General features: G+C 51.7%; 1 long non-coding RNA gene across 1 annotated transcript; it reads right to left on the minus strand.

The window, feature by feature from the left end:
- Positions 1-2,566: 2,566 nt before the first annotated feature.
- On the minus strand, positions 2,567-6,327 carry LOC125926200 (uncharacterized). Its single transcript, XR_007459021.1, has 2 exons — positions 5,903-6,327; positions 2,567-4,256 (listed from the first exon to the last, which is right to left on the minus strand). It is a non-coding gene; the product is annotated as an uncharacterized LOC125926200 (long non-coding RNA).
- Positions 6,328-71,777: the final 65,450 nt, after the last annotated feature.

Genomic DNA, 71,777 nt, shown 5'->3' on the forward strand with positions numbered 1-71,777 from the left:
ACGGACCACGAGATCGTGACCTGAGCCGAAGTTGGACGCCCAACCGACTGAGCCACCCAGGCGCCCCAAGAAATCCACTTTAAACATAACAATTCATACAGGGATGGAAATTTCTACCATGCCAACACTAATAAAAAAATAAGCTGACATAGATCTATTAATTTCAGACAAAGCAGATAATCAGAACAAGGAAGATATTAAGAGATAAGACAGGACACAAGTAATGATAAAAGGGTCAATTTTCCAAGAAGGCATAACAGTCTAAATGTGTACAAGCAAACCAGTGTCAAAATGTATGAGACAAAAACTCATAGACCTGAGAGGAATAATATACAAATCAATGATTATGGCTGGAGATACCAACATTCCTTTCATTAACTGATAGATAATGCAGGCAGGCAGAGAAATGCAGTATCTTTTGATGATTAAAACTGGATGATACAAACCATAAGAACTGTTGGCAGCCAGACTTCCTGTTACATGGAACTTAAATACGCAGGAGAAAAAATCATTACACAGAGACGGCAGAGGTGAAAGAGGAAGAGAATATCTCTATGTGCTAGGGTTCTGTTTCCACCTGCTCTAGGGACTCAGACACACTCTTGTTTTTAGATTCCATAAGACATCCTAGCAATCTTGTAACAAAGAGCTTTGTTAGACTAAACTGCCTCTAAAATACCAATAACTGCTATACATGGTCTCTTGTCAAGTGTGGGGTCTTATGCTCATCAAATGGCAACCAAGTATTCACTCGCAGCCTATTTGCATTAAGTACTGTGCTGGACACTGTAGAAGATACAGAAAGAATATCATAGCCAATTTCCTCAAAACAATATACCTTTGAAGCTAAAGTTAACATCCAAAAAAAAAAAAAAAAAAAACAAGATAAGCTACATCATGAGCTGCAGACGACTCATTTAAGAATTTAAGCAGAAAACAGAAATGAAATTGGTGCCTAGAAGGGGTACAGAGTTCAAAGGAAATTTGTATGGATTTGTGCCACAGTTAGACAATTAGTAATGGCAATACACCATAGAGAGAAGGCCGAATATCGAGAATGGGAAAGCAAGAGATTAGCTGATATTTTGGGTCTAGACTAGAAGACAGATCGGTCACCAAGAAGGTATACAGGGTCCAAACACAACAAGCTAATAATTCGTATGGAACAGGCACTGTCCTGAGTTATTTAAATGCATTACTTTATGTAATACTCAAACCCTCTGAGGTAGATCCTGTTATCCCCATTAGATAAATCAGGCAAACAAAGTGTAGAGAAAATAGGTAACATGAGCCACCTGTAAATGCCTGAGATGAGCCTCAGACCTGGTCATTTTGTCTTCAAATCCCAAGCTCTTAACCACTGTATTATATTACTTCACACTGACATCTCATATACATACTACACCAAAGGACAGACACAAACAGCCAAGGTATGCACAGACATATCTAACCCAAGGAGTTTCTACATCAAAGACTTTCCGGTAAAAATGTGTTCAGTTGGGTTGTGGAAATAGTGACTGTGCATGTGTATCATATATTCAAAAAGGGTTTTGTTGGGCAGCAACTCTGGGTCAATCAGTCTGTTGGAGCAAAGATTAATTAAACAAGGGCCCTTCCCTGAAGGAGCTTACAGTCTAGTAAGAAATGCATCTAACTCTATATAATGTACCAAGTACTATAACAGAGGTAGTGCTGGGAAATTGTAAGGGCAAACTAGGGCAATAATAAACACTAAGGAAGAATCATGTTGAAAGTGTTAATAAGCACCTGGAGGCCAGAGAATAGCTCAAAATCTAATAGCAATATCTGGTGGGAACACACTTAAGATCAAGACCAGGTGCCAGTGAAATTTCCATTAACTAAGAATGGGAAATCAATAGGAGGAATCAGACACAAAAATGATCAGAAAGTAAGACTGAAGTAAAACTGCTAAATACCAAATGAGAATAGAAATTAAAAAGTCATGCAAAATAGGCTTCCAAAGTGCAAAACAGTTCAGCACAACTAGTTTAAGTAGCAACTGCCCTAACAGTGGGTCTAAAGACCTAACAGTGTTTTGAAATTAGCTAAGTTCCCAGTCCCACTTGGGCTTTCTCTGCCCATGCTGAGGAATAGTGCTTTTCGATGCAATTTCTACCTGAATTCTGTCCCAAGAATGGACGAGGGCAGAGGGTAGGTTGATTACCACTGATAAAAAGCCACTCTGAGCTAGAGTATAGAAGTGAGAAACTAGATTCCAGGTTTCATCTTTGGACACAGTCTAACAAGAACACAAGTCAGCTATGTTTATGGTGAGTTGAAAATTTGTATGCACACTAAACTTCTTCATCTCTTTGACTAACACATAATGGTGGTGGTGAACATGAGTGATTAAGGTCACCTGGAATGGAAAGAAACATATGAAAAATATGGTGGATTCTGGAAGACTGGAAGATACAGGCAGTAACAAGACTTGCTTTGGAGTCTCAAAACACCAATGAACTTTTTCATTTCATTCAGTGGCCCAACCTTTTAGATGATCAGGTTGAAAGAACAGGTGGATACATAAACCAAATTGCCAATGTGGAATGATTCTCATGACATTGTATTATATTATGTTATTCATATTTAATCTCAGACTGATGAACCAGTGGCATTTTGGGCAGGTATATCTGGGAAATATGGCTGAATATATTGATTCCTATAATTGTTTTTAATAATGAGGAATCCCTGAAATGAAAGATGAGAACATTTGAATCAGGAACCTTTGGTGGCAGAAAGCAGCCTTTTATCATGGATTAAGGTCTGGAGGAGATTCCCAGGGAGATGGAGTATCAACCACAAAAATCCAGGATAGATGTAGGAAGGTTGCTATAATCTATTGAAATTGCTGCTTACAACAGCCTTGGTTTGGGGAACTTATATTAGAAATATTATGTTCTACTTTATCCCAGGATAAAATAATATCTATTCCTAGATATGACTTTAGGCAGAAGAGTGAGTGACATGGGTAAGAGACCTGTGATCAAAAAGTCAGAGTAGGTCATGAAAGGATGAAGTGGTCCACAAAATTATAGAGTCATTAGGATGACTCTAAAGTATGAAGCTGCTGATGTCTGATCAGCACTGAACTATTACCAAATGCTTTTCCACATTTATCACATTTAAAGGGCTTTTCTCCAGTATGAATTCTCTGATGTTGAATAAGGTGAGTGCTCTGGCTAAAAGCTTTACCACATTCATTACATTCATAGGGCTTCTCTCCAGTATGAATTCGCTGTTTAGTAAGAGAGGAGTTTTCAGGGAAGCCTTTCCTTTCCCACATTCACAGCATGTATAGGGTTTTTCTTCAGTGTGAATCCTTTGATGTTGTGTAAAAGCTGACTGGGCAGTGAATGCTTTTCTACATTCATTACATTTATAAGGCTTTTCCCCAGTATGATTTCTCTGATGCCGGATAAGGTGTGTACTTCGTCTGAACTCCTTCTCACAATCGTTACATTTATAGGGTTTCACTCCAGTGTGAATTCTCTGATGTTGTGTAAGTAATGAGATATCAGTGAAGGACTTCCCGTAAATAATACATTCATAGGGTTTCTCTCCACTATGAATTCTTTGATGTTGAATAAATGATGAGTAGTCACTGAAGACTTTCCCACATTCATCACATTTATAAGGTTTCTCCCAGTATGAATTCTCTGATGCTGAGTAAGATATGAATTTACAGTGAATGCTTTTCCACAGACTTTACATTTCTAGGATTTTTCTCCAGTATGAGTTTGCTGATGTTCAGTAAGAGATGAACTCTGGCGAAATGCTTTTCCACAGTCATCACATTTATAAGGTTTCTCACCAGTATGAATTCTCTGATGACGAAAAAAAGTTTGGTCACTAAAATGTTTTCCACATTCACTACAAGTTTTCTTTTTAGAATTTCTTTGCCTTTTAATTGGAGATAAGTTCCATTTGACACTTTACCCAAATGGATCAAATCTCAAATTCACTGAAATTATGCCTATTTTCCTGAAAGGCTATTTCTTCATGGGCAACTACTACTTGCTGAAAACCAGTGGTTTGAGCAAGACATTTTTTTGAAATTTTGCCTATAGTGTCTTCCCTTTGCTTTTCTACTTTAGCCTCACATTCACAGCCTTCTTCAAATAAACATCATGGGGACACATCCCTTCTGAGCCTTTTCATGATGACAGTGATGGAGCTGCTCACTCAAAAGCATATTCTAATGGTCTTCTCTTTGGTATCTTCTCTGGTCTTCAAATCTGAAAAGAATAAAAATTATAAAAACACCTTATCTGTGTTGGGATAAGGGAAACTGCACTCTGGAGAAAGAAAACAACTTTGTTAAAGTTCATGCACATTAGAATACACAGTTTTATAATCTGGGAAAATAATAAGAGTCAGTGCAGTAGAAATAAATAGAGGTAGGAGTGGTAGGAAAGAGCCTGGCCCAATAGGAAATTTTACAAAGACTCTTGAAGCTGGGGGGAAAAGGCTTTAAAGACAGAAGATGATTTTAAAGATGAACAAGTTTAGAACTAGAGAGATTATGTGATTACCCTAAAGATACAGAGGTTATTAATGGAATGGTGACAAACAGAACTTAGGCTTTGTCCACTATACACCATAGTAATCTAAGACTAGACAGAGCTTAAATGACAGAATGGACAAGGACCTAGTCAAAACACAAATAATGAACGTGATGTGTGGCAATATCAGAAAATGAGCAATCTAAGGGCGCCTGGGTGGCTCAGCTGGTTGAGCATCTGACTTCAGCTCAGGTCATGATCTCACAGCTCACGGGCTCAAGCCCCGGGTCAGGCTCTGTGCTGACAGCTCAGAGCCTGGAGCCTGCTTTGGATTCTGTGTCTCCTTCTCTCTCTGTCCTTCCCCATCTCTCTCTCTCCTTCAAAAATAAATAGACATTTTAAAAAAAAAATTTTTTTTAAAGAAAGAAAATGAACAAGAAGAAATGGCAGAGTGACAGGCCATAGAGAGAAGCTACCGAGGACTGTACAAACAGCATGTGGAAAAGCAACGTAGAAAGGAGTAACCGATGATAGGTCAAAAATCTGAACAGTGGAACAGAGGAACATAAGGCATTAGGGAGAGCTCCTTGGACAACACTGTCGAGATTCCACTCTTGTACCCAATCACTCCTGAACTGCACATACAGATTTATCCCTCATCGAATGAGCGCCTCTAGAGACCTCAGATCTCACAGGATCTCCAAAACTCTCTCTTGGGCAAAAATTGATTTTAGAAACTGAGAAATCTGCTCATGGTGGGGGGTGGGGCAAAATATATAACAAAGTCAGTGCTGTGGTTACTTAAATGTAATATTTTGAAATTTCTAGAACACTAGTACTAGCAACTTTGAAAACATTTAAGCGGAGTCTCCCAACAGTCCTTATGTTGGAGGACAAAGACTTACTGAATCCTCCAGTCAACAGAAAAGACAAAATAAATACCAGAGAAGACACGGAGACTCGGAGGTGTTTTCAGCGTGGCTGGGAAAGGCAGGTCTGTATTATAAAGGTGACCTCAGATCAGGGTCAACGTTTGGGTAGAAATACTAACGAGAGGGAGGCGTTCTGGTACAAGAGAAATGCTGAGGTAAGGCAATACAGAACTGTTCCTCTTTCCTTTTGAACAAATAGAAGGAATCTCTGAGAATCCCAAATGAATGCTCACTTAAATTGTGGAAGCCCATACTTTGCTTCCTTAATTAAACAACGATTTACCTACTCAAATAATTTTCAGCAAGTGTTAAGAAAACCTCGTAAAGCTGTAAGGTTAAAGGTAGGTTGAGTGTAAGGATAAAGGTAAGTACTCCACAAGTCCTCCAAAGAAACAACTATTTCAGGTTAAATCTGGGGTCTCCAAGCAAACATCTTAGCGGACTCACAATCCGGGGTCCGGGGTGCAGGCCCAAGATTGAAGTTCGGCCCGTTGCACCAAAGCTGCTGTCAAACAGTAAGAAACTCAGGCTCCGTTCAGGTTTCCCTTTAAGCAATTCTCTCCTGGAAATTCCTTTCCCCTTCCGCCTCTCCTCTTCCTCTGCGCTGGGGGCGCTCTGGGCCTCCGGAATCCGGGGGTCCGGTTCCCCGTCAGGCCACAGCTCGGAGAGCCCGCGGATCCTGGCCGGAGCGAAGATACGAGAGCAGGGCCCGGCTCCCTGCGCCGCGTCCCCCATGCCGCACTGACCCCACGAGAAACCACGTTCCAGCCAGACCTCCCGGGACAGCGGCGATCAGCCCGCAACTCCCCGGCGGCTCGGCAGCTGCATCCAAAACGGCGCGACGGCGAACTACCACTCCCAGAAGGCCTGGGACAGCGTCCGCTGGAAATCTCGGCCCCTCTGGAACCCGCCCACGGAGCTGAGCGGAGGAGGCGGGGCCCGAGGTGTCTCAGCCAATCAGAGACGCTCACGGGGAATCTCCATGGTAACCACCAACCGCCCAGAACTCCCTCCCACGCGGTCTGGGTCGCTGAATAAGCGCCGGGCCTGAGTTCTGACTGCTGGTCTAACCACACTGTGCTTAGACAGCGGCCTCATCGCGGGAGGACAGTATAGGAAAATTACAGACACTAGGGCACTCTGGTCCCTTGGTAAAAAGACAGTTTGAGACAATCAGGCACATTAGATAACATTAAGGAATTATTGTGAGTGAACATCACATGTGCTATTTCTCAGCAGACCCTGCAAAAAACCACCTAGAGGTCGGCTGTGCATGTATCTTAAATGTACAGCTTGGTGAACTATGTCAAAATGAACACACCTATATTTCAACGTGTTTTTTTTTTTTTTTTTTTTTAATTTATTTTTGGGACAGAGAGAGACATAGCATGAACGGGGGAGGGGCAGAGAGAGAGGGAGACACAGAATCGGAAACAGGCTCCAGGCTCCGAGCCATCAGCCCAGAGCCTGACGCGGGGCTCGAACTCATGGACCGTGAGATCGTGACCTGGCTGAAGTCGGACGCTTAACCGACTGCGCCACCCAGGCGCCCCTGAACACACCTATATTAACTACCACCTGGATCCAAAAAAAAAAAAAAAAAAACGAAGAATATTACCATCACTCCAAAAGACCCCTTCCTAATTACCACCTCAATCAAAAGTAAACACCGTCTGCCTTCCAACTCTATGGATTCATTTTGTCTGCTTTTGAACTTTGTAGAGATGACATCACAATATGTCTTGGGTTTTTTGTTTTGTTTTGTTTTGTTTTGTTTTGTTTTGCATTTGACTTCTTTCACTCAACACAATTGTTAGGTCTCATCTGAGTTGTCGCATATATCAGTAATTGGGCGTTTGTGTGGTAAAGTCATGTTCTATTGTAAAAATATACCACAATATTTTTAAGCATTTTATGTTGGTGGACGTTTGGATGATAGATTTTTGACTATTCCAAGTGGTAATGCTTTGAACATACTTTTGGGCAAAAATATGCAAGCATTTTCACCGGGCATATATCTGGGAGTGGAATTGCTAGCTGATAGGATGTGCCTTCTCACTAACACTCGGGCATCTCACTCTTTCCAGTATTAATCATTCTGAGAGGTGTGTAATGCTATCTCACTCGGGTCTTTATGTTCATTTCCCTGATAACAAATAAAGCTTTTTCATATATTTATTGACCATTAGGATTTCCTACTTGATTTACAGGAGTTCTTTATATGTTCTGGATATGAGTCCTTTGATTATCACTTACTTGCCTTGCAAATATTTTTTCCCATGATATGACTTGACTTCTCACTGTCTTAATGGTGTGTTTTGGTGGGTTAGGGTTCTCAATTTTAATGGAATCTAACTGATTAGTATTTTACTTTAGGGGGGTGATTTCTGTGCCCTATATAAGAAATATTTTTCTGACCCAAAGTGATGAAGATTTTACTACATATAGATACTAGAATCTTCCTTATTTTACCCTCTACATTTAGATTTTAAATCCCGCTAAAAAAAATTTTTTTTTTGCATGTGTTGTGAGGCAAAAATCAGGTTTCTTTGGGGAAATACAATTTACCCGGGACCGTGTGTTAAAATATTAATCTTTCCACCGTGACTGTGCAATGCCATCTTTGTCAAAAGCAGGTGACTTCCATCTGTTACATTGGTCTCTTTTAGGAGTCAGCAAACTTTTTTAAAGGGCCAGGTGTGAACTACTTCAGACTTTGCAGACCACACGATCTCTATCACAACTATTCCACTCTGCGGTCATAGCATGAAAGCAGCCATAGAAAGTACATAAACAAATGGACATGGCTGTGTTACAACCAGTAAGACTTTACTTATGGCCACTGACATTTGAATGTCATATAATTTTCATGTGTCGTGAAATACTCTTCTTTTTATTATTTTCAACCATTTAAAAATGTAAAAACCATTCTAGTTTGTGGGCCACACAAAAGCATAGAGTAGGCCAGACTCGGCCCATGGGCAGGCCAATGTTTACTGACCCCTGGTCTCTTTATTTCTCCATGAACCAATAACATACTATGCTAATCAGGCTTTACTGTAAGTCTTGATATCTGATGGGGTAATTTCTCCCATTTTTCTTTTAAAACATATCTTGGCCTTTCATAGCCCTTTGCCTTTCCATATTGCATGTTAGAATTAGTTTGCTGATTTCCACCTCCAAAAAAGCCTACTATAGTTTTAGTGAGGTAACTAGGGGTTGGAGGAGCAACTTGAGGAGAAACGAGTTGCTTGAAAGCTAGTTTTCGGAAGGGAATGCAGTGCAATGTATCCCATTTTATCATCTCCTTACGAAACCTTATGTCAAATATAAAAACCACCTGGACCTTTGGAGATGAGCTCACTCTAAGGCTAAGAGGAGGACAAGGGGCCAAGGATGGGGGGAGCAGAGACACATTCTGGCTGTGTACAGGGGCATGACACAGAGGCCACTGTCTGCTTTGCTGCAGGGTTGGGGGAGACCCTGGACGGTGTCAGCTGCACTGTCAGTGGGAGTGTTCCTTTCTCGTGTACCACAAGCCATGCTCAGTGTGGCATATACCTCCCCTCTCTGATAGTGGAGAAGCAAAAACTGATGAAGAGAGGGGTTGGTTTAATTGGCCCTCCAAGCCCTCTTGGCCTCTGTGACCATTTTTTTCCTTCAACAGCCTCATAAAATCACATAATTTGAGTCCCCATAGCTCCAAAACAGGTAAGATTGCCAGCAGACATGGTCATCAGTTCTCACCCCTCCCTCCAAATAGCCACATAGATGTCATTGCCTTCACCCCACCTCTCCAGGGACAGCTCCTGTCAGGAGCTCCCTCAGCACAGCTCCCCAGGCAGGGGCACAAGGCTGAGGCTGATTGTGCACTCACAATGGGGCCCTTCCTCTGTAACCTCTGACCTATGGGTGGCCTCCAACCCAGGAGGCACAGCATGGGGAACCGACCCTCCACCCTCCCCATGGAAATATATTCTGTACTACCATTCACTGCCCCTGGTTCTGCCCAGCACAGGACAGATAGGGTTCAGAAAAGACTTTAGATTTTGAAGTGAGACCAAATCCTATTTGAATGTTGGTTCTGCACTTCTCTCCTCAGAAATCTTCTCTGAACCTTGACCTTCTCATCTACAACAGACAGAACAACAATTACCTTGCAACCATGAGGGCACACAGTTGCCCTGCGGGCACTGTGGCAGGGACAGGTCAGCAGGTGCAAGGACCAGGAGCCTCCAGGTCCAGAAAGCAGTCCTAGGAACCTTGAATTGCATGGTGGGGACACACTTCTTGCCATTCTCCCAAATTTCAGTTAAAGTTTGGTGTATGCTGTAGCAGGGGCACAGATGCCCTGGGGAGGGAAGTGTAAGCATGCAGAGTCACAAACCCAGGAAAGAGGGCTCCCAGGGGAGACTGTCCCATACGCTACTTTCCTGGTGAATTGGTTCTAGACCCAATTACAGTGTTGGGGGGAGGGGGGCAGAGTTTCTCCCACACAATTTCCACCAAGCAATTCTCCGTAGTAACAGCTGTGTGTCCCACAACTTAATTCTGACACAATCTCCCTAGAAGTAGTGTCACTTCCTACAGGTTAAGGGCTCAGTCCTACAGGACTCCTCCCACCCTACTCCAGACACCAACCACAAGTACTCCAGTACTGCAGAGGCCTCACCACCCCATCTCCTCCGGCCTCCTCCTAACCTGCTTAGCTTCCCCCGGTGACCCCCTCAGGCTCTGGCTGTTCCCTCTGCCTGGGAGCCACTCTCCACAGATAGCCACCTGGCTGGCTCCACTCTTTCAGGCCTTTGCACAAATGCCTTCTTTTCAGTGGGGGCTCCAGAGTCTAGGCTGTGTCTGACACATAGTAGGTGCTCAACAAACATTAGTTGAAGGAGTGAATGTGTGGGTTGGATCAAGGAGTCCTCTGTCCCCAGAGGAACCTGGTTTGGAGTCCCGACAATACTGGGCATCACCATTCACAAGTAGTAACAAGAACAAAACTCTGCCAATTCAGTAAGTGAAAATGAAGTCTTTTTGTTATAATTTGTCTTTCTTTAATTACAAGTTTTTTGAAGATATTTTCATGTGTTGTTGCATGTTCATTCATTTAAGAAACATTTGGGGTGCCAGTGACTTGTTTTCTGGGTCCTTCATCAAGTTTGGACCATGTCATCTGCCATCTCTTTGGGGCACAAACCCTCACAAAGGGTTTAGATGTGTAATTCTGGAACATACACTGCAAATGATTTTGTAATTTACATTTTATCTTTTTTGTTCGTGATTTTTAATGAATAATTTTAATTGTTACAAATGCATGTCAAAAATAACTTTTTCTTTATGGTTTCTGACTTTAAATTTGTGCCATAAGAGCCTTTTCTCCTCCAATGGCATAGAAGTATCCACCAATACAGCCACAGTTTTATTTTTTACATTTAAACTTTACTCCAATTGGAAGTACATTTTGGTGAATGCCCTAATTGAGGCAACTTTTAAGTTACTTCCTTTATCAAAAGGCTAAATGTGGTAGGTTGCAAAAAAAACATGTGCCCACAAATTGCTCCCTAACCTCTCATGTACCTTTTGCCTCCTCTCTCTTGAAGAGATGGGGTTCATATTTCCACCCCTGAATCTGGGCTTGGCCATGTGACTTGCTTTGGCCAATGAGATATTACAAATGTGATGGACTGAGGCTACAGAGTGTTTGTGTATTAGAACTTGATCTCTCTGGCTGCCTTTGGAGACCAGCTGCCATTTGACGAAGCCAGAACCAAACTGCTGCATGCTTGCCAAACTTGGATAACCCTGCTGCATGCTGGGGGAAAGTGGTCACGCTGCCTCTATCATGCAGCCAACTACCAGATGCACAGGTGAAACCAGTAAAATCACTGTCCTATTGAGCAAAAGCCAAATTGTTCACCCACAGAATCATGAGCACATGAATGATTGTGCTAAACTGGTAAGCTTTGTGGTGGTTTGTTAAGGAGCAGAAGCTGAAGTAGCAAACATTTATCCCAGTGCTGTTTATCGAGCCTTCTGCCCCTTCTCCTATGGATGTGAAATACCCCCGCTACATCTAGTATGTTTTATAAATGAGGAATTTGCGCTTGGAGTTCTGTTGTGGTCCCGCCCAGGCAGCTTTATAACCTTCTGGCCACATCCCAGTTGCAATTGGGAGGTGTTTGCACTCATCCCTGAGCCTCAGGAAATCAAGGCTTGGAGTGAAGACACCCTCCCAATCTAAAATTTAGATTCTTGGATCTTCTTCTGAAAGCCGGGGTGGGGGGGGGGAGGGTTCTTTGCCTTGGAGTACCCATGGGTGTTTCCACAAACTTGGGCCACATATAAGCAGATTCTCAAAGGGTTACTTGACCCCAAAAATGTTGAGCTGAGGCTGAAGGAAACTGATGTGGTTTCTGGTCAGACTCCCCATGGGGCACTGGGTGGCAGCAGATAAGCAAAGCTGTATATCTCCTCTGTGTTATAGCAAATTAATTCAGTTTCGTTTGGCTGTTGCTGTGGTGTGTTTGGTTTGTGCTGTCCTGTTTCTTCTCCTAGAAGCTTTGTCTGGGAAGGCTTTGGACCCCCAACTCTTGGCTTCAGTGAGGTGCTCCGAGCCTGGAACAAGACACAGTTTTAGCAGAGGCTACATAATCCGAATCCTGGTGAAGTGGCTTCAACCAGCAGAGGACAGGTGGTGGTGCTCTGTGACTGAGTCATGGTGGATTTGGAATATGCTGTAAACGTGGGGCCACCAGGAAGTCAAGGGTGGATGTGGGTTCATGAAAAAGAGATGATGCTGGAATTTTGCCCTAAGCATCTGGAAACAGAGATTCAGGGTGGCTGGAGGGCTCTATTTTGAATGTCCTGGGAGAGGAGCTAGGAGTAGGGGAGACTACCCAAGGTGGTGAGCCCAGGGACACCCCAACGTTGGAAGGTGGGGGAGTAGGTACCTCCAGCAGAGGAGGCTGAGGAGGAGCCAGGAGAGGTGCTCCTGGCACCCTGTGAGGAAGCATTGGGAGCTCAGCGCTGGGCTGTCCTGCTCAGGACACAGAGCTGTGGGTGGCCCTCCCTCCTCTTGTCTGCTCCCCACTGCTGTGTATCTGCCCTCCTACCCTGCCCCACTCCCAGGGGGCCTCTGAGAATGGTACAGCCAAGCTGTGCTCTGGCATATTGAGTTTCTGGCTGCCTCCCGGGCCACCCAAACAGGACAAGCAGGAAAAACTGGCTTGGTCTTGGAGCCGCAGCTCCAGCTTTGCCCCTGGGCCCTGAGGAGGGGTTTCACAGGCCATCACTCTGGGGGGCCTTTCCTCTAAGGAGGGGGTAAGTTTCAGGCTTGGCATCCAGGAAACCATCCCTCACGTGATCCGAGAGCCTCTGTCAGCAGCAGAGATGGCCTGGCAGCCCTCAGCCTCCTCCAGGAACCCTTTCCTGTGGAAAGACTCCAGCAGGACACAATCCATGGAGGGCAAATTAACTTGTTATTTGGATTTTTCCACTAAGAAAGAAGAAGATATAAGGCATGGCACTCATGTCCCTTACAAACAGGCACATGGGGTGTGAGTGTGTTCTACAAGGCCAAATAGCCTAACCGACAGATCTGTTCTGGGCAGAGAGGGACACGGGCAGGAGCTCTGTGAAGCAGCAAGGGGGCAGATGAAAACACCACGGTGGGGAGGGGAGACAACAGCTCACACTGCCCCAAAGTAGCCTAGGCCAGAGAGGGGGAGACAGGGACTGGGGTGGAGGAGGTCAGAGAGACAGAGGCATCAAGCCACACACTGGAGGTTTGGGGTCCATGAGCCACGGCATATCCTCTGTGGCAGGTTCCTTGATCTGTCTTAGTGAAACCTCTTAAAAGCATAAAGTTGAACAAAAATCAGAATGGCTGCACTAATGTTTCAGCGAACCTCAATTTTAAAGTAAGCTTTTTCCTCCCTGACGAGGGAGCGTGTTGCAAGCTGTGGGCAAAATACAGGCTGGCACACCCCCCAACCCAAGTGGAGTATGTGCGATATTCCTTGGACACTCCTGGCTACCAAAGAACATAGGAAAGGAATTTAAGTGCTTGCTATGGTTATGTGGGAAACTAAGGCAAATGAAAAATTAAATTCTCTTACTGCCTAAAGCCCATTGACAAGTCCTTGAAACCTCCCTCTAGGATGATGACACTTTGCTAGAGGCAAAAGAGAACCTTATCTTAACATAATCGCAACCTTGAGGACCCTGTAAGTCTACTTCCTTTATCTCAGCTGCTCCAAGTATCTGTTGGCAATCATACCCCAAGCTTATGGCCCCCAATACACATCTGAAGGGCCTTGTGACTGAGGTTTTATTAAACGGTAATAAGTGGCATCCCCCTAGCAACAGCTGGGTCCTCAAGGTCCCGAACGTTGTTTCCAAAATACCTCCGAGACTTACTCTGTCCCTGACCCCCTCCCAACCTGAGGGTATATGAGTTACCCATCACAACCCCAGTGCAGCTCCTCCTGCCTGTGGGTCCTGTCCCCATGCTTTAATAAACCCACCTTTTTACACCAAAGACATCTCAAGAATTCTTTCTTGGCCGTCAGCTCCGGACCACCCTACCATCACCCCAAACCTTCATCACTCCCTTCCTCATACCTCCCTCCTCCCTCCTTGGCCTTTTGTTTCAGGAACCCGGGGGCTTGAAGATCATAGCTGTAACCTCCTTCATCTGACAAAGCAATAAAGCTACTGTCCCTTTTTATCCCAAACTCTGTTTTCATGTTATATTTTGGCTCCAAAGCACAGAGGTCTGTTTTGGACAACATTACTTACCTATTTAATTCATTACCTTCACTTAACTAACTATAAAACAGGCCACTGTGAGGGTGACAAGGACACACTCCTGGACCAAACTCTGGTCAGGCCCCCTCACCCTCTCTCCTTGCCTAGGCCTCACCCGTGGTCTGCTGAGCCGTGTTGGCAAGGATTCCTCCACCCTGACCCTAACCCAGCCCCTCCCCCTATTACTCCATTCACAGCCTCACCTAACAGCTTGAATTCCATCTCTCCCCACTCTTGCCATGATCTTAAGTGAAGTCGCTCTTGCACTTTCCAGAAAGTGTCTGCTGAGAAATTTCCTTACCAAGGGCCGTGAGGGAGAATGCCACGAGTGGCCGGCAGTGCCCGAGAGCACACAGGCCCCTGGGCACTCGCTGCTGTCTGCTAGCCGCTCTCAGTGACTTCCACTCCAGCTGGGCATCTGGTCTGGAGAGGGCCACAGACACATGCACGGACCTTGAAACAAACGGCGACGCCCACAGACAAGGGGGCACACCTAGGGACTTCCGCAGCAGCAGGCAAAATCCTTAGATGCCAGGTGTGTTTTTTGAACTTTAGGCAAATATATAAATATCATCTCTCAGTACAAGTCCTGTGGTAAAGTCAGGAAAAAGTAAGTGGAGTGTCAGACCTCCCACCTCTGGTGCAGAAACATGGAACTCGCGGACACTGAGTTGTGCTAAGGCTGCCCTCCTCTTGAGGCCTGTTAGCACAGGCAATGTTCAGTCTTGGGAATTCCCCAAGCCTCCAACCTCAGCAGCTTATTGGGGAATTATCTGGGGGACGCAAGCATATTCGAAACCCTGGCCCACCCAGCTAACCTGCTCTCACGAGAAGAGAACGCAAGCTAATCGTTAGGGATCACTGTGTAAGCAAACAAGTGGTGGCTTGTCTATGCATCTACTTTTAGAATAAGGGTCTGGGTACCTGTTGGACCCGTAACACACTCAAACCGAAAGTCTAGTTGTCAACAAACCCAGGCCTAATAGATGGTAGAAAGACATATTCTTCACATTGCAGGTTAGTAAGAAAGCCCTGCAGCTGAGGATGATGAGGCCACACTGATTGTACTTACAAAGCAGGAATCGCGGTTGACAGCCCTGAGGTGAGGAAGCTCCTCCCTGAGACGGGAAAGTGTGCGGGTCCCAGCAAATGCCACGCCAGGCACATGCCCCAGTTAGAAGCCCAGGAGGACGTCTAACAGGAGCCCACAGTAAGTGCCAATAAAAGTGCTTTTTACAAACACGTTTCATAAGTAAGTTGCTGAGTGGTGCACAGCCCTGAGATACTTAGCGATGAAAAGACAGCAGAATAGTCTCTAAATGTCCTGAAGAAAGGACGGACTCACACTTTTGAGTCAACACTCTCCTAGGGTGCCCTATAGGAACATTTGCTCGATAAATAATGAACAGAATATCTGTGCCTCCCAGGGGCCCACAGGCTGCAGTTGGGCCGCACAGCCAGCGGCCGAACATCCCTCGCCCGCTCGGAAGCGGGGGGGGGGGGGGGTGTTACCCTCAAGAAGGTCTTTGTCAGACGCAGGTGCAAAGCAGCTTTCAAAACAGTTTTCTGTTCAGAGTGTGGTTTAACTGTTCAGGGGGAGCGTTCAAAGGAAAACCACCTGGAGGAAGGGGGTGGAAAAGATGCACGTGGGGGGCCAGGGGCTTCCACACCAACCTCAGGTCTGGCACAGGTCAGGGCAGCGGGTCTCTCCTCCCACATTCCACAGCTCAGCGGGCCACAAACAGAAAAGGGTACCTGAGACCACAGAGATGCTCCCGTGGATCATTTGCACGCTCCCAGGTAAGTGGTGAGGTGGGCTAAAGGCAAAAGCCCTCCCAAGAACAGAAGCAAAACAGAATCCAGTTAACATTTGGGCATGAAAAGACAGGGCCACCCTCTCCTGTTCTCCGCATCTCTGTCGGAAGCTCTCCGATGTGCAGACACACCCACACAAGCCCATCGATCCACTCTGTGTGCGACTTAACCCAGAGATACAGAAACAGCAGCTTAAGGAGAGAAGACAAAAGGGAAAAAAAGATGCACACAGCCACCAACACACCCTCAACACGCTACTCCCCACAGGGCCCGGCAGGTAACAAGGCTGCGGCTCTGGTGAGTCAACGCCTGGCCGGCTGATCGCCCAACAGAAGAGAAGAGGGCCAGAGAGCAGCAGTGTCTACCATACTCCACTGGAGCCAGAGACGCAGAGACACAGCTGGCGGCCGAGCGGAAGGTGCGTTTCGATCATCCCCTGACTCCTATGTCTCGGGGCACAAATCCCAATGAAAGGTTGAGGTCGACAAAGTGGTAGTGAGTTGGCCTGTTAAGAAAATGGTACAACATCTGTTTTTCCATCAAGATAACAATTCCAAACAATTCTACATTGGATTGTGCCATTACTACACTCAAAAGTAGGTCATATGCAAAGCGTTCAGTAATGTAGATTGTTTGAAAATAGGATAGTCAGTGTCTTTCCAGAATTTGGGAGGTTATTTGGGTGGCATGTGGTATAAGAGCCCATAGAAGAGGCCAAACACCAAGGAGCCCTTGAAAGGACCAGGGGACGAGGCCTGTTGTCCATGGCACCCTGTGCTCACCTGACCTCAGCCCCCCATGCCCTATAGATGACATGGTACAGTGACCCCAGGAAGCAGTGGGGTGGTACCCAGGAACAAGGTGGAGCCATGTGGAAGGACACTTCCCTCCAAACGCTTCCCACCGGCAGCTGTTGTTCTCTGATGTGGTGTCTTACCATGAAACTGTTTTAGAGGGAAAATCTAAAGATGTGGATATGTGTTTGTCCTTAGCCCCGTCTGAAGCAAGGCCAGGCTCAGCTGCTGCAGGAACAGGGAGCTCCAGAGACCCTGGCTGGAGAAACTTCACTCGGCACGACTCCCTGCTGGTGTCACCACTGCTCCTTGGGGTGGAATAAGAGCTGAGAAGAACCAGGAACTAGTAAGCCTGAGGGAGACAGGGGGCACAGAGCCGTGGCTTCTAAACCTTGTGACCATGACCCTGGTCAGAAAGACATTGTACGCGAGGGAAGAAGGCCCACGCACACACAAGCACACGTACACATGCATGCAACACTCTCACAGGTACACACACACATATGCACGTACAGTACATGCAGGTGCACACATGTGCCTGCTCAAGTGACAGAATTGCTCACCACTCGCTCCCGGAGGTGGCTGCTCTCTGTTTACTGATGGGGTTGCCCCTCTGTATTGCTCTGTGCGTTTGGGGAAGAGCAGTGTCGTGTGCGTGTGTGTGCAGCCCTCCCACGAGCCTCCAGAGTGAGAGTCAATGATGCCAGCTCTCTCACTGGCACCCACCCTGTGCCCAGTGATGGTCTCTTCACTGAGGTCATCTCACCTGATCTGTTACAGAGCACGAAGCCCAGGCTCCGATGGACAGCTCTGGCTGCATCCACGTTCCTGAGTCTCTGTGTGCGGTGCTAGATTGCCCTGGAGCAGGACACAGTGCTGGGACTGCCATGACTTATTTACCTCTTTCACTTTACATGCGCAAAAGCTATTGTGCCCAACTTTTCTTCTGTTGTAAATAATGCTAAAGGAAATACTTCCGCCCAAATCTTTCCATACACGTTGGAATATCCTTCAGATGAAGTCCCAGAAATGGGGAGGCTCCACTGAAGGGTGGGCATTTCCAACTCCCTTTCAGGGCATTGCCAACTTGCTCCCCAGAACAGCTCGGCCGATTTACCTGCCGGTGGCAGGTGGGAGAGGCCATCCCACCCACCTTTGCAGCCCGACGTCCTGGCATCCTCCGCATCTCTGACACTGCTCAACCCACACTCAAAGCATATTTCCTTGCGTGGGCCTTGGAGTCAGGCAAGTCTGGGACACACACCGGCTGACCTTCCCCTCAGTTTTCTTATATGGAAACAAGTGGAGGTTCGGAGCCCAACAGCACTGAACTCATGTCAGCCAGAGCTGTTCTGCAGATCCCCCTATGTCTCAGCTCGGCTTGTTGCTGCTGAGGCCCACCAGGTGAGAGCCCTGGGAGGCCAGACACCACCCAGACGCCTTGGTGCTCTCCAGAGTACCTCATGGAGGAGGCTTGGTTAAAACAAAATCGGTAAAAAAAAAAAAAAAAAAAAAAAATCACCTTCGACTCTCAGATCGATGGGTTGCTATTGTCACGTGGGGGCTTGAGTGTCTCCACGTCACTGCTGGGTTGCTCCCTGCACCCTGGGGCAGGGGGCCCTATGTGGGAAGCTGTTCCCCCATCAGGTGCTGCCGGGCAGGAGTGGGTGGGGCAGGGGCATAACTAGTGCTGAGATGCAGGGCGGGGTGGGGGGGGGGCGTGCCAGCTGCACAGGTGCAGCCCTAATATCAGGTGTTTCTCCAAGGAACCTGGTTCCTTTCACTGAAGGTACTGTTTAGAAACTAAGATCTGGGCCTCTGCAGGGCCTCAGATGCACTCTGGAGAAGAGCGGGGTGCCTGTGGGGCCATGAGACATGGTTTTCAGAGTATGTGCTAAAGGAGGCCTGGGGGTGTGTGGGGATAAAGAACTGACCCTCCAGTGTCCACACATTGGGAAGGACTCTGGGCCCCAAGAGCCAGCCTCTCCTCCCTCCTCCAAACTCAAGAAACATCCTGAATCCCAAAATGCATCTCTTCCCAAGGGTGTGGTGGGAAGGGTTGTGGCCCTAAGTCACATTGGGTAGTGAAGGGGTTATGGTTCCGAGGTGATGCTTAGCAGGAGAGAACAGGGGCAGCATCCTCAAGGCCCCTCAGGGTCTCCTCACTAGCACAGAGGTGGCCCACATGTGCCCAGTGTGGGCTGGGAATTTGTCATTGCAGCTGGAGGCATTCTGATAAAAAATCCACGCCCGTGGCACACAATTCTGTAGTAAAACACGACTAAGGCACTTTTTAACCTGCTAAATTGGTCATTAGGGTGAGAAAGATTTAGTATTCATAAACTAAAATTGGTGGATTATAGGAATTATTAAGGATTTTGGTTCTATATTATCCTAAAAAATCTGGCTGCCATATATGCTATGATTGGAAATCTCCTAGTGCACTTGCATACGTAAATCATATACACACTCATGCACATACATCCACACACTTGCACGTGTACACACCCACACAAACCACACACACATGCACACACTCAAATCATACATGCTCATACACACACATTCACATGCAACTCATATGCACACTCGTGCACTCCCACATGCCCAACTCTTACACACATTTAGACACACACGTGCACAAAACCCTCACACACAGGGGCACAGTGATGCTGATAAGCACAGGACACAAAGTTGCATGAAGTCCTCACGTCCACTCCTCTTTTGATCTGTGACCATTTCTGATTCCTTCTTGGTTTTTCAACCTTTGACACCTTTGAAGAGAACTGCTCAGGTGTTTTGTAGAAAGCCTTTCATTTCGCATCTGATGTTTTCTCGTGTTTGGATTGGGATTGTGGATTTGGGGAAGAATACCACAGAGGTGAAGTGCCCTTCTCATCACACCACTTGACATCACATCAGGATATATGATATTGTCACAACTTAACACAGGGACGCTGACCTTCACCACATGGTTCCCCACCGTGAAGCCACGCTTCTGTTCACATTCTGCCTGTTTAGAAGTGAGTCACTAAATGCAGCCCACACACAAGTGGACAGGGTGACTGGGTTCTGTCCCCTAGAGAAAGAAGGATCAGGGAATTTGTGCACATGTGTTAAAACCTCTACATGGTACACCTGGGTGGCTTGGTCGGTTGAGTGTCCAACTCTTGATTTCTGCTCAGGTTATGATCCCAGGGTCATGGGATCAAGGCCCATGTCAGGCTCTGTGCTGCTTGCTGCTGAGTGTGGAGCCTACTTGTGATTCTTTGTCTCTCCCTCTGCCCCTCCCTTGTTAGCATGTTTGTGCTCATTCTCTCTCTCTCTCTCTCTCTCTCTCAAAATAAAACTTCTACATAAATTAACAATATTTTGGGGCAATGCTTTGAGACTATGCAAATATCTTGTTCCTCCTGAAGTTCTGCAAGCTAATTTTTAGCATTGGTCTGTGGATCCGTAGCACTATTACTGTGGGAATCTGATGGTGATTTTCTATTTCCCTTCTACATTTTTTGTTTCCTTCAACATTTATTATTTGGAATTTGTCTATAAGGAATATTTTTTCCTTTCTGCTAGTTTCTATTTCTTCGATCATTTATTTGTATCAGTACGAATTCATGGATATTTACTTTATTCTTTGGGTTATTGTCCAGTCCTTTTTAATTTTTATTATCATTTTTTAGCATTTCTTTATTTTCTAGGACTGCAAATGGTCCTGGCTCATCCTGCATATTCTCTGCCTCAGCCCTAGTATCAGGCATTTCTCTAAGGAACATGGTTCCTTTCACTGAAGGTGCTGTTTAGAAACTAAGATCTGGGCATGAGGTATGCTATTGCTTCCAGGCCTTTCAGAGAGCAAAACTAGAAGGCATGGACATGTGGACTAACCCACACGTACACACATGTGGACACTGACTTTTCTCCTGTCTACCTATCTGTGACGGAAACATGAGTCCATACTGACATGACCGACTACGCCCGGTACCCAAGTGTTCCTTCCAGCCTTGTCCCCAGGCTCATCCAAAACTTCTTTGTCCAACCGTGAGAAGCCTGCTCCTGTCTCTACAATGTGTTTACTTGTGAGATCCTCACATACATCTGAAGTGGTTCAGAACTGCTAACTAGTGGGAAATAAGTTTCCAACCAGAGCTCAGTGTCGTTTGTGTGGAGGTTTTCCTTCACAGTATTCAGTCAGAGTACTGCTTTGCAAAGTTGCCCAGGTCAGTTCCTTTATGTTGACTCTCTCACTGAGGGTGTGTCCTCCACTTAATACCCCAGGTCCCATTTAGCCTACACCTGCCCGGGATACCCCCACATTTCAATTGTTCTCGGTCTTGTTCATGTAGCCAAGGTCACTCTTTGCGGTGTCCTTTGGGGTTTCCTAAGTTCATGGGGTCACATACCTCCACCTAGAACCACACAGAACAATTTCATCACCCTAAAACTTCCCTAGTGTAACCTTTGGGGACATACCCTTCTCTCCTCGCTCAATCCCTGGCAACCACTTCTCTGTTTTCTGTCCTTATAATTTTGCCTATTCCAGAAAAAATAAATAAATTTTAAAAATAACATCTGGTAGTGAGGTACTCTTCCCTATTGACTCTGGGAAATGGCACAAGTTGGGGAGGCAGAAACATAGGGTCCCCAGTGGTAAGAGATCCACATCGCCCACACAGCTGAGACCCAGTAGGTAAACCCGAGTTAGGCACCACACTAGAGCTGAACAGGTGCCATGGAAGCAGCAAGAGGCACCACCAAGCCAGGTGGAGACAGGCCCCTCTGCATAAGAGCAGGGCCCCAGGCAGGGTAGCTGATGGGGTGAAGCCGGGGGTCCCCTAGGAACCACCGTTGGCCTCAATTCTCATAAGGGCTTTCTCGGCCTCTCTCCCCTCCACCTCTCCCTTCTTCCTTGCTTCCCCTCTCACTGTTGTAGCAAGAATAGGGCTAGTTTTCGTTTGCTGGGGTTGTCCAGTTTCAGGTTCTGGACTTTGTTTATTTTTATTTTTATTTATTTTTGAGAGACAGATGGGGGGAGGGGCAGAGAGAGAGGGACACAGAAGATCCCCAGTAGGCTCCATGGAAACTGACATGGGGCTTGATCCCACAAACCATGAGGTCATGACCTGAGCCAAAATCAAGAGTCGGATGCTTAACCGACTGAGCCACCCAAATGCCCCAGGTTCATGACTTTAAAAAATAGATGCAGGAAATGTGTGGCTGTGTCACTCAGAAACGTCACCGACACAAGTTACTTTTCACTGATGTGGCCTCTGGTGTTTTCCGCTGGGTTTCTGGACTTTGTAGACAAAGCCAGCCCTCCACCCGACTGACCTCTGATGTGTTTCTGTGGCACAGAGACCCAGGAAAGGTGTTTAAGGTCTGAAGCACACACTCATCAACCCCTCAACATCCTTCTGAAACACGGTGTAAGGGAGCCATTGGTCACGGCAGCTGAACTGACTGTCCCTCCAGCAGGGAGCTCCAGCTGAGCAAGGTGGATGGAGCTGCTCTGGGCCTGAGTCCTCTGCCCTCCTGCCCTGGTCCAGCACCTCACGGCAAGAGCCTGCAGTCTTGTGAGAGCCGCTGCTGAGTTTTGGGGTTCAGGGTGCCCATCGGCCCAGTTCACAAGGGAGACACAGAGACACAGAGTGGTTTTTGCTGCCCCAAACAGAGCCTGGAAGCCGACCTGGAGAGGAGAACCAAGCAGACCAGAGCGATGGGGACCTAGAAGGGAGGGTGCGAGATACGGAGAAGGAGACAGAGACAGAGACACAGAAAAGGAGAGGGAGCCTCTCGCGGTCACTCTCTGTGCCTCCACTGTGGTCATATGCTTCACCCCAGTCCCCCCCCCCTGCCCCCACAGAGGCTCATCAGCCGCCCACCCCCTCAGGGCATCCCCAACTCACCCTCCTCACTCCCTCCCTTGACCTTATCCTCTGTTCTCCCGCTACTGACTGCCTTCCTCTCACCTTGCCCCTCCAATCCCACACCACCTCTAGTAAAAATAACCTGCCAGAAGTGTGAATGGGATCCCAGCCCGGCCCCTGGTCGGCCCACTTGTTCCTTCACCTCACAGTCAGGTTGCAGCCCGGTGGAGGGGCCCCAGACCCCCTCGGCCCACCCTGCACACTCCCCTCACCTCAGATGCTGGAAGTGCTCACTCACCCTCCTCCAGCAGCACCTGTGAGAGAAAATGCAGGTGTCCCTGCCTCAAGGGTCAGATACTCATTAGAGAGACAGGCAGCGGGCAGCAGGGAAGAAGCGCGAGGCCAGTGTGTGCGGAAACCACAGTCTGCAGAGGGTGGGCCCACACAGGAGACAGGTTGGGGTCTCCCCCTGCGCAGGAAAGGGCGCTCAAGGAGGAGGGGACCTGGACCCTGCAAGTGAGGACTCTTGTCCAGGGAATATGGAATGGCACCAGAGGTTTTTAAAAAGGGGAAGCTATGACTAATGTCTGCGTTTCTCAATGATACGAGAAAAATCAGACGTCAACATGCAAAAAATGAACCTTAACTTAAACCTCACACTTTACATGATAACTGAGACACAGTGGATCAGAGATTTAAATATAAAATGATAAAACTTTTAGAAGACAACAGAGAAAATCTTCATGAACTCGGGTTAGGCAGAGTTCTAGATATGACATCAAAAGTACAATCCATAAAAGAGGGAAGTCACAAATTGGATTTCATGAAAATTACAAACTTTAGCAAAAGACAATGTGAAGAGAATGGAAACAGAAGACTAGGAGAAAATATTTCCAAATCACATATCTGACAAAGGAATTGTATCCAGAACACATAAGGGACTCTCAGAATCAAACAATAAAAAGACGAATTACCCAATTACAGACTGGGCAAAGCCTTGAGCAGATGCTTTGGTGGACTGCCCACCCACCCACACGGCTTCAAGTAACCAGTGGACAGTGCCGAGTGCCCGCGGGGACAGCGCTGAGTGGCCACATGGGGACACTCCCGAGTTCCCAGAGGAGACAGTGCCGAGTGCCCGCGGGGACAGCGATGAGTGGCCACATGGGGAAAGCACCGAGTGCCCACAGCTGAGTGCCCACAGGGGCTCCCACTCCAGGCTGAGGAGAACTAAATTTGGTATGGCTACCTTCGCAAATAGTTTGGCACTATTTCACCGTGTCACTCAGCAATCACACTTCTGCGTGTTTGCCCAAGAGAAATGAAAACTTACATTCACGCAAAAATCAGTACACAAACGTACATGGCAAGTGTATTGAATAATCACCCAGAGCCAAAAACAACAGGAACCTCCTTCAGTCGGGTAAGTGATTAAAACAGACAAACAGAGGCACTTCCACACAGCGGGGTGCTCACCTCCAATAACCAGGAATGAGCTGCTGAAACCCCAATGACCTGGAGGGGCTCAGAGTCAGGACCAGTGAATGGAGCCCGTCTCAAGGGTCCAACGCTGTATGAGCCCACGTGCAGAAAAAAATTGGGGGAGGGGGGATGGTTGCCAAGGGTTGTGTGGGGGATGGTGTGACTATAAAAATAATTTGGATGTGTGATAGCTGTTCTGAACCCAAAATGTTATATGGATCATCAACTGTGTTGAATTCACAGAACTTTACACCAAAGAACTGTAATTTTACTGAATGTTAAAGAATTGATTTCTAAAATGACAATGAGCAACTTTACAAGAAAAGCCCAACCTGTTTCCCATGGAACGGCACTGTGAGCCTGGTTCTGCTGCCCCACGGTCAGAGTCCATGGTCAGAGGTACCTGGAGTGTGCTCACAACATCCCAGGGCGCCCTCCCAGCAGGTTCCACTCAGACCACTGTGCCCGGGGTTGGCCCCAAGGGCAGCCTCCTCTGACCCACCTGGCGTAGGTTTGGGTTGTGTCTGGAACTCTTCCCTCCAGGACACCCTGTGGAAAATGAAAGAAGCTCAAGGCTTTGGATGGAAAAATCCTAGGTCGGAGGCTGAGGGTGTGTTATGGATTCTCATCCTCCTCCTGCAGAGACAGAAAGGCTCTCCCAGGTCACGCAGCCCGTTTCTGGAAGATCCTGGCCCTGACTCGGTGATTCCCAGAAAAGGGGTCAGCTGGAGGCTTGTTTTCTTGTTCCACACCAAGCAGGCAGAACTGAGCCACATTGCCCAGGGTCAGACTTCCCTGGGCATTGGGGAAGCAGCTTGTGGTTTAAGACCAGCTTCTGGCAGGGTCTATCTTCATAAGCCTGTGATGGGTGATAGGCAGGGTAAGGAGGAGAGGCCTGGGTGAATTCACAGGAGGACAAAGGATTGGAGCCTGGAAGGGACAAAGTCAGCCAGGGTCCAGGGTCGGGGGAGGAGAGGGTTCACATCAGAGGAAAAGGGGGAATGGGCTTTTCAGAGACCTCACATGCTGGCCTGGGAAAAAGAAGGAAAAGCACAGAACATTCGCATCTTTGGAGCCTCCCTCTTCTTGTGAATGCAGGGGAGAATGAGGAGGGGTCCCCTGTGTCTGCTTCAGGCATCAGCTGCTCCAGACCCCCTAGAGAGATGTCCAGCCCCAGGAGCGGGCCCCGGGGAGACTTGCACCCCCTCAGAGACCATGAGGCCTCCACAGAGCTGAGGACCTGGCTGCCTAAGCTCCCCCCTCCCCTGTACCAGAGCCCCTGGGAAAGCCACATGGATGGGGTCCACACACCAGGCAGGTGACCCAAACCAGAGACAGCATCACTTGAACCACAGGACCAGAGAAATCCTGCTACAACTCCACCAACACTTAATTCCAGGGACACCCAGATCCTCAGGAGTTCCTAGAAGCACGTGGTGTTGGTACTGGTGTCCAAGTTCTACTTTACCATGTTCTTTATTTTGTGTCTCTTGCAGACTGACGAGGGATGGGGAAGAGTCTAGGTAGGTGAGTGAAGCAGAGAGATGCTGACAAAAGGGACTTAATTCTGTACAGAGGAGGGAGCAGGGAGGGAGGGGGCAGGGGAAGACACTCTTCCTTGCAGGTGGGTGTTGTGGGCAGCATGGGGCGTCCACAGAACCATCAGAACAACGTTTGTTTTGTTCAGGTCCCAGAAGTTGTCAGCCACAAAAGAGGCCTCCTCTTCCTCCTCCTGGGCCCCCATCTCAAGGACAGGAGTGCTGTCAGCACTCAGGCCCAGCTCCCTGGTTATTGGGGGTTAGTACAGTGACTTGTGGGATCCTCATATCTCCCCCCATTCCCACACTGCTGGTTCAGGCCTGGGCCTGGCTCCGCAGCCAATGATCTCTATCCACCCATTTATCCATCTATCTATCTGTCTATCTATCTATCTATCTGTCTATCTATATCTATCTATTATCTATCTATCCTTGCATCATCTATCTATCCATCTATTATCTATCTATATATTCATCTATCATCTATGTATCCATCTATCATCTCTTTATCACCTATTAGCTATCTATCCATCCATCAATCTGTTATCTATCATCTATCATGTATCTACCTATCCAGTTATCATCTATCTACCTATCTACCTATCTTTCTGTCATCTATCTATCCATCTATTTATCATCTATTATCTCTCTATTATCTATCATCTATCTATGTATCATCTATCCATCTATCTTCTATTATTTATCCATCTATCATCTATTATCTTTCCACCTATCTATCTATGTATCATTTATCTATCCATTTATCTATCATCTATTATCTATCTATCTATCTTTTATCTCTCCATCCATCTATCCATCTATTATCTATCTATCATGTGTCTATGAGCATGGCTTAACCAACAGGCTTTAAAGTCAAATCGTCACATAGCATATTTTTTACTCATGTGCACGTGAGTAAGTGAGACAGAGGAGAGGAGCCGGAAGAGAAAAGACAAAGAAACTGTGTTAAAATGGGGTTTTGTCTTGCCTGCTCCAAGGGCCTCCCTCACCTATGTGGCAGGTTGTTTCCAAAAGTGCCACCAACAGCTCCAAGATGTGTGTGAGTAGGAGGCACCTCCTGGCCTTCCACGAGGTGGGTGAGGTGGGTCTCCCTGGGACCAGCTGGCAAGAGAGGATTGTGAACCAACGTGTAGCCTGAGTAGCTGGCAAGTCTCACTTAGAGCAAAGAAGCTGCCGGAAAGTCATGTCTGTACCAGGGAGGGAAATCTGGGATTTTTCAACTCCAAGAGGAACTCCAGGTAAGGATAAAACTCTCTCGCTGGGGCTGGGTTGAGAAGTAGGTGGCTGAAGTGAGGGGTGGAAACAGACTCCGCAGAGTGGCCCGTTGTGGCTGAGTCTTGGAGGCTGGAGATCAGGCTCAGACTTTTGTAGTTTTTTTTAGGTGAACTGTTACATTCACACTGTTGTTTTCGGTTAGAGTTAGCTTTTCTAGAGAATTACACCAAGTTCCTGAAGACTGGGATGAAGGAAAAAGGCCCAGAAATGTCCCCAGAGGAGGGAGTGGCCACTGTCACCTGGGTCTGAGGGGGCTTGTAGAGCTGAGCAGGTGGTGCTTCAGGCAGAGGGATCAGGAAAGACCAGAGGCAGAGAGAATGTGCAGTTTGGTGTAAAAAAACACACTAAGCGGTAGTTGAAGTATACTTACAATCCACACAAAATGTGGAGCAGATTCCTCAAAGTATCTCTTTTCCATGGTCTACAGCCTGCTCACCCTCTCAGAGCATCCTACCAAGGATCACTCCTTGGAATGGAGTTCAGGCCACTCACCCCTTCCTCTGAGCTCCTGGAGTGTCTGTGGGATCAGCTGGCCCACTCCATGGGAGCCTGTGTGCCATGGTTTACAAGACCCATGAGAGGGGCGCCTGGGTCCTCGGTTGAGCGTCTGACCCTTGATTTCAGCTCAGGTCATGAACCCAGGGTCAGCGTGGAGCCTACTTGGGATTCTCTCTCTCTTCTCTCCCTCTGCACCCCCTCCCCAGCTCAAGCTCTCTTTCTCTCTCTCTAAAAAAGAAACAAAAAACAAACAACAAACAACACACACACACACACACACACACAACACATGGGATGGTGCTTTGCCTTACCTGCATGAGATGCCTCAACTCATGGGGTCTACAAAGGGACTAGGAGAGGGGAGGGGATGGGCTGGACAGGTCGCTATGGCTCAGCTTCCAGCCCTCCAGCACCTGTCCACTCCCCAAAGTAAGTCTGGGACAGAGCCTCGTATCTGGCACCAAACCTTTGCTTCTGTCCTTCCTGACTCCCTAGAAACTGGGGACCAGGTTCCTGGCCCTGGCAGCCTGCACCCCACCCATTGTCTGAAGGTGTCCTGGGGCTCTGTGAGCCCTGGTTCTGTGAAGCCACCCAGGGCTGGTGCCTGGCCAGCAGGCGGCAGTGCAGGAGTGTTTGAGAGGCAGCAGCCTGGGCTTTCAACCAGTGGGACCCCCACCCATACAGCCCTCGCTGGAAACCCTTGCAAGCTGGGGAGTGTGGGTTCAGCGGGAGAGGCAGGCAGTGATGCAGAGAGGGCTATGCCATCAGAAGCCATCCCCAGGCAGAGGCTGGAGCTCAGGGAAGCCATCCACAACTTTCCCGTTTTGTCTTCTCCGTGCACATCCCAAGCCTAATGCTTTGGGTGTGGTTCCATTTAAGCAGCATGGACAGCCTTTGACTCCTGTTTCACACATGAGAAAGTAGAGGCTCAGTCAGGGGCAGGACCCAGGTGCATGCAGTGCTGTGCTAGACCAGCACTGGGGGTGTTTCACCATTTCCTTCCCCAAGTCCTGTGGTCTCAGGTCGGCCAGGGGCCTGTCCACAGGGTGTGCGTCATGCAGACACATGAGTGTCTGTGTACGTGTTGTATGTGTGAGAGATGGGGGTACGTTCTGTGTGTGTGTGTGTGTGTGTGTGTGTGTTCTGGGTGCGTGTGTGTATGTGAATTATCTGTGTGTGTAAGTATGTGTGTGGTGAGTGTGTCCGGGTATGTGTGTGCCAGGTGTGTGTGTCTGTGTATCGGAGTGTGTGTGTATGGTTCCTGTGTCTATCTGAGCCTGTAAACTTCATCTCTGCCCCTAAGATATTCAGACAAATTGTCTCGCGAATATGTCCACAAGATGGTTCTAACCATGTCTCCTGCACGAGGGGAGCACCAGCATCTACTGACAACGAGGTTGTGGCTCTTCATGTAAGAGACCCTCAATGCCATCTTCGCTGACACTGGAGGTGCCCCAGACATGGTGATGGTTCTTGGGAGGGATGCTTGGTGAAATTCGTCACCTCCCCTCTGCTTTCAGAAGCAGCAGTAACTTTGCTCACATTCAGCAGAAAGCCCGAGCTGTCTCGGTTTGGATGTCATGTGGCCAGGCTTCCTGGAGCCAGAGGGTGACTCAGCTCCAGAAAGCTCTGAGCTGTACCCCACCCACCCACAGCCCCCAGAGGCCAGGCACACTGTGGGTGTGCCTGGCCCAGCACACACATTCTGTTCCCTAGCTGCCTCGCCTGACATCCCCAGGACACCCTGCCACCTGCTGCCCTTGCCAGGGTGCCCCCAGCACCTCATAGCCTTCAGGAAACACGGGGCATGGGGGAAGTGGCCTGCAAAGCTCCCCCATAGGCAATTAGGACTCGGCACTGGCAGTAGATGACTCAAGCCACCCTCTCCAAGGAGCCAGACAATGCCGTATTCTGACACATCAAACATTCTGGATGTCCCTAGGGGAAGCACAAAGGTGGTGGGCGCTGGCATTTCAAGGGATGAGAGAGGAGGGGCTGGAGGGTCACTGAGCCAAGACCAAGGGGCCATGGGACCTGGCAAGCTGGCTGGTCTCCTGGGGCTCCTGACACCCTAACACAGATGGCATCCCTATCTATGTAGGAACAGGAGATCTGAGCTGCAGGCCCTTGGTCAGCCTGTAATGAGAGATGTTTTAAAATACACGCCAGAAGAAAGGTATGAGAAAGAAACTCCAGGAAGATCCTGCTATAAGAGAGGCCCCCAGATGTGTGTGTTTTGTTCATGGAACCAAGCTCGATGGGGATGGGAGGCCATGAGCAGAAACCTGAACACAGTTACAGGCCCTGCCAGCACACCCAGAAAGTGAAACTTGAGGGTGCCGTGCCCCAGGTTACCCCGAAATTTGCCTGGTGGGTAGATAGCAAGCAGGCTGTGGGCACCCTGCATACCTGCCATGGGACTACCTCCTCAGATCTCAGACTTCATCCGCTCTCAGGATAGGACTGACCCAAACCTGCCTGTCTGGTCATCTCAGGGTCCAGAGGGTCCAGAGCTCTGGACAACAAGTGAGTGGGAGAACAGGGCCTCACCCAGACCTCCACCCAGCCCAGACCCCCTCACTCACACCTCTCTGCCCAGACCTTCACCCTACCAAGACTCTCATCTACACCCTCCTGGGGGGTTTTCCCCAGTGGCTCTGGCTACGTGTCCTACACTGTAGCCCAGCTTGGGTGTACCTCAATCACGTGGCATTGGGTGTGCTGCTCTCTGGGGAATGCAGGAAGGGGTATTTGAGCCCAAAGTGTACCCCTGCTCTACATGGATGAGAAAACTGCTGTCCATTAGGACAGGGCCACTCCTGGCCTCTGAGAAGATCTACCTTCCCCTCCCCCACCGAGCCAATGTCTGTTCAGGGGAGCCCAAAAGGATGCTCAGCATCAACACTGTCTCCATCAGGCTAACAGAAGTCAGTGCTGCCTGGCTTACCCCTTCTCGCAGGAGGATGGCTGGGGATATGGGTGAGAAATGAACCCTCTGGGTGATACTCAATGCCATCGCTCCACATGAACTAACCAGGAACAAGCTGTATGCAGCCTGTTGCAAACACAATGAGGTGTCCGGGTGCACTCTGCACACCTTACACCGAGAACCTGTATCCACCTGCCCTGGAAGCAGGTTACCACCCCCACAGCCAGGCTGCTCTGGCTTTGGAGTCCCTGGCATGTCTGAAGGGGCTCAGCCCACAAGGTGTCGAGGACCCTACAGAGGACGCAGGGGTCAGCACAGCAAGCCCTGCTTCTTCCAGACCGTGAGGTCCCTGAGAGCTGAGACAGCAGGGCAGGGGCTGGCCCCCACTGCTGTGACCTGCTACCGTCCTGACTCTATGCCCTCTCTGTTGGTGAGCAGCCATTCCCGTGCATAGCGCTGATCTAGCTCCACTAGAGAGAGAACATGTACTCTGACTGAATGGCCCAGTTGGTAGCAGGGCCCAAAGGCTCACTTGCTGGCCACCACCTCACACAGGGGCCCTTCCTCAATTTGCAAAATGTGGCTTTGAGAGTTGCAGCCACTCCATACAGAGCCAGAGTGCCTGCAGGCCACCTCTGCAGGCTTCAGGCACTGCCCTCCTGCGCAGCCAGAGAGAAGATGCTGGAAGCAGTGAGTGCTGCCAGAGGGATGGAGAAGGGACACCTCTGCACTCACCTAAGAGGCTGGGGTGGGGGGTGGGGGGGCTCCAGGTTACCTATAGAGGGTCTCCTCCAGCAGGAAAACTGGCATCTCAGTGGAGTTGTGGCTTCTGGAGGCAACAGTAGGGGAGTTACTGTCAGGGCGAAGGTCATCCCAACCTTGCCCATCCACTTCACCTACTGTGATGCTCATGGCCATTCTGGGTGAGCTGGGCTGCTGTTCTGCTATCTCACAGCCCCTAACCAGGAGCCAGGCGGGTCCTGCCCTTATAGGGTGGTCAAGCAGCATGAGTAGTGCCCAGCTTGTCCTGGCTGGGCCTGTCCTGACTCTGAGGACTCTGTCCTCACATTCCCTGCTGTGTGTCCTTGGGAAAATTCCTCCACTTCTCTGCCTATGTCTTCATCTGTAGGATGGGCACCTTCAGAGGATCAGACATGATGACCCAGGACCCATCAAATGCTTGGCACAGGGCCCAGTGTGAACTCTTCCTTCCTGGAGCCAGGCAAGGCTGCATGAGCCCAGGAAGATGAGGAGGTGGTGGCTGTGGCAGCAGGTGTGCGCCCTGGTGAGGAAGTATTTGGGGAGAGCTCCCTTCGTGCCCTGAAGTTTTGTCCTTTTGTGCATTAGCTAGCCAGCACAGAAATAGCCACTGTGTGCGGATCCACATGATGAGGGTTCTGAACGCCAAGTTATGCACGTTAGAGCAGTAGTCCCTCAGGAAGCAGTCCACCAGGAATAGGTAGGTGTGGGTCCGGTGACCCAGAAACAGTGCAGGAATCGTTTCCAAGGAAGACGGGGCCCAGCTCACTCTCCCGTGGCTGCACGGCCCACAGTCTCATGTCACCAGTCAAAGTTGGTGTGGCTCAAAAATCCCTCTCCAGCCTGTGCCAGGGACAGGGTTCTGGGCTGTGAAGCCTCTCAGGGACCTACCAGCTGGGAGCTAAAAGCCTGGAGAAGCACACTGTGTTTGGGAACTGGTCTCAGATGCTGTGCCATTTAAACTTTTTTAAAGGAAAGCCATCCATCCACATACTTACCACATGGAAAAGTCCGCAGCCAGTCGGGCATCATGGACAAGCAGACACTGGGCAGAACTATGAGGTATGGGGCAGCAGGGGTGACACTTACATGTTTCATGAAGCTTCCTGTTCCCTCGCTGTTTACTCAAAGATTCGAAAAGAGCAAGCCACTTTGCAAAGCTCAAACACATCTTTCCATCACCAGGTCAGCGAGGCTCTTTGCTGAGACCAGGCCCAGGAGGGGCCATTACAGGCATGGAATGGGGACGGCTCACCAGAAGCAGGTCCTGGCCTCTGCTCTGCCCAACAGTGTCCTACAGGAGGGACTTGGGGAGATGGTGACCGCCCCCCCACCCCCGGCCATGGTTCTCAGCCTGTCACAGATGCTGGGGGGGAACCCTGGCACCGTCTAAACACCGGCAGACCAAGGGATAGCCTCCAGTCAGCCAAACCCTATGTGTACTCCTAAAAGCCCTTGCTCATCCAGGGTCTGTGGCCAGGATCTCTGGCCTGGTCTCTGGATACAGTTACCTGGGCTTGGAATGTTTAAGAGCAGTAACATCCCATGTCCCTGAAGATGCCCTCTATATCCAGGGGCCAAGCACTGGTGCCCTTCCCTGAGCTCAGGCCATTCAAGATGTTTGCACTCACAGACATGGGGAGGAGCAGGAGGGGAAGTCAAGAGTGAGAAACTAGGCATCGGCATCCCAGCCGATGGAGACAGTCAACAAGCCTGGGTGCTGGGAAGGGTGCCTCATGACACAAGGGTAAAAGGCCAGAAAGAAGTCTGTACCTGGAGGTGGAGACAGAGGAGAAGGGTCTGACTCTCGGGACCAGCTGCCTGCTTAGGGGCACACCCCACCTCACCTCAGGAGACCAAAGCCAGCCTGGACTCTGTGTAGCACCGGGAACAGCAGCAGTGGAAGGGGTGGGGGCCACTAAAGCATGAGGAGACGTCGCCCCTCCCAGGAGACCACAGCTGTGCTGCCACATCCTGGAGAATCCCACTGCAAATAGTAACATGCCTTCTGTAGACCTGAACAGAGAAGGCACTCAGGAGCTGTGGACAAGCCAGAGCCCCTCTGAGCCCAGCCCTCCAGCCTCAGCTATGTGGCTTCACGCCCTCCAGCCTCAGCTATGTGGCTTCACTCCCTCTCTGCCTGTAGTACACAGAGCTAGGTGCCTACCCTCCGTGTCCTACCCTCACTCATCTGTGTGGTCAATAGTCCCCGGCAAGGTGAGAGGAGCTGGGGGTTCAGAGGAGAACAGGACTCTTCCCTGGCCTCTCTTAGCCATCCATGTGCACGTGTGCATGCCTGTGTGTGTGTGTGCGTGCACATGTACACACAGACAGGGGTGTGCGTGTGCACACTCATGGATGTGCATGCAAGCACAAATGTGTGTGAACGCATACACACACGTGGGCATGGGTGTGCTCACGTGTGAGACGGCAGAGGCTGCTCTTTCTCCTGGACCATGCCGACCATGCCAAGCAACAAGGGCAGGCTCTCCCCCCTCTCTCTGAGGGCAGGTCTGGAACTTCCTTGTTCCTTTAGCCATCAGATGCTAAAGTTGAGAGCACAAGGTTCTTAAGCTTTTAAGGACCTATGAAAATGTTGCAACTGGGGGGAAATACCTTTTATTGGATCCAAAACACGAAAAGAAAATTGCTTTTGAGTTTCTGGGCTACTCTGTAAGGACACCCCACAGGTGTTTGTTTTAGGGATTTCTTGGGAAGGGCGTGTTCCCAAATATGCTTCCGCCCCAGCGAGGTTCCTTCTCGTCGCCCCCCTCCCCCAGGGTAGGCTGGCCTACCCCCTTAGCTGCCTTCCCACTGAGCTGACCCGGATGTCCGGGAGAGATGCCTGGGATGAGCTGGACCCCCACCAGCCTCCACAAGCCAAGTACCTCAGGCTGAGAGGCCACTGGGGAGCCTCGTCCTTCCTGTTCAGGCCCGGGGACTTGGGAGGAGGTCCAGCCCAGCAGAGGTCCCCCAGGCAAGTGCCCCTACCCCAGGGAACGGGGGGTAGAAAACACTCCAGACTTCCTCAGCTGTTGCTGGCCTGGTTTATTTGTCCTCTTAGGGATCTTTCAGTCAACTCTGAGCTGAGTTTTTCTGAGCTTCACATTCAACACTGATGGTAGTGATTTGCCTGCTCTGCAGCTAACTGGCTGGTGTTGGGTGGCCCTAACCCTCCACCCCGCAAGGGAGAAACCTGTGGCCAGTTGGGCTCGTGCTGTGACAATGCTCACCAGAGCTCAACCTAAGCATCACCTAAAGCCCCTGGCCACTCCTTCTAACCTTCCTTGGTGATATCTGCCTGGTAATTCAGGGTCACACTAAGGTGGCACAGCCTTCAAGGGCTATAACATCCTCAACACCTGTTGCCTTGCAGCTCCGGTCACAGCAGTTGGGACCCTGAGGGTACCTGCCTCACCACCCTCAGTGCTGACACCCTGGGTCTCCAGTGACTGTAGAGGATGGGTGTGAAATTTCTGTGCAGTGCTCGTAGGTGTTGATCTTCACAAGTAAGCCAGAGGCCTTGCGGTGCCCAGGGTGACATGGGCTCCGTGCGGCCGCTAACAGCCCACCAGGCAGACCAGCCTGGACATCCACCAGAGTGTCCCTGGGCTGGGCAGCCTGGCGAGGTGCTTGTATGTGTGTCTCTGGGATGCTTCTGTAGGGAGTAAGGAGGTCTGAACCAGGAAGTAAACACCCAGCAATGAGCTACATAGGCAGACGCACAGCCAGCTCAGTTTTAGCCATCCTGCTGGGGGCCCCTGCCTGGGCCGGGTATGCGGTAGGGCCACAGGGACCTGCCTCCCTGAGCCCCCTGAGGAGGGGCCCGAAGACCGTGGACTCTGCCTCCACTTTCCTGTCAGTGGGGATGAGCCTGATTCACGTGCTTCCTGTGACAGCCACGACATCATCACATCCGCTCAGGGAACTATTTTTAACTGATTTATGTATTTCGTATATGAGGAAGACATCAACTTCTGTTTTAGTCCATTTTACAGGAAAGTGTTGCAACCATGCTCAGCTCAGCAATATTAATCACCACGGAGCAGCAGGGGAAGCCCGTCTCGGCAACAAAGTCTTGCAAAAATTAATGAAGTTGGAAATGTCAGGCAGGCTTGATTCCACTCACATTGTCACGAGGGAACCTCAACATTAACTCCTTCTGTGGGACCCAGCAAGCCCGTTTTGAGAGGGCGCGTTCCCTCTGCTGTTGCTTCCAGACCTCCAGCACCGTCCACATCCAGCTGCTTCCTGCACTTAGGCCACAGTGACTGGCAGGGCTGCGGGTGACCCAGGGGCCAAGGGCCACCTTCAGTGCCTGTCCTTGAGGCAAGGGTCTCTTCAGCACATCCCCTCCTCTTCCAGACAGAGAGAGGCTCAGGGCAGGGTTCCCACCAGACAGTTTGGGTATGTGGCTCCCGCCTTCTGGTCGAGTTCTGTCCTTCAGCAGCCCAGGCCCACCTGGTGTGCTCCAGGCAGTGGTGGCCCGGGAGGGTCCTGACTGCATCTCCCCAGTTCACACACCCTTAGCTCCCACTCTCAGCCAGGGCCCTACTTCTCTCACTTTTCTTAACCCCTCCCCTTACTCACTTTGGCCCAAATTAACAACCGCTTTTGGTTTGTTTGGGGGTTTTTTGCCACCCACTTTCTTAGCCCCAGGCTCCCTGCCACAGTCCTCCACCAGCAAATGCCAGGCTGCTGGGCAGCTCTGCGCGGGGAAACAGCAGGCAGCCGGAGCAGCAGGGAAAGAGGAGCCAGAGGAAGGCAGAGAGGCTCACGGGCCAGTCCCAGAGGCTGTTCCGAGGAAACAGGGCACACTCTCAGGAAAGCAGGCAAGATGCAAAATGTGAGGGTTAGGGTTAGGGTTGCAGAGGTCAGCCCCGAGGCAGTCCTTATGCACCTGGGCGAGAGGCTGCTGCGTAGCCAGGGGTCAGACCAGACCATGAGGGGCCTCAGGCAGGAGGGTGTCACCCAGGAGTCAGACCCCAGGGGAGGGTGTCCACATTATGCCTCCAGCCCCCAGAGCTTGGCCCCCAGGGGCCAGTGGCTAGCTGTGCCAGCCTGTGGGGAAGATGCAGGTGCTACCTGCCCACAGAGCAGGGAAGGTTCGTGCCATTATCCAGCTTTGACAGGTGAGAAGACTTGACCCTGGGGTACCAGTCAAAGACTACCCGCAGCAGCCCTGTTTCTGCCCCCAGCCCCATGCTCTCTCCTTATATCCATTTCCGGTTCTCAGGACCTCTCTGGGCTTATCAAACTCTGGCTGGGCATGACCGCATTGTGACTGTTTTCTCCTCAGATGACCCCAGCAGCCTGGTGGGGACATCTCTATCCTGAGGCCGTCAGGGTGCACACAGGTGATGGTCTCACTTACCTGGAGGCTGCGATCTTCCCTTCCCAGCCCTTCCCCACCCTTCTGTCTTCAGGAAGAAGCAGAAAGAGGTGGAGACCCCAGGGTCTGGGAATTGCTTGGAGGCTGGGGGGACCCCAGAACCTGAGGGGCACAAAGTTCTTGTTCACCCTATACAAGAACCTTTTTGGAGACGAGGAAACTGAGGCTGGAATTGGCTCAGCAAATGGCCAGCACCCCACCGTGTGGGGCAAGGCATGGATTCCAGCCGGGAAGCCTGGCTCCAGAGCCTGAGCTCCAAGCCCCTACGCTATAATTTGTGTCCTCTGGGGCTCCTGATATCTCAGATTTAATGTGGAAAAATGGTTCCACTCTGTCTCACCCCATGCCCAAAATAAACTCAGATAGATTAAAGGCAAAAAGTATAATTATAAAAGAACTGGAAGAGAATGCAAGAGAAAAGTGCACACTCTCAGGAAAACAGGCAAGATGCAAAACCCAGGCCTCAAGGAAACAAGTGACAGCTTTGACTACAAAAAACTTGAGGACTTGTACATGAAAGAGAAAATACCATTAGAAAGCTAAAATGTTAAGCAACAGCCTGGGAACAAATATCTGCAAGGTAAGAACGAGTGCCGGTATTTATCATATGTAAAGAGCACCCACAAATCAGTAAGAACCCAATAGAAAACCCAATAGAAAAGTGGCAAAGGAGAACAAAAAACCTACAAAACATCTTAATGAACACAACAGATTATTCCGTCTCCAGATTAATCACAGAAATGAGAAGTTCAAAAACATTTGATGGCAAGACCCGGTGTTGGTTAGGTGAGGAGAAGGGGCACAGTCACAAACCACGTGCAAGGATGTAAGTCAGTGATTTGGAGCCTCTACCATAAATTTAAATGCACGTAATCTGAGACCCCAGCCCTGGGGAAAGATGTCTGTGCTGGGATATTTAAGGAACACTTCTGGGTAGAGTGAAGCCCTGAGAACAGCCCCTTCAGGACAAGCCCTGAGCTTTCACCTTCTGGGAAAACCAGGTATCATGGAGAGCTCAGAGCCCTGAGTAAGACAGCCTGTCTGACACCCTGGAGGTCCACCCAGGCTGGATGCCTGGCAGAGAGTGTCCCCACCTGTAAACCCTGTGTCCAGCTTCCCTGAGGGGCTGTGGAGGCATGGCTGGGACATGGTAACCTGCCCTCGACTCTGAGGGGCCACTGTCAAACCTGGAGACACATGCTGGGCAGTAGGACCTAACCCTCCTGGTCTCGGGAGCTAAGTGTCCTTCTGCAACACCCCGCTATCAGGGCAGGCATTCAGTTACGCCACCTACCCCTTCCTGTTTTGTTTCGGGATCCCCCAGCTCACCTGGCGCCTCCAGGCCAGGTTCCTATCCTAGTCCTTCACTGATGGGCCCCCCCACTATCTCTTCCCTCAAGCCTTTCCATGGCCACCCAGCAGACCACTGTGTGTCCTTTGTCCTTAATGTCCCGGACCTTTCCAGTGAGTTGCCCTCCCCTCACTGCCCCAGCCAGGGCTTCTGTGCAGCCTCTCACAAGGACCTGATGAGGAGATGAAGGCCCAGAGAGGGTTAAGAGGCTCAGCGAAGTCACTCAGCAAGGAGGCGACAGATGAAAAGCCACACCTGCCTCGCGTGGGCCCAGTAGACACTTAAGGGTTGGCTTGGGGCCTGGCCGCAGTGAGGGCTCAGGGCACTGACTCAGCTGTGTTCTGCAGGCAGGTCCCCCACCCCCCTCCCACCCCCAGGCCCTGGCACCGTGAGGTCTGTCACTTACTCCTCCCTCTACAGTCAGGGCTCTGTGGCCACTGGGGCAAAGCTCGCATGGACAGCTCATGACCCTTCTCTCTGGGCTGATTAAAAAAAAAAATTTTTAATGTTTATTTATTTTTGAGAGAGAGAGAGAGAGAGAGAGAGAGAGAGAACGTGAGCAGGGGAGGAGCAGAGAGAGAGGGAGACACAGAATCCAAAGCAGGCTCCAGGCTCCGAGCTGTCAGCACAGAGCCCTATGCGGGCTCATGAACTGTGAGATCATGACCTGAGCCGAAGTCGGACGCTTAACTGACTGAGCCCCCCAGGCGTCCCTCTCTGGGTCGATTTTAAATCTCAGGGAGCCATGGCCCCTGCTGCATACATCACACTGGAATGAACTGCGGTGGCTCTGCCTTCCGGAGAGTTCCATCTCTAATTTATACACGCTATCAGCCAGTTATTTGATCCAGATGCCTGCAAAATGTGCTTTGCACTCAGACCATCCTGCACAGCGGTGGGCGGCCTGGGCAGCGTTCCCATCTCATGAATCAGGGAGCGGGGTCTGAGGAGGGGCGTGGCCCCCTCCCTGGGAAATAGCGTGGGACTTGTTCCAGGTGCTTTTCCAGTCCCAGTTCCACCGGCCCCAGGGAAGACTGGTGGGGGAAGTGGTGGGCTGTGGAGGGGCCTGAGGGTATGAGGGAGGGGCTGCCGTCCAGCCTTCCTCCAGCCCAGGTTCCTGACCTACATGTGGGACACTGCCTGTCCCTCCTCATTTGCTCAAGTACCATGGGGCCTGATCAGCCCAGAAAGGACCCTCTGCCCACCGAGGGCCTAGGAGGCTATGGGCCAAACCCTCAGTGGTAGGTGCAGAGGGGGCAACCTTGGAACACTCAGCCACATCAGGCCCTCCTGCCCCTTAGAAGGTGAGTCCATCCATCTGTGGGGCCCTGAGGCGTGACGGGTACTACAGGACCACCCTGTACTCCTATTCCCTCTATTTCCAACTTGGACCTCAGGATACTTCCAGAAGCTGTCCCTTCCCTCCACCCTTACCTATCATCTCTCTCCTGGAGGCCTCCATGGAGTTTTCTCCATAGGGAAACCACAGGGACACTATGAACATGCAGGCCAAACGGCATCTCCTGTGCTGGCTGCCTCCCCAGGACCCCAGGTCAGAGTCAAAGCCACACCCCTATAGCCTGGCGACCCGCAGGACCCCACACATCCCCCATGGGCCTACACTGCCACCAACATCCCCCATGACCCAGGGGCCCACAGGAACCCCACACACATCCCCCATGACCCAGGGATTCACAGGAACCCCCACACCTCCCCCATGACCCAGGGCCCACAGAAACCCCACACACATCCCCCATGATCCAGGGATCCACAGGAACCCCCACAAATCCCCCATGGGCCTACATTACAACCAACATCCCCTATGACCCAGGGGCCCACAGGAACCCCACACACATCCTCCATGGGCCTACACTACCACCAACATCCCCCATGACCCAGGGACCCACAGGAACCCCCACACACATCCCCATGACCCAGGGACTCACAGGAACCCCCACACATCCCCCATGACCCGGGGCCCACAGGAACCCCTCACACATCCTCCATGACCCAGGGATCCACAGGAACCCCCACAAATCCCCCATGACCCAAGGACCTACAGCACTCCATACATCCCCCTGTGGCTCAGGGGCCTGTGTGACTCCCCCTCCCACCGCACTGACTGGGCCTGGTCTTCATGGCACAGCTGGGTTTGAGAAGGACATGCTGAGGGTACTTCCCTCTGGCTGCCCTGGAAGCTGATCAGGACCACCAAGGGGGCACCACCACTTGATGGGCTAGGGACCCACCCCCTGTACACACTGGCCAGCTAGAAGGTGAAGGCCCCAAGGATACCAGTGCACTGACTGCTTGGGCCTCACTCACCCAGGCCTCACCCACCTGGGAAGCCTCCCTTCCTCCCTACATCCCTCTCTCTGTGGTTCCACTGCCTGGCCTGCTCTACTCACCCTGCAGATCAGACTGGTCCCCTCCTCACAAACAGCCTGTGGCAGTCCTTGAATGACACCACCACTGCCCTGATCACAAAATTGTGAGGTGAATCTCTGGATGGGCCGCTGAAGAGCCTACTGTGTGCCCATACCTGGCCAGACAAAGAGCGCCTGCACACACAGCCTAACCCAAGACAGAGGGGATCCCTGAGGGCAGGCACTGAGTCAGGAGAGGCAGCCCTGCAGTTGGGGGCATAGAGTAGGGCACTCACCGTCCCCACATGCCCCCCCTGTCCCTGCCCAGCAGAAGGTACAGTCCTTCCCACTGAGTGACCCCAGATCCCCACCCCTCTGCCGAGCAGCTTCAGTGGATAAGGGGTGCCTGGCTTCCTGTCCACCCCCAAGTCAGGGCACCCCAGGCCACCTCACCTGGTGTTCTCAGATGAGACAAGTCTCAGAGCCACCAAGGGTAAGCAGGATTTGGCTGGGCCTCAAACATGGTCCTGGAATTTTAGCAGTAAAATACCACTTAGGTTAACGTGGGCCAGAGCCCATTTCCCACCCCAACCAGGGTCGAGGGTGACCTCTTGTCCCCAGCTACGGGTGTGTCTGCAAAGAATAACCACAAACTGGGGTCATGTCCCAAAGACACAGGCCCCAGTTTCCTCCAGTGGCAGAGACCACAGGGCCTGGGGGAGGGGTGGGGAGGACTGGGAGAGCCCCAAGGGGTGAGCACCGGTGGTGCCCCAGGCCTGGGTTTCCTGTTAGGAGCACAGAGGGGTCTGGGTGTCTGAGGGCCTGGAGGCTGAGATTCCTTCCTGAGGCCACGTGGATCCTTCCACGTTCACGAGCTGTTGGAGCCTCTACAGTGTTCAGTCCTGTCCCCACAAACCCACTCCCACCCCCCCCCCCACTGGGCACAGACCAGCCCTGCCCTTGGAAGGAGCCCACAATGGCAGCCCGCCCTGCCAGGCCACACTGGCCCGTGGTCCTGAATTCCATCAAAGAACAACAAACAGACATTCCAGCTAAACCCAAACCAGCCTAAATTCCCACCCTGGAGCCCATCTCAGGTTCCCTGTCCAGGAGGAAGGTGCTGGCCTCCAGGCAGAAACAAAGACCCCTGGCTAGCAGGGTCTCCACGCTGAGGTCATACCCTGGCCCCCACCCTGGCCCCCACCTGCACCCAGCCTCCTCCTGCACCTCGAATGAGCCTCACCGTCTTCCCCGGGCTCCTGACCCACAATCAGGCAAGTTTTTCCAGCAGCCCAGACACAATTGCAGTGGGGCTGGGGTCTCCCAACCCCACCCTGCCCAGCACAAGAAGCAGATGCTCCCGTAACTGGCCTAGCCATTCTTGCAGACCTTGCTTCTCACGCCCAAGGTGAATGACCCCTTGCAATTGTGGAGGTCTCTCTGGATCCTTGCCCTGGACTTGATCTCAAATCTTCTCCCACCCCAGCCAGAAAACCCCCCTCCTCTCCCATGCCCTGCCCATTCCCAGGAGGCTTCCGGCCTCACCAGGGGCAGATCCCCAACTAGCTCATCATCACCGGGTCTTGCCCTGTAGAGGGGTGGTCATGCTCAGCTCACCCGACAGGTGCCCAGGCTGAGAGGGGTACAGGCTTTCTGGGAAGTGGTTTATGAGCTCATCCCAAAAGGGTGTATCCATGGGCCTGCTGGATCTAGGTGGGGTGGGGCAGACACTGGGCTCTGCCAGCGTTGGAAAGCAACTGGGGCCTCACCAGGCCACGGGTCCCCCAGGCCCTGTTTGTGAACACTGCCAGGCCTACCCAGGCCCCAGGGATGGGCATGGTGCCAGACAAGGTGCCCCTCTATCACCACAGCAGTGCCCACCCAGCGTGCGCTGACTCCAGAGGGCTCCCAGGGGTGAGGCACAACTGGGCCCCGTGCTCTAACTTCTACCCTTGCGGTTGTGGCCCTGCCCAGCCACTCTGCACCTGTGGGCCATACTCTGCCACCCCTGCTCTGAGGCCCCTCAGAGCAAGTTCCCCCAGGCAGCCTGGGCCTCCTCATTCCTTGGCCTCTGCTCCATCCTGAACTGGGAAGCCCCTAGCTCCAGCCAAGGCCATGCTGCAGGCAGAAACTGATCCTCCCAAGGTTACATGATGGTTTGGGGACATGCACAGGCGGAGCCCACAGGGGCCTGGGGTCCTTCCCATCTGTGCAGGAGCCAGGGCCTGAATGCCAATTGCCAGGGCACAGAGCAAGGCCTGGCTGACAACAAAGGAGCCTAGGGAGCTAGCGCTGTCTTTGGAGCCTCTGAGGAGACTGTCCATCCTCAGGACTCCCCTAGGGGTGATGTTGGCCAAAAAAAATCAATCCTGTGTTCCCTTCGGCAGCACATGGACTAAGAAATTGAATCCTAAAGCATGAGGACCTCTGTTGACATGCTTCACCCCCTGACCTGGGTGGAACCTGGTCCCGGGCTCCCAGGGCAGCTCCTCCAGAGGTCCTGAGATGAAGTTCCAGGAACTCAGAGAGTGAGGAGGCCAGGTGGGCCTGGGGTCTGGGCACTTCACTGGGGGGCCGTGAGCAAAAGACCACCCTCATCAGAGTCTCCATCCCACAAGGCATGGCTGACGAAGGATGGGGTGTTGGTCCAGGGCCATGTGGGGCAGACAGGGAAGGACACAGTCGCACAGCTGGGGAAACACCTCACATCTCCAGGATAGGCGGTGGAGGAGGGTTTCGATCCCAGCAATCCTGCTTATTCTCATGGGACCTAACATTTTTTTTTTATTTCAGGATATTCACATGTGTTAAAGACCGGAAATAAAGTATGTGAGAAACATCGTCCCCCACACACTCCCGGGCAGCAGGCTCTTCCTGTGGCCTCAGCCCCACCCGCCCCCACACAGCCCCGGGGAGGGACCCCCAGGCATAGCCCATGTCCCGTCCAACCCCTTGCATTCCTGGGCTGCTTTTTCTCTGAAGCATTTTAACACATGCACATGCACACACATATGCACTCATGCATACACATATGCACACACACGCATGGGCACGCAAATACATGTTGGCACACATGCACCAGGGCTGGGCTCCAAGGCTCTCTGCAGCAGCTCTGTGTGGGCTCATGGGGCACAGAGATAAAGGTGGGGGGGGGGCTGTGTTTGGAGTTCAGTTTTGAGCAATTCTGACCAGGGCTTAGGTGCAGTGTATGACCCTTCTAAGGCCAGGACTCTGCCCACAGCTGCCCCATCCCAATACACAGAGGGGTGGAGGTCTGCCCAGGGCCCCACAGCTGGTGAGTGCAGGGCTGTCTTACTCTGGAGCCAGGCACCTGGAACCAGCCTGGTGGGGAGAATGTGGTCTAGGAGGCTCTATCTTCCTTAAATCCATTCAGTCCTGGTGTGACTCTATAATTGAGGTCGGTCACAAATGTTGGGGGTCTGTGTCATCATCCCTCTGTGGAGTTGACACTGTTGGCCTCTCCTCACCTTCTATTTGGGAAACATGGTCGGAAGTGCCACTTGCGCCTTTCCGGGGTCGTGCTCCTAAAGCTCCCACTAACCACAGCATCTATTCCAGAGAGGGCCCGGCCCCTCCCTGACACTCCAATGGTTGGTGTGGTGGGCTGGGGTCTTGCAGGCCTCAGGATGTAGCATGCTTTTACTACCTGTTCCAATTCCAACTAGGTTGTCCTGGAGGCTCTAAGCCTCTGACTGAGGTCAGGCTACCCAGGAACATCCTTCACTTGGGCACTGTTGGCCTTTGGTAGGTGGCTTTTGTGGACCCACCTCCCTACCAGGGGAGTGCTGTGCACTGCCCTGTTTTATGTCCCCACCACCCTTGCCACATGGAAGTGCCCCAGCTGCTTATGGCCCCAGGACTAGCCATTTCTGGTCCTCTCCTTCTCCTGTCCTACCAAGGCCTGGCTTTCCCTCCTTGAAGCCTCAGCATCTGGCAACTCCATGGCCCTCTGCCAGTGGAAGAGGGATTTAAGAAGGATGGACAGGGAGAGAAATGACCAGAGGTGGGGGGACATCCCTGGGCCATCCGGCTCCCCTCTGCCCTCCTAGCCCACTGTTGAGGACCTCTCTGTGGAGAGCACAGTGCTTCAGGGACACCTGGTCAAGGCGGCTAGAGTCAGGAGCACAGGAGCTCCCCCTAAACCAGAAACTCACCTAAAGGCCTTAGCATCAAACAAACAAAATGGCTTTATTTTTGCTTTCCACAAAGGCAGTTTCTGCCCCAGAAAAAGATTGAGGTTGACTTTAGAAGTTTATTATAACTTGAATATGTGACAGAAGTCATGTGTCAATGTTTTCATCCATCCAAAGGAGCCCCTAGCCTGTGGCTACCCTTGGAAGACCCTCATCCTCCAGGAGCCACCATGTCATCTAGCTGTTCTCAGGATTCGTGACCAGCTGGTGCTATGCCAGCAGGCTGGGCTCCAGGACCAGGGCCCTGCCCTCATCCCGAAAGTCACAAACAGAAGCCCCAGAAAGGGCTGTGCCCAACACGGTGAGGCCAAGATGGAAATTTTCTCTTGGCCTCGTTACTTTCTTTACTGCCACCTTCAACCTTGCCATGGACATGAAGTCATGAGGAGAAAGGTCTCATCCCTTCAGTTACTGCCATTCCTTGCAGATAAGAGCCACACGCAGCAGGGCTGTGAAGGCCCCCCCCAACCCGGGCTGGTGCATTTTACATGGCTTAGGGTTCACCATCTCTGGAATGGTGACAGCAGTGGACACAAAAGTGGAGTTCTTTGAGAGGAAGGCCCTAATCCTGCTGGAAGGGAGCAGGGCCAGCAAAGAGGGGAACAGGAGGGCATGGCAGACAGGGGCAGCCATCATGAGGCTCAGGACAGGCAGATGTGAGTACCTTCAAGGACTGAGGTGTGTGTGTGTGTGTGTGTGTGTGTGATCTATCTCACTGTATGGTAGATGGATGGACAGATTATAGGTTAGATACATGGATAGATAAATGTATAAGTATAGGTATAGAAATTGTGGATGGCTGGACAAAAACACAGACAAAAGGACAGAGGAGTTAAGATAGATATGTATGGGTTTGTGTTGTGTGCGTGTTAATGTTCCATAGGCTCAAAGGCAGCAGTGTTCCATAGTGGTTGAAAACATGGGCTTTGAAACCCGACAGACCAAGTGTCAAGCCAACTGATTACTGTCCATAGGACGGCAAGCGCTCATGCATACTTAGTTTCCCTACTTCCCAAGTGATCCATGTGTATAGTGTGAATGTGTATTTGTATAATGCCATGACCCATTTGTCAGTGAGGGGCCAAGGTTTGCTATGTGGCTCTTATTCTTACCCGACCAGGGGCCACACATTGTTCTAGGGCTTGGGACAGATCCATAGAACACACACAGGCCCCTGACCAGAAGGGTACCTTCCAGCAGGGAGACAACACAATCAATAGACCGCTTATAGATACACCTGCTGAGCTCAGGCCAGGGCAGGCCAGGGTCAGCAGGTGCCAAATGGCCTCGGTGAGATGGATACCAGGGAAGAGAATTCCAGGTTTTGGCCATAACAAGAGGAGGAGAAGCAAGGAGGCTGGGGTAAGGGAGGCACAGAATTCAAAATTTCCCAAAGACCAGGAAGGGGCACGAAATTCACATTTCTACGATCTCAGGGGAAATGCGACTCCAAGTTGGACTCAGCCGCTGGAGACGTGGTGTGGGATGCACAGTGGGTAGAAGGGTTTGTTCTGATGAGAAGCAATGAGAGAAACCAGAAGGCCCACCCTAAAGTCTCTCAAACACAGATGGACAGAGGGACAAAGGAAATGTCCAGGGCCTCTGTTCTCTAAACACCTAAATGTATGTAGGACATAGATACCTACACAACTTACCAAGCACATGGCAGAATGGAACGGAACTACTGGTTCTCAGGACTTTTTTCCGAGGAGCGCTGGATCAGAGTGGCAGGTGGGACCCTGTTTACAGCAGTCGGGGCCAGCGCTGCTCTGCTAGAGTCAAAGTGTGAAATATCCATCACCAATGCTTTAAAAACACAGCACTATGGCAGCTCGCGTGGGCTGTGACCAAAACAATCCCAACCTCATTTTCCACAAGCACCAACAGATGTTGAAAATTGGGGCGGAATCTCTAGGACCGAGACATTTCTCAAGCGGGGCCCCTGGAGCAGCTCCAGGGAGCTCACGCCCATCGGCCTGAGCTGTTGTTCTAAGAGCGCCCTTCACACGTCAGGAATGTCAAACAGAGCTGACCTCAGCGCTGCAGAGAGCCCCATTCCAAACAGCCCTCGGCCGGCCCTCCAGCAGCAGGCAGCCCAGGGTGTTTGTCTAATTTAAAACAAACTAGTTGGGCGGTATATTATTTCTCCAACCGAACAATATGGAGGCTGCATGTGCCATGTATTACTGTTGCCTCCTGCCGAGCCCTGCGGCTCCGGGCAGAGTGCATGCGTTCCTCAAGCCTGCTCAGCACATTTAACAAGTGAAAAAGAGAGGATTGCCACCTATGTCGCCGAAGCAATCAGAAGAGAACTTCTGTGGGTGTCTGCCACACAACACCCCCACCAGCTTCCACCCACAGCCAACTCTGCCGCGCATGTGAAGCCCTCCATCTCTTGAGGACAAGACCCCAGTAGTTCTCCCCCTGCTCCCCTTGACCAGGCCACTCAACAGCGTTTGCCCACCCCCAGGGCCCCATGGCCCAGCAGCCACCACCTTTTCAGCCTTTACGGTGAGCCCCTGGAGCAGTCTTGCGAGCTCCACTTCCTCTCCTCCTGGCCTCTCTTGAGTCCTCTCCAGTCAGGCTTTTATCCCCCCAGCCCACCAAAAGTACTCTTGCTCAGTCAACGACTGCCATTTTGCTAAATCCAGAGGTCAATCCCCAGCCCTTGTCTGGGAGGGTCCACAGCATGGGCACAGAGTGCTACTCCCCATTCAGGAGCCGTGCTTGTACCGAGGCTTCTGGGACGCCCACTTCCAGGTCACCCTCCCACATTGCCGATGGGTGTCCCACTGCCTCAACCTGCCTTGGCTGGTTCTGCCTGTCACCATGGCTCCTGCATTAGTTTCCTGGTGCTGCTGTAATCAATTACCACAATGTTAGTGCTTTAAAAACAACACAATTTGGGGAGCACCTGATGGCTCCGTCAGTTAAGTGTCCAGCTTCGGTTTAGGTTATGATCTCACGGTCCGTGAGTTCGAGCCCCGTGTTGGGCTCTGTGCTGACAGCTCAGAGCCTGGAGCCTGCTCCGAATTATGTGTCTCCCTCTCTCTCTGCCCCTCTCCCACTTGTGCTCTCTTTCTCTCTCTCAAAAATAAATAAACATTTTAAAAAATGTTAAACAGCACAATTTTATTATCTTACTTATTATCTGGAGGTCAGAAGTCCAAAACAGGTTTCGTTGGGATAAATCAGGTGTCAACAAGATGGCTTTCCTTCTGGAGACCATGGGGAAAATGCACTTCACCTCCCCTCCTCCACCCTCAAACCTGCCGTCTTGTTACTGACCTTGCTTGTGTCATCCCATCTTCCCTGACTCTGACCCTCCTGCTTCCCTCTTGTAATGACTCTTGTGATTGCATTGGACCCACCTGGATAATCCAGCATAGTCTCCCCATCTCAAAGGCCTTAATTTAATCATGCCTGCACAATTCCCTTTGACATAGACTATGGTGGCAATTTCACAGGTTTGAGGGGTTAAGATGGGGACATCTTTGGTTGACATTATTCTGCTGACCACAGCCTTCCTCTGGCCTCTAAAGATCCGCATGCAAACTCCCACATGTAAAATACATTCATCACATCTCACTATCCCTAGAAGTCTTACACATTACAGTATCAAGTCAAAATCCAAAAATCGTATCTAAATCTAATCAATTCAAAGGGCCTGAATCCCAAATAAACAATCCCTCCTGATAGGCACTTCCTTTCCATCTGTGAACATGTACAACTCAAGAACAAGTTATCTGCTCCCAAAATACAATGTTGGCACGTTGCACAGGCATATGTTGACAGTTATAGACATTCCCATTCAAAAAGGGAGAAATGGAAAGAATAAAGGAGTCACCGGTTCCAAGCAATTTCAAAACCCAGAGGGCAAGCAACATTACATTTCCAGGCCTAAGCATACTCCTCTGTGGTTCCTGGTCTGCCCTCTGGGCTCACGTCCCCGCTCTCGGATCACCCTTCTTCTTTCCACAGGAAGGAACACATATTTACAGCTAGGTGGTTGTATCACCCTGTTTCCTGCCTGCAGAATTCCAAGAGGTTCGAAAGTCTGCTGCAGTATTCCTGCTGATGTCACATTCTCAAGAACTTTGTGGGTCTCCTGTATATGTCACAGGGGTCCATGCCATCTGACACAAGCATCCTCTATGGGCCTTTCCTGAACAATCCCATCTACATTGTTGGTTTCTGCCAAGATTGCTGAGGGCCCTCGAGTCATGTACGTGTAGTCTTTCCAGAGAGGCCTCTGTGGTTGGATACTCTGACTGTTCAGTCCTTCCAACATACTACCAAAAGGTTGTCCAGGCATACCCTTGGCTTTCTTTCCAGAGCACATAGACACACATCCTGCATACACACACACATACCCATGGCACATGCACGGACACGTATATACCCCAGCACGCACGTACGTGGTGCCTGCAAGCACACTCACACCCATGCTACTGCATGTGCACACACAAGCCTCACAGCACGTGCGGACACACGGCAGGCAAGCACACGTGTTGCCCAAACAATACTGCATCCCATGGTGTGTGGCTGCAACCCTCCACCTCTGCCTCTGTCTTCATGTGGCTTTTCCTCTTCTAAAATCTCCTGCCTCTCTTTTATAAGAACACATGCCATTGGATTTAGGATCTACTCAGATAATCCAGGATGATCTCATCTCGAGACCCTTAACTTCATTACTCCTGCAAAGACCCATTTTCTAAATAAGGTCCAGGGGCGCCTGGGTGGCTCAGTCGGTTAAGCAGCCGACTTCCGCTCAGGTCATGATCTCGCGGTCCCTGAGTTTGAGCCCTGCGTCGGGCTCTGTGCTGACAGCTCAGAGCCTGGAGCCTGTTTCAGATTCTGTGTCTCCCTCTCTCTGACCCTCCCCTGTTCATGCTCTGTCTCTCTCTGTCTCAAAAATAAATAAACGTTAAAAAAAAAAATTTAAATAAGGTTCCATCCACATGTTCTCGGAATTAGGAAAGGGACGCGTCTTTCTGGGGCCACAATCAGCCTCCTACAGACAGCGTGGTGAATGTTTCATATGGAAATGTCAGCACAAAGCAAGGACATGAGAAAGAGGCTGGGGGTGTTGTAACAAGTGTTGTTGGGGTTGTTTCTAGAGTCTGCAAGCTCCACAGGGCAGGGATGTGTCCTCCCCTGCCATCACTGAGACCCCAGACCCCACTCTGACTGGGTGTGGCTAGATGGATGCTTCTCTGCTCTTGGGGGGTGTGGGGGCGGGGGCGTTCAGTCTGAGTCTCTAAGAGGCCACAGCCTTCCACCTGCTCTTCTGCCGCCCACACCCAGCATCTCCCTTGAGATATGAGGACATGAGATGGGCCTGTGATGGGAGCTCAGGACTGGAGACTGCACTAGATTTTGTGCCCCTGCACCCACCCAGATGGAGGGAGAATGAAGGCTTAAGAAGTGGCACAAATCTTTCACAAGGTAGGCACTTCGCAGACAGATACCTGTTTATCCTGGGTGCCCGACATCCCTCATCCCATATCACAGCAGAGGGAGCAGCATCTCTAGGCCTCTGGGGAGCAGGCTGCTGGGCCACTCGGAGAGAGCAAGTTCGTGGCGGCACCAGTCTGGCCCAGCCCCGGGCTCTGCCCTTCCACCTCTGCTCTGCAAATTCAAGGGCTTCTGGAGCAGAGGGACGAAGCCACCTTGAGGTTGACCTGCAGCAGCCGGCTCCCCCCTCCCTGCTCTAGCGCCACGGCTTGGCCGGGGATTGCTGTGGCCAGTGGGATGTGGCCAGAAGGGACGGTGGGACAGTTCTGAGCACAGCTTGCAGAGGCAAGACATACTTCTGCTCATCCTCTCATGCCCCTGGCCGGCTCCAGGAAAATGACGTGCTGAGGGGAGCTGCCACCTGTCCTCCTGGGTCCTGAGAGATGAGAGTCAACTCTGAGCCCCACCTGCGGCCTGAGGCAGACCCTGAAGTTGACACACAAACGTGTGGGTGAGAAATAAATATTTCTTCTAAACCGCTGTGACAGGTGCGGTCATTTTGTAGTGTGGTCCCCTCCCTAAGGAATGAAAAAAAAAAAAAAAAACCACCTCAAGGCAAGCTGGCTACATGCATACGTGACATCCCTCACGACCTTGTAGCATGAGACCACTTAGTCAGACTGCATGTTTGTGTGTTACCATATATGGGAGACAAAGAAGTAGAAAATGTATAAAAAAAAAAACTACGCCATGTGGCCCTGGGGGCTCAGTTACTCAGGTACGAACCCAGCTGAGCTGTGCAGGAATAAAGTTGCTCCTGGAAAGAAAAGCCTGTCATGCCTCTCTGTGCGAGAACCCTGCTACAATTTGCTGTAAGTATTATTGCAGCAACAGCTGACCAATAGAGGATGGGGAGCCCAAAGTGGGGCCATGGTGCTGGCTGATTGGCTCGGTGCTGGAGAAGCTGTTTTAGAAAGCTGGAAAATGGCAACTTTGTGTTACGTAACCGGGACAAAAATCTCTGAGACTGGTTCCTGCAATAACCTGGAAAACAGGAAACACACCTAACACAATCGTGGCTTCAGGCAAAAAGCTTTCCAAGCAAAATATCACTAGGGTAGATTAGTTGTTACCACTGCATTTGATAAAGTATCTCAAGAGAAAAATGAGCTTGGAAAGGAATGGCCAAATTTATAGCAGAATTGAGAGGAAATACAGAGAGCCCAGAATTTCTGGCACTTGCAAGATTAAACATTGAGACCATTTTCAACCAATAGTGAATAAAATTGAGACTGAAAACCCAGCATCAGGGGTCAGGGGAACCAGCACACCCAGGCCTCCAGGCCAGTGCGCTCAGGACGACGTTTCCAAATGGCTGCTGCTGGTCTGCCATCCGAGGCACCTGAAGACAGGGGGACACACTTGAGCCCCGAGACACCCTGACATGTGGGTGCCTCTGCAGCCTGGGGGATTCTGGCATCATGGCTTCTCTCTGTGTTTTCCATAACTGAAGCAACCCTGAGCAGCGGCTGTGTCCGCCATCCTGTTATGAAGGAAATACGCCCAGGGAAGGGGTGTGAGCTGATGCAGAGACAATAAACAGAGGTGTGCCAAGAGGGCAGTGGGCAGCACAGGGAGGGGAAAGTCACTACCCACAGCCACCAGCATCTCTGCCAGCGAGGGCTCATGCCACACCTGCCAGGCCACTGGAAGCAGGATGAGACAGAGGGTGTGCACCCGGGATCCTGGAGCCCTTTGCCCTGTACTCCTGTCAGGAGACCTTCTGTGGCCTCAGCCCCCAGGACCTCACCAGGAGCCTGGCATCCCACACACCTGCTTGGCTGCCCTGTGAACCTGGGAAGGGGAGCACCACCTTCAGTCTGAGAAAGGCTGCATTCAAGCAAAAGAAAGTCTGAGAGTTGGAAGAATTGGAGTCAGGTCTGGTTCACATCCTGGCTCTGCCACCTCATTGCCGTGTGGCACCAGGCAAGTTACCTAACTCGGAGCCCCGATATCAGGTATGGGAACAAGAGTGGCTAGGATGGCCAGGCTGGGAAGGCCACGGACAGGGAGAGGACATGCACGTGTTCTCTCGCAGACGGCCTCAAGAGCAGTGGCTCCAGAGAAGCTCGTGTGGGGCGGTGATAGAGGGTGCAGGAGGCCGCGGGCAGTGAGGCCGGCGCCCAAGGAGCCTGCGCTCAGTCTGCAGGTGTGACCGAGTGCAAGGACACGCGTCACACTCCATCCTGGCCAGAGCCGGCCAGTGTGCTGGCACAGCCCTGTGTCGCCACAGTGACACTTTGGTGGAAAGAAGCGGAGGCCCCAGACACCAGCGCCACCCAGGCCCGACCAAGGCACACAAGCTCGCCCAGGCACTGCACTAGGACAACGGGGCTAAAACCTGAACAGGCCAAGTATCAGGACGCATGTGAGGAAACCCAGCCCCCCCGCCCCCCCATCTCAAACGACCAACAGCAGCGATGATTGTCAATTTTCATCCGGAGAAACGCGAAACTGCTTTTCTCCAGCATTACCGCGCTCACAGTCGAGCTGAGGCCTTCTCTGCTTGGAAGACGAGTTTTAAGTCAGTGTTGACATCGGCAACACAATGTTGTTTCAATATTCGTGTTTTTGCAGAGCAAGTTGGTCCCTCTGCTTCTCACGGCAGCAGCCACAGACACAAAAGATAAACTCTAATCCACTTTTGTCCAAATTACCATAAATTCAAGAGGAAGCACATAGGGTTTAGATTAATAGGATTTCCCTTTCCAGGAGTTCTCATCCTCAAATGGTGGATTAATACCCCCCACCTCACTACCATGGTACTTCCCTCAGGGCTCAGCCTGGGGCCTTCCCAGAGGGCATAGATGTTTCACCAGATACACAGGGCAGCCTGGATCCTGTCCTGAGCTAGTCTCCTTGCTTCCTGTGTGTGCGCACGGGGCTGGAAGGCGAGGAGACCAAGTGCTGTGATATGAGACTCTCCCAGCTAAAGAGCAAAACCATTACCATGGGGCTCACACTCCCGGCACAGCTTGGGGTGGCTTGTCTCCGCCTGGTGGACTGAGCCCCTCAAACTGACTGGACTCCTGCTTGGGCCACACAGGCCTTGTGCCTTTCTTCCTGATGTGGTTTGTCTGGCAACAACCACTTCTTGGAGGGACCCACGTCTTGAAATTGTCCCAGTGCAGGAAAGGCTAAAAGGCCATGACGGCACCCAGGGACTCAGCACTGGGAGATGTGCAGGTCAGAGCAGCTCTCCACACCTTCAGGTGACGCCAAGTGTCCTCCAGGGATGCCATAGTCATGCTCATACCCCAGCTGTTGCAATGTGTCCTGTCCTACAGACTGTGGCCTGGTCTTATCTGGGACTCATCTGCATTGTTGTCATTTCTTCAGGAAGGGAGTAAATCCAGTGCTGCTCCTCACCTGGGAAAGAAATGGGGGCTCCGGCTCCCTGGCTGTGAAGAGGTCTCTGTGTTGCTCTAGCTTAAATCCCTCTGATAACCTCTGTGTCTGAGGGTCATTCATTGCATTTGACCCTTCTGCAAATCACCTATGTTATCATTTGCCCATTTTCCATTGGGGTTTCTGTCTTTTGCTTATAGATAGGAAGGAATTTCTTGTACATTCACTGTGTTAGTCCCTGACCAGTTTTAGAAGCTGTAGACACCTTGTCCTGGTCTGTCTTGCTCAGTTAAATTTTGTGGCGGCACTTCCACAATGATCCTGTTGGGTCCCCATAAGTAAGAGAAGCACATACACCATCCCTAAGTCCACTTTGCAAACGAAGAAGCTGAGGATCCAAGAGGTTCCCGGCCTGTCAGGGAGAGAGGCAGGGTTCAGATTTAGGTCTTCTCCTGCGACTCTGCTGGTCCTAGCTCTGCCCAGTCTCCGCAGGACTCGGCCACATGTCTGTCTCCCAAACAGTGAGTTCCTGGGGCTCTGGGGCCATTCTGGCCACTTCGTGTGAGGTGTCTGTAGGACATGTCAGTGTTTGTTGAATCCAATTTTTGGCATTATGGAAGAGGCTTTGTGTTCACTGAGATGCCAAAAAGATTAAATTCAGTGAAACCACTTTAAAATGTTCTACCTGATGTCATGGGACTGGCTAAACCAAGGGTTTCATTTTCCATTCTTGCTTTGCAGCCCCAGTGACCTGCCAAGCAGACTGAGGCCATCCTGTGGACGGCACCAGGGTGTGTGCCCGCCCCTACCCAGGGGGGTCTGGGCAGATCTGAGCGCCAAGGAGCCCTCCCCAGGCAGAACGAGAGTCATGCCAGGCCTGACCTCTAGACATTTAGGCAAGGCACTTGAGCAAGCTGCATTGGAATATGGTTCCCTCTGTCCCCTCACCCACGGCCCTGTCATCAGAGTGGGTCTTGACCCCATGCCCAGGGAGGAAATCATGCCAGGCAATGGCCTACAATGCATGCAGGGAGCAGTCACCTCAGACTCATCACTTTTACCAGCAGTGGCCAGCTGGGCAAGGCTCATACAGGAGAAAGAAGACCTTCTGGACAAACTTGAGCCCCAAGGGGCTCCTGAGCCAGATGGAGCCACAGTCTGCAAGTGAAGACGTAGGCCTCTCTGGGCCTCAAAGCCAAAACCAGCTTCCATGTCCTGTTTTCTCCAGAGGTTGGCTCTTGAAAGCAGGGTCACCTTCCGGAAAGCAAGTGTTTTCCACCATGCTGACAAAATGAAATAATGAGTCTGGCCCTCCAGTCTGTGCTGCTCCTGGCCTGGTTGCTGAAGGTGGGCCAGGGAACCAGGGTGGAAAGCAGAGCCAAGCAAAGATGCATGAGGCACTTGTCAGACTGTTGTTAAAAATATTTAAATAATAATAAAAATAAAAAGCCTTCCAAGAAGGAGAAGAGAGCTGTACCAAGAGAAATCTGGAAAAACTCAACCTTGTCCATCCTTAGCCATTTAGAGAAAAAGAAAGAAGAAACCCAAGGGACCAACAGTAGAAATACTTCTGAGCCAGCATAGCTGTGTTAGTGTTTCTGCCAGAGAAGCTCTGAAAGTCTTGTGTCAGAAAAAAGCATACACACATGGAGACAGAAGGAGCCTGCAGGATTTGAGCCCCGCTCAGCCTTCCTGTCATGGCCCCGAGGGCAGGCACTCCTGGCCATCCAGCCCAGAGGCAGTGGTATAAGCAGAGAGGCGGCAGGGGTTCCCAGCTGAGTCCTCCCTGTCTGGGGCTGTAATCCAAGGTTGCAGGTGATTGTAAACCGCAGCTGGGAGGAGCTGGGGCTCCACGCTTCACCTCCCCGAGCCATGTACGTCTCCTCTCCCGCGGGTCCTATGCCATCACTGGGACTGTCGGTCACTCCAGAGACAATCTGATCCAGAGCAGCAAATGTTGACATAAGGCTGCTTACCATGAGCCAGGCGCTGTTCTAAGCTCTTTACGCTTGTCTGCTCACCTCATCCCCACTGAAGCTCCAGTAGGCACGCCCAGGCTGAGCAGAGGACCCAAGGTCTGCACCCCAGCTCGGCCCTGGGGCCCACAAACAGAGTTGCAAAGCTACAGCATTGCCTCAAGCCTGTGGTTTGACAGAGTTTGTCCTGAAGTGAGAAATAAATAGGGTGGTGGGCCCTCCTGAGAGGCTCCAGGGCCCGCAGGGAAGGTCTTGGGGAGGGGACACCCCTCCCTTGCACGGGTGCTGTCCAGGCCAGGAAGCTGACAGACCCCGGAGCTTAGAGCCCAGGGCCACAGGGACAGGCCCTGTGCCGCCAAGCCTCAGCACTGCCAGAAAGGTAGCCTGGCCAGGGAGCACTCTGGCCCGTGCCTTGAGGTGATGCTTCCTGAGGGCATGTGGTGGCAGCTGCCCTGAGAAGAAGCCGAGGAGACACGTGCAAGGAATTGGGGAAACACCTATGATAGAAGTAGGCTGGGGGGGTGGGTCTGGCAGGGATGCAGAACAGGGTTTCAGAGGGCCCAGAGGAGAGGACACCTCAGAGGGGCAAGCGCAGGGACGCCTTGGGTGCAGACTCTGAGGTCCTGTTTTCCTGAATCAGCAATCCCAGCTGGTTCTGAACATCTCTGGTGCCCCACCAGGACTCCTCACCTGGCCAACTCCCACCACAGACGCTAATGTACGCAGAACAGCTTTCTCAGGGCCCGTGGGGCTGCTGGACGCATATCTGAGCACCTACCAAGGACCCAGCCATCATCCCCAGACGGTGTCTTGGAGCTCCTGCCCAGAGCCCAGAGATGAAGCCTGGAGAGGGTGTGGAAAGCGGACCTGGGCCCGTTTCCCCACTTTACCCCAGGGTCCTGGAGACCTTGGAGGGGTCCCCATCTTTCAGAAGCAGTTTCTGAAGCTGAGCTCATAGACCTGTTTGGGGATGAAAGAGACAATGCCAGAAAATCATTTCATAAATCCACCCTGACTGCTGTTTGCTGGAGCCCCTCTTCATCCCCTTCTTTACCCCGGGTGGTCCTGCTCTGTGAGCTGTGCACAGACCTGCATGGCTGGGAAAGCTTGTCCCAATTTATCACTCACATTTTTGACTTGAGCCAAATCCAGATTTTTTTAGCCAAAACCTTCTCACCTCCTCCAGCCCCCATGTCAATCCACATCCTTCCAAGAGATGAAATCCGCATGTTTCTGAATCATCCACACTGAAGTCTGCTGGCTGAAAAGCATGAAGCGGGCTTCATCCCGGGATGTCTTCTGAGAGTCCCTGCCAGTCTGTCCAGCCCCTCAGCCACAGGAAGTCCTGGTGGCCAAGAGACTTCCAGCTGGCTTCTATAAAAGCTCCAGGTGGAGCGGACATGATGAAGGTCCTAAGTTTGAAGGTCATGGAACCTGGGCGTCCAGAACCCATGGAGCTCCTTCTCAGCCCACCCTCTCCACAGAACATTTCTGCTTGAACAAAGTACATTTTATCTTTATTTCACTCAGAGTTTACAGGCTATGCACTGCATTTGGCATTAGGCATACTGTTATTACAAATAAGTTACTTATATTAAAACAGTGGCCAAGAGGAAAATAAGCCAGGTCCAGTGCCTGCCAGGTCACTCCTGTGCCCAGCTTTCTGCAGGTCCCTGCTGCACTTGCACCCTGGAGACCCAGCCTGGGTCCTGCCTCCCCCCACCTTCACCCCCACTACTTGAGGAGAAGCCTGAGGAGCCCCAGTTTTCCTGTCTGTGCCATGAAGCCTGGAGCACAGTGACCATGTGGTACCTGTCCTTCACAGACATCTCAGCACTGGGAACTCAGAGTCAGAGCCCCAAAGGAAACAGTCCCTTCTTCCACCACAAAGTGCCCATGTGTGTTCTGGAGGTCTGGGTTGTCCTGTACCACAGCACACAGACCCTTGTCCTCAAAAGTGGGTCCACCAAAGGATGGATGAGATAGGATGAAAGGGCCAGGGGCCATGGAGGGTGGGGAAGGCAATGCTTCTGGGGATTCCTGGAGGCACCATGGTGAGAGCTGACGTCCAGAGTGACTTAGAGAAATCAAGACCTATGATTTTGCCATACATCTGAACTCTTGGAGTTATTGCCTGGGTAGTGAGAAGCAGCAGGGGACTCCCAACTGCCGGCCCAGATGAAGCTGAACAGGACCCCCCATGTCCACTCAGATCTGTCCACGCTTTCCTATGAAACTGGGCAGGGGTGTTGGGTGGCCCATCGTCATAAACACGGGTTATTAAATCAGCCTCCTAACCAAAGTGTTGCTATTACGTGTTTTCCAGTCTTGACAGTGAGGTGCAGGCTGCACAAGAAGAAGCATGAGTAAGACCCTAGAGCCATGAGCAGATTCCCCCTGGGCATGATTACAGGTGAGACCTCTCCTAAACACAGAGGACAGAGGCCACTTGCCTGAAGTGTCCGAGGCCTTCACATCATTGTCTAGCCAATGGAGTCTATTCATGAGCCATGTACATGGAAAGACCAGACCCTGGTTGCTCTGTAAATTAATTCTCCCTCACTGTGGACCCCATCCCTGACCCTATGTGAGATTTAATATCTTCAATTAAAGGGTCTCCATTCAGAAACGTCCCCTCTCACCAGCTGGTATTTCATCATTAGAGATTGATTCCTTTGTCTGAGTTATGTCAGTAATGTTTCCTATGAAATTCAGGTATCTGGATGTAGAGGGCACCGGTTTGTTACCAAGCACCAGCCCCTCTGTGGGCTTCATTTGGCTGATACCATGCCATGGCCAGGGCAGCCAAGGCCAGAGTCAGATGGAGTGGCCCAGTGGATGGGAGGAAGCCAAACACACAGTGCAGAGAATAGTGACAGTAGCAGACACCTTTAAGGTCAATCGAGGGTCTCCCACCAGGTAGGAGAGAGGCACAAGTGAGCTGTGGTCCCACCAGGCAGGGAAGACAGGCAGAGCTGACAGACCCCATGCACCCCAGTCCTCCAGCCTTCACTTGGAGGCATCCGTGTGGCCCAAAGCTGCCAAGACTCCCCAGGGACCCTCACTTAGCTGACAAGAGGTCACAACCCATGCGGCACAGCCTCAGAGGCATCCAGCCACAGCTGTGTCTTTCAGCACCGTCTCCATGAGCACATCTGTGGAGCCAACAGGGAGGGTTTCCAATGGCCAGAGGAGGGCAGGCCATTTGCACAGTGTTCAGGGTTTTAAGCAGCCAAAGTAAACCCACATGTGTGCTGTTACATAACCCGCTCAGCCAGCCTGATTGCCCTCCCTCCCGGACAGTGGGAGACAAGCCTGGGCACTGTGTGTACCGTCACCTTCCCCGGCGGGCAAGGTGGTAGGTGTTGTCCTTCCTGACCCTCTTGTGTGGGATGGTCGGGTGTTCCTCTGGGTTTGGTGCAAGGACACGGTGGCTGCTGGTGCTCAAGGACATCTAGAGAGGGCAAAGGCTGATGATGCTCCAGGAGAGAGCTCGCGAGGGAGGTGTTGTTGGGTACCTGAGTGCAGGGCTGAGCGGCCAGCACCGAAAGGCCTGAGCCCGTGCTAACCAGGCAAAGCCCGAGACAGGGTCCCAGCTTGCACACTTCACCTTCTTCTAAACCCGAGTGAGACCTGATGGCAACCCCATAGCATGAGTGCACACACACACACATGCACATGTGCCCAAGAGACAAGACAGAATGTGACACCCAGCCAGAGCTGGTCTGCTGGGTCCTGACCCACCACCCTAAAGCTATTTTTTCAGTTCAGGTGAATAGGACTTCCGGCTCACAAGGGAACATTCAGGGTCCTACCTGCCTCTTCATTGCACCTCCTACTCCCCGCTGACTGTACCAGTCCTGGAACCAGAAGGGCTCCACTGACTGGGCTCCCACCTCAGCTCCCACTCAGCTGGTCTGTCCACCTCAGCCCCAGGTGGGCACAGTCTGGCAGAGGGAGACCTGTGTGATGGAAGATGTCCCCCCCCCCCCCCACCCCTCCCACCCCCCCCCCCCCCACCCCCTTCGAGGCCCCCCAGTTCCCCCCCCCCAGCCCCTCACACCGCTCTTACTGAACAGGGAGGGCCTCAACCCTTCCCACCACCTAGGAGGCTTCAGCTCTGAGAGTTTGGTCTCTCCTCCCTCAGTGTTCACTGAATTCTTCCTTCTTCGTTTCTTCTGCAAGTATTTCCTGAGCCCCAAGCTAAGGCATGCCCTCAGTGTCTGCATTAAGCTGTGCCCTATAGGGTTAATGAGGTTGAGGCACAGGGGGATGGGCTAACCCCTATATCCCAACCTTCCTCACTGCAGGCCTGGAGCACAGCCAGGTAGTGTATTTGGGGAAGGGCCCATCCCACCCAGAAGGCAGTGGTTTGGGGCACACATGCCCACCCCAGCCCCAGCCTGGCCTACTGTCCAGCCCAGTCCATCTGTCTCTGGACAGCATAGGTGTATTATCTGAGAGCTCCTGGTGTGCCCTAGGCTGGAACTACAAAGCCGTCCTTGAATCAAAGCCTCCACCCTTGGCATAACCTCTCAAGGGCCACAGGATGACCGGCACATCTTCTTGGAGGCACGGCATCTGCCTGGAACCAGGTCCCCAGCAGACAAAGGAACCCAACAGTACCTTCTCGGCTTCTCACTCAGAGGACCACAGGAGGGACCTGCAACGAGATCAGCTGCACTTGTCCAGGTTCGCTTTCTTCTCTGGCTCCCTGCTGTCCAGATTCCCGACTGTACCCTCTCCCCTTGAGTCTCATGGCCAGAGGAACTGAGGCAGAGACACTGTCTCACCTGAGTGTGTCCTGGGTGGGCCTGGTGGGGAGCGAGGCTCCAGCAGGAAGGCCAAAGAGGTGACCATGGGGTGGCTTTGGGGGGAACAGGCAAATGGCCTGTGGGCCACCACCCCCCCCCCCACCTCTTTGGTCCAGTCCTTCTAACCCTCATTCTGATGTCTCCTCCCTCACAGCCTCCCCAGAGTTCACAAAGAAATCAGTGTTGTTCTATTTAGTGCCAAAGAGCAAACATTTATTCAAAAAACTTTAAATACTTAGCACGTGAGAAAACAAAACAGTAACTCCCTCAGTGGTAAGAGCCAATGTGTGCCAAGCTGGGCACCATGAGGAAGGACCTGAAGCCAGATCTGCCCAACCCCAAACAGGGCTGCAGGAGGTACAAGGGGCACTTCTCAGGGCACTGGGGAACTGAAGCAGCCACAGGGAAGATTTGAGGGGGGCCCAGGGGGAGTAGGAGAGGTCAGCACATGAGCACCACAGTCTGGCTTTGGCCTGGAGGTGGGTGGGCACTGGATGGACAGAGCAGACCCAGGAGCCGGTATGCTGGTCAGGGTCAAAGCAGGTAGCATCTGACTTGAGAAATGAGGGAGTGAGGCTTTTAGAGGGGAGCGAGGGGTGGGGACATTCAGGGAATGGTGAGGAGATCGATTTTGGTGGTTTGCGTAGGCGAGTAGTAAATGAGGGCCCAGGGAGCTTGGGGACGTGTGTTGGAATCGGCAGTTACCAGGATATGGAACTGGGCTTTAATCCCACAGATAGGAGCAGTCAGAGATCCTTGGGAAGAGCAGTTACAGGAAGAAAAGGGTCATTGAAGCCTGATAGTCTTTAGTGCAGGGTGGAGGCTGCACTGGCAGAGGCTGTAATAGTCGGGGGCAGTGGTCCAGGCCTGAGGGTTGGGGCCAGGAGGAGAGATGTGGCCAAGGTCGGAAGCACAGACAAGGGAAAGGGAGACCGAGGGACACAATCAGGACAATTTTACATTAAAACTAATCTTATTCCATATCATAGTCAGTTAAGAGAAGGCAGACAAAAGAAAGACAGGGAGAAAGACAACAGGGGCTAGAAAGAGAGCAGGTGACCAAGGAAGGGCCCACAGGCAGGAGCCCAGGAGGTGGGGGCAGCTGGGGAGGGGACAGTGCCCGCCCACTCAGCCAGGCTGCAGCCCCAGATCTTGCGACCCCTGGAACATGGCATGGTTTATCTTCTGTAGATGTTAGTTAATTTCTTTTCTGGGTGTAGAAGTTTTGCAGGCTTATATTCATAATTTAACTAACAACTACAGAAGTTAAGCTGCTGTAACAAATTGCCACAAACTGAAGAGGCTTAAAACAACTGACATTCATCATCCCCCGGTTCTGGAGACCAGAAGCCTGATATGAAAGTGTTGGCAGGACCCCACTTCTTCCAGAGGCTCTAACAGGATTTTTCTTTGATTTTTCCAGCTCCTGGGGTGCTCCAGATGTCCCTGGACTTGTGGCCACATCACCTCATCTCTGTCTTCATTTCTTCATTGTCACATGACTTCTCTTCTGTGTCTGTGTCTCCTCTTCTTTCCCTTAAAGGGACACCTGTCATTGGATTTAGGGCCCACCCAGGTGACCCAGGATGTTCTCATCTGAAGATTGTAATTCCATCTGCAAAGATCCTTTTGCAAATAAGGTCGGTCATAGGCCTAGGCATTAGGACATGGACATGTCTGGGGGGTGCACTATCCAACCCACTACAATGTAGAAAACTAAAGCATGAAGAAGAAAATATCCACCTCCCCAAACGCCACTATCCCAAAAGGCCAGTAGTGGTATTTAAGCATATTTCCTGTGCCCTTTTCCAGTACATTGTAATATAGGGGGAAAGGTCCATATAGAATTTTACATTTCATATTTTGAATTGCCCTTGGCAAGGCATAATTTACATACAACACAATGCACAGATTTTAAGGGCAGTTTCATGGGTTTTGACAAATGTACACACTGCTACCCACCACCCCATCAACGTACAGATGCTTTCTTCCTGCCCTTGGCAAAGATCCCCCAGAACACCATGCCCTTCCCTCAGTATTATCACGGCCACTTCTCTTCTCTTCCGACCCCCCCCCACACCGATTGTTATTCTGAGCCCACCCCGCTGATTGTTGCATGCTGCAAGGTCTTCCATCACTCGTTCTCTCCACAGTTACGTGTCGAGTGCCAACTAAGAGCCAGACACCATGCTCGATTCAGGGCTCAAGGGTAACAAACATAGACACAATGTGTGCCCCCTTAGAGCTTAAAATATGGCCCAAGTCACCAGGACCTGACTTGACTTAGTCATGGTTCTGGCGCTAGGCAAATAACTCGTGTCTTTCTTTCTGGTTATAAACAATGCTGTGAGAATCCATAGGTTTTGTGCACTTCTGTTTTCTTCAGGATGGCTTACCAAGAGTAGGATGAACAGGTCCAAAGGTGTGCACTTTCTCAAGGACACTGGCAGACTTCTTCCCCAAAAGTGGCTCCAGACCAGATTCTTAGTGGCCACACCCTCCAGCATAGAGTATAAAATGTAAAGACCTAATTGTTTTGCTTTGTGTTTCTTTGATTACTGGTGAGACCATTTTTTCCCATACATTTGTTACCCGTTTGGATTTTCACAGCTCTGGACTACCCGTTTATGACCTTTGCCAATGTATCTATTGGGAAAAGACTGTGCCCTAGGAGAGGGTCATTTCAGTCCCTGGGAAGGTCTCCAGGCTGTGTGACCAAGGCCCAGGCGAAGCCAGTCGCCTCCTAGATCTGGGTTTCCTTCAACCCCAGGCACTCCTGACAGGCCACCCCAGCTTCGTGCCAGGGAAACAGCTCCTGGCTGTTTCCCAGGGGCCATCCACTAAGAACATTCTTACTGCAGTAGCGACCTTGAGCGCAAAGCAAACAAGGAGGATTGTGCAGATCTGCTGTCAATATGACGATGTGAATGCTAACTGCATGGATTTACTAAGCTGCAGGCCCAACCTTTGGGTACCAAGACCCTCGTTTGCAGTCGTCACGGAAGCATAAGAGCCATGTGGAGGCTCTTGAGGCCGACGGTCAGCAGCTGGCAGGGTCTGGCTCTCAGGGCCCACAGAACTGCAGATCAAAGAATCCACGTGTTTAATAAACAGATGAGGACTCAGCGTGTGAAGGGGAAAAGGAAGAGAAGGGGGAGCCGCTCCTAGATCTGAGTTGGCAGAGGCAGCAGGCTGAGGCTGGGCCTGATTCTCGCCCTCGGGCGCAGGACATTGGACACCCTGCTTGTGCAGCAGTTCCCAGGCTCCAGGGCCACCGCTGAGCACAGGGGAGCACTGCCGCTGCCGTCCACCCCCAAACAGTGTGGGTCTGGGCAAACTCCTCTGACAGAGGCCAAAACCAGGGACAGGGGTGGGACTGGAGACACCAGGGTGAGTGCACAGTGAGCCCTGAGAAAGGAGAGCAGCTAGAAGCAGCCCCAGCATGTGGCGGTGCTTACTGAGCGTTGGCAGGAGGGGGCTGGGCTCCCTAGGGCCAGGATGGGAGGCTCCAGCTGGGTGGTGGTGCTCCAGCCAGGGCAGCACAGGGAGAAGGGACGCATGCCTGGGAGGCAAACATCTCTGCAGGGGTCAGCCGGAATGCTGGGCTCTATCCCTTCCAACCGCAGCCCCCAACCCCCATCACTCTCAGGGCCCCTTGTTCTTTCCCCCAAAGACCTTCTGTCACTAACCTTATAGCCCACCTCTCCCCACAGATCACAACCCATCCAAATGTAGCCTTAAATAAAGCAGATGTTTTTCAGCGACATTTCCCCAGCACCTAGAAACTTCCTGACATAGAGTAGGTACTCAGTAAATACTTACCAAGTGAGTGAAGAACAAGGCAGGGAAGCTTGCCTGTAGGACATCAGACCTATAATCAAGCTATAGAGACCAGGATGGTGTAGCATTGGCCAACTGGAGGGACAGAGAGCCCAGAAGCTGCCGTGAGCAGGTGGAAACCTGGTGCACGACGGACTAAAGTGCAGATCGATGAACAGTGCCAGGGAGCTGGTTATGCACATTTAAAAAGTGAAATTGGATCCCTACCTTAAGCCAAACACAAGGAAGATTGTTTCCAGATGGATAAGCACTTGTATGTGAAAAGCAAGACTTTGAATATCTTTAAGCATTCAAGCCCAAGAAGCGTTGGTCAGGGAACAAAAAGGGAAATCATAAAAGGAAAGGCTGACGAATTCCACTGCATCCCAATTGAGAACTTCATCCAGAGACAAAGACAAGTCCTCAACCAGGAGAAGATATCTGCACACACAGGCCAGGTGGGGTCTCTGCAGAGAAATCCCCAGGAACTAGCTCAGGCACTAACAGGATGCCCGCTCAAGGTGGCCAGAGGCCGGTGTTCACAGAAGGTAGTTGGTATGGCGAGGAAATGTGCAAGAAGATGGCAATTTTATTAATAATCAGGGAAATTAGAAACAAAACCACAGTGAGAGACCATGTAATACTCACCATATTCCCAAACAGGAACGGCCAGGGCCTCACAGAGCTCGCTGCAAGCCGCCCGGAGCCCGTTCACGCTGCCTCCTGACCCTTCAAGCGGCTAGGCGCACAGGGCCTTCCTTCCATGGTCTTCACACGCTACATACACGGTGCAGTGCAGTCTTGCATATGTGACAGTTTTTTAACTAAATAGAAAATATCACTCTTCTGATTAGAGAAAAATGAGTTGAAAAATAGGATTCAGATCTCCAGTCTGTAGATTTTAGGTATTTTGATTCCTTTTCCTTAAAGATAAGGGTGATGTATTTGTACACTTATTCTCAACACTTGGTGCACAATAGAGACACTGAAAAGAATGGAGAATAAACTCCTCAAAAGGCCAAGAGGGGGCTGGAATCCCACTGTCACCCAGTGTCTGAGGGGTGAGGGTCTGTGGGGAGAGGGGGCTGGGACCCCATTACCACCTGAAGGGGCCTCTAACATGAAGGTTACAAAATTCCTTGCACATGAGTGGCTCTTGGGGATTGAGGGTGCTCTGGGGGTTTTGGGGTGAAAAGGCATTTTTCCTTAAGCAGCAGGAGGGAGCCTTGGGGATAGGGCAAGGAGGGTAAGGAGCCAAGATTCCTCTTTGCACACAGGGTGGAAGTGACATTAAAACCTGCCCACCCCCTTCCCAGTGCAGAGGGTGTCAGCTGGACCCCACGGTTCCCCTTGCCCCTAGGGAGAAGGAAAACAACCCCCAGGGGTCTGGTGGATGATTCTCTGAGAACAAGTCTCCGGGCTGGGTCCCAAAGGCCCTGGAAGGCTCCTTCACACATTGTAAATCCTGGGGCTCCCAGTGACACAGGGGAACAGGGGACCCCTCCCGACACTTTGGAGAGCTGAATGGAGAGCAGGCCTATTGCAGGCACAGGAATGGGGAACCCTCGGAGTGGGTGTGGGAGGAAGGTCAGGTCCCTACCAGGCCCACTGATGTCCCCACTCCCCACTGGAGGACCATGGATGCAGGTAGGGAGTGACCTGACAGGCACCCAGCCTTGCTTCTCCTGGGCCTCAGCAGTGGCCCCCGTGGTCACACATCCATGCAGGCCCAACACCCAGGGGAGAAAGCAGCACAGGCAGGGCAGTCACTATGGGGACATGGCAAGTGGTAGAGATGCGAGCAGCATGACCCCTCCATGTCCACAGTCTCCTGGGGCAGCGACTCAGGCAGGTGTGGGGACCCTGCCCCTCCTGCCCCCAAGACTGAGGACAAGAGTGCATGTTGCAGACACAGTGCAGGCACCAGAGCCACTTTGGAACTGAGGTATTTAATAACAAAAGAAGGAGTGCACAGCCAGAACCAAGGGCATGAAGGGGGTAACAGGAAGAAGCAAACCCAAACTTAACAACAAGTGGTAAGGAAAGAGGGAACAGAGAAATGGGGGCGGGGCTAGGCATCACACTTTCCAATTAGCCTTTGGTGGTGGCACTCAGGGGAAGGTGACAGTGACAGTGAGCATAGTGTGGCTGGAAAAGGGGCCAACGGGTTAGTGAGCAAAATGTGTCTTGTAAACATAATGATTTGTGTTTAACATTTTAAAAGATCTCTCATTTTAGGTCACAATGGAGAAAAGCCGTTTTGATAGTGTCCTCAACTTGAAGGCATTGGGGGCGTGAGGACAGAGTGCAGAAAGGCCACCGCTGGGTCGGGGGTGTCTGCCTCCTTTCTCCCATTTGGACCTCGGCCTGACTCAGAGTGGCCAGGCCTGTGGGGCGGGGTCCCAGCTGGGCCTCAGCCCAACCCTGAGATGGAGCCTGCTCTCCCACGTCCTGTGGCCTTTGTGTGTCGCGGTCCCCGGCGTGCAGCCCCTGACAGCCCTTTGCTCTGGGCCAACCCCCTGATGACTGGACGCTGGCCTCCTGGTCCCTGCGCCTCGGTACAAGGCTGCCCAGCCCTGGCTTTCCCCTTCCAGATGCTGGGTGTCTCCTCCTTTGGTCGTCAGCTTCCGCCAGTGTTGTCAGCCCAGGGGTGCCTCCCTCAGCCTTGCCCGATCCCCTTGCTGGGCCCACGGGCACTCTCCCCAGTCACAGCCCCAAATTTGTGTCCACTTCCTGAGCCAAACCCAACCGTTCTGACCATCCCGGCGGGGCGGCGGGTGGGGTGAGGAAGTCATGCTGATGTCAAGGTCGTCTTCCTCCGAGCTCCTCTTGCTCTGAGCCGCTTGCCCCAAATTGCACCCGACACGTCAGGGAGCTCCTTCCAGCACCTGGCGGACCACCTGACTATCCCTTCCCGCTGTGCGCCCTCTTGAGGGACCTGCTTGGACCCTCAATGCCCTGTAAAAACTCATGCACACAAATCAGGTCTGACTTGCCTGGAAATAGGGAAAACCCGGCACTGTTTTTAAAGGCCTGGGGAGCCTGGACCACCTCCTGCTCACCCCAGGCCTGCCCACCCTCCAGACAGCATCCACGATTGCGCCCTGTGTTGGCAGCACCCGGGCTCCTCACCTGCGGCTTCTCTCTCACCCCTTTGCCATCCGGCTGCTCCCCCTTTTCCTTTCTCAGCCAGACGTTCCCTGACCTTGCTAAACAGCCAAGAGCACTCTCAGGAGTATTACCAGCAGGGCCCCCCAAGCCTCCACTTCTGAGTCCCTTTCACCCAGAGTGGGCAACAGGGAGACATCCAGGGCCAGGACAGAGTGTGTCCCCAGCCCTGTGCCCGGAGAGACCAGGACTGGGAAATGGAACCAGCTGACCGACCACATCAGGCCCCATGCCTCCCACACCCCAGTTCTCACCCACAAGTCCAGGGAAAGTGTGCTGACCATCTGGATGCCCCAGGCCTGTCAGCCCTGCAGACACCTCCCCTGGACCCTCCAGGACCCAGGTTCCCAGCCGCGCACAGGAAGGCAGGAGGCCCCCATCTCTAAGGCCAGTCCACATCTGTCTGCATCCCTTTGTTCTATCTACCCTCCTGTCCCAGTCAAAGGCTGGTGGTGGCTGCGTGGACAGTGGGGGTGGGTGTTTGAACTTCATGTGGGTCTCTGCTCCAAGTTTCCAACAATTTAAGGAATGCTGGAGGCCCAGGGTCAGAATGTAAACAACGCTTCGTCACAGAATCAGTGAGGGCAGTGACCTCCCTGTGAACTGCAGCGTGTCCCTGACGCCTCAGACGACCATGTGTGTCTTTTTGGTCTCATGAAAATGTAACAGCTTGGCTCTTATAAATGTGAAGTTCATGTCTTAAGCCAACAACTTTCAAGTTCCAGAACAATTGCCTATTTGCATCATTTTTCTCATTTTGTTTCTTCTCCTCTTATCAGTGCAGCTTGGATGACACAGACCACATCGCCTTGGCGGGGCGAGGGTCGACGACATTGCTGGGACTTCCCTCTGGGCCCCGGACAGCAGCCCACGCGCCAGGGCAGGCAGCGCCTAACCCCAGAGAGGCCGTGCTCCCGGCCTCGGCCCAGAGGCACCCTGCACATGTCCGAGCAGAAAAGGAGCGGGCTTCATAGAAAGGCATTCCCTAGGAAGAAAGGGAAGTTATTCAAGATCTGGAACGAGAAACAGAAGCTCAGATAGAAAAATATACACATAAAGGCACACGGAACGTTCGCTGAGGATGGGGCGCGAGGCAAAGGAAAACAGGACTTTGGCCCACTGCGGACTTCCAGACCGCTTCCATTTTTTGAGCGTGCTTATCCGTTCTTCATTTAAAAAGCTAACGCAGGAAGGGAGCGATGCCAGGCCTGGCGGCTGCGTGTGTAAGCTGAGGCGTGTGCCAACTGCAGTGTGTGTAAGCTGATGTGTGTGCCGGTTGCTGCGTGTGTAAGCTGCTGCGTGTGTGAGCTGCGGCCTGTGCCGGCCGCTGCGTGTGTAAGCTGCGAGGTGTGCTGGCCGCTGTGTGTGTAAGCTGCAGGGTGTGCCAGCCGCTGCGTGTGTAAGTTGCGGGGTGTGCTGGCTGCTGCGTGTGCCGGCTGCTGCGTGTGTAAGTTGTGGCGTGTGCCGGCTTCTGTGTGTGTAAGCCGCGGCGTGTGTAAGCTGTGGCGTGTGCCGGCTGCAGGCACTGACGCTGCCCTGAATGCCTTCTCCCTGGCCCCAGCTGGAGACCCCCTCCTCCCTGCAGCTGTCCCCACCCACCTTCTCAGGAAAACCCTCCCTTCTGTCGCCCCAGGTGGAAGGGTCTGGGGTTGGGGCCTCGACAGTGTCAGTGTCCTCGGGGGAGCCACCTGCCCCTTTACAGGAGGAACTGCCCTAAATCAGAGTTGGGTTTGACTGGAGGGAAGAAAGGGAGTAGAGTGAGTTCTAGAACAAGGGTCATGGCTCCAGGGGAAGGACTATTTGAGTTTCCTCTCTGTCTGCTGAGGAGGACCCCCTCCCTGTCCTTTAGGGACGCTGGTTCGGGGCCATTCGGTGTCTGGAGGGATCTGACTGCTCAGGCTGGCACTTTTGGGCAGCGCTTTGTGCAGTGGCCCAGGTCAGAGCAGAGGCATGACTTCCTGTGCGAGCCCCTGGGGTGGGACCACGGGTCCTGATGCACAATGTGCCCCACCCTGGAGAGGAAGGACCCAGTTGATGGTGGCCAGACAGCCAAGGGGACCATCACTTCTGTCACCGTGTGAGGGACACAGGGGAAGCTCTGCTTCATCCCCACAGAGGCGGGGGAGAACAGCCACATAAGGTGTGAGGGAAATGGGGCACTCCTACCCTGCTGGGTCCTGGAACCCAGAGCAGGTGTGACCCACAGAGGGTGAGGGAACCAGACTGACCCTCACTCACTGCTGACCCCACCTGGGCTGCCGTGGGACTCCAGGAGGACAGCACCTGGACAGCTGGGGACCATCACTTTGGCTTCACGCAGCTCTGACTCCAGACGAGACCCCCAAATATTCCCAAGCAGCTCTCAAAACTCAGGGTGACTAAGAGCTCTGGTCCCACCTCCCTCTGTCTCTTCCCTCGTCTAGCCGTCAGACGATGGTGATTCTTACCTGTGAGGTTTGGTCTGGAGCCATGAGACATGTGTGCAAGCAGCAATGACACAGAACCCAGTGGTCAGGGACCTTAGGGCTGCAGACTATAAGGACTTTGACTCATTATAGTTCATTACAATTAATTTACAAAGTTAACAGAAAACACTGTATGAAACATTAAGTCGGCAGTGTGGAGACCAGGGATCTCGATGAGGTCTCCAGTCTTCAAAGTCTCCAGTCTCTGAATCTGGGACGATTGCTTGAGGACCCAACCTTGCTGCATGTTGCATGACACCCTTGGCTGTGCTCCCATGGCAGCTGACATGCAAGCCTGAGACATGTGGAGAGCCAGCCTCCAGACCACCACTGCTCCAGGCACACTTCTTTGTCCTGCCTGCTAGTCCCAACCCCCACCCTGCCCAGACCCTCACCACTACCCCAGGGCCCCACCACTGCCCGGACCCTCCCCACTACCCCAGAACCCCAACCCTGTCTAGACCTTCCCCACTACCCCAAGACCCCAACCCTGCCCAGACCCTCCCCACTACCCCAGGGCCCCACAACTGCCTGGAACCTTCCCACTCTTCCAGGGACTCACCCCTGCTTGGGACCCTCCCCTCTAGCACACAACATCCTGGGCCTCTCTCTGTGGGGTGGGGGGTGGGGTATTTTGAGCCCAGGTCTTGGATAACAGTGTTAGTTGACTGAGTGGACAAGGCTACCACAGGCAGCCCAGACCTTGGGATCCTCAGGAGGATCTGTGAGTTCCAGGTGGAGGGGAGCGAAATTTTCCAGTCACAGCAGAGGAGGGGAGAGTGATTCCAGAATAGTCTCCATGTGATTCCAAAGAGTGAGGCATTAGGGCCCTTCAGCATCCCAGACTAATCTCTTGCATTGGTTTGGATCCGCTTCAGACATTCTTAGGGGGTAAGTCATCTAACAGAACATCGTTCGCCAGGAAAAGTGCAGCCTTGCTTGGGGTGACTGCCACTACCCTCCAATCCCCCATGACTCCCCAGCTCTTCAACCACACAAGTAACAGAAGGGAAGTGCTAGTGAGGGACGGGAGGGTGGGGCTTCCTGCCTGCCATCTGAGCAGCCTGGAGTGGACCCTCCCCCTGTCCAGGCAAATCCCCACTCTGTCATCATGGCCAGAACCCCACCACCACAGATGGAAACTTCTGGATCTTCAGCTTGGTGTTTTTCCTTTTGAAGGAATTGTTGTCACCCATTACCACATAGCATGGTATTTTGAGTATGACTGAGTTTAACTCCCTCATAAGATAAGATCAGTTGTCTGATTAAATGAAGCAAGAAGGACCATGGCTTGTATTTGGGTCACTGCTGCTTCACATTTTGCACAAGCTCTAACACAGCTAAGAAACAGTTCAGGCATCACTGTTCTGACAGAAATCACAGCACACGTAGAACAGACAGGACTCTGTTCATTAAACTTGCGTTTTATGGATGTAACTAACACTGAGTGACCATGTTTCTGCAGAGAACCCCTCTCCACGCCACATGTGCCTGGACGTGGCTCTGTGTAAGCGCCTGTGGCCCACAGACTTCAGTTGGGCATGTCCTGTTCTATTACACTAGTGACCTGTGCACAGCAGGGCTTCTCATGAGGGCTGAATGACGAGGGCCTCTGCTATCCAGACTTACTCTCACTGACCCCACGTGACCCAGATGCCTGGTCCCCTCCGTGGGCACAGCCTCAACTGAGGGCCACCAGGGTGGGCAGTTTGCCTGGATTACACTGTGAAGACATGATGCTTTTTGGTCACCACGACAACAAGTCCAGCAGGGGATGTGGGCTGGCTCTGTCCTGCCCAGATCTGTGCCTTTGGGGTAGAGGTGGGGGTGCAGAGGGCTGCGTGCCCCCCCCCACAGCTGCTAGAGGGCCACACACCAATGTCAGAAGCTGGCTAGGGAAACGGTGTTGGGTGGGAGCTCTTGCTGACTTTCTAGAGACTCCTGGCAGAAGATCAAATCCCTTGGATATGTTGGTGGCTCTAGCCTCTAACACGTCCAAGAGGTTTGTTGACCATGGGTTGGGGAAAGGAAGGTAGAGAGACTGTGAGAGCCACCAGGAAGAGAAAGAGGGACTTTGGAGAGAATGACCACCCTCGCCACAATTTG

Source organism: Panthera uncia, chromosome E1 (assembly GCF_023721935.1).
Source record: "Panthera uncia isolate 11264 chromosome E1, Puncia_PCG_1.0, whole genome shotgun sequence".
NCBI classification, from domain to species: Eukaryota; Metazoa; Chordata; class Mammalia; order Carnivora; family Felidae; genus Panthera; species Panthera uncia.